The sequence below is a fragment of the Ornithodoros turicata genome, chromosome 2 (genome assembly GCF_037126465.1).
Source record: "Ornithodoros turicata isolate Travis chromosome 2, ASM3712646v1, whole genome shotgun sequence".
NCBI lineage: Eukaryota > Metazoa > Arthropoda > Arachnida > Ixodida > Argasidae > Ornithodoros > Ornithodoros turicata.
The window spans coordinates 57,180,113-57,240,418 of NC_088202.1; the positions used below are offsets into that span (position 1 = coordinate 57,180,113).

The 60,306-nt window shown below is 46.9% G+C and overlaps 1 protein-coding gene across 1 annotated transcript; it reads left to right on the forward strand.

Annotated features, from left to right (window-relative positions):
• The first annotated feature begins 4,792 nt into the window (after positions 1-4,792).
• LOC135385461 (uncharacterized) lies at positions 4,793-45,358 on the forward strand. The gene is made up of 7 exons (XM_064614790.1): positions 4,793-4,952; positions 7,095-7,177; positions 7,265-7,326; positions 18,594-18,669; positions 33,746-33,864; positions 37,272-37,415; positions 45,122-45,358. The coding sequence occupies exons 1-7, from the start codon at positions 4,894-4,896 to the stop codon at positions 45,227-45,229; spliced, it is 651 nt and encodes a 216-aa protein (XP_064470860.1). The 5' UTR covers positions 4,793-4,893; the 3' UTR covers positions 45,230-45,358.
• Positions 45,359-60,306: the final 14,948 nt, after the last annotated feature.

Below are 60,306 nucleotides of genomic sequence, written 5' to 3' on the forward strand. Positions count from 1 at the left end.
CAAGCGCGGACTGGATCACTGCTGACCCGCAAGCGGCTAAACGAACTTTTCGGCACAGAAAACCCACTGTGCACCTTGTGCGACCTCGGACATGAAGAAGACCTGCACCACGTTCTCTTCAACTGTACGGCCCTTACAAAAACAAGAGCCGCGCTCCCAACAGATGTGGAGACCATCCTCGGCTTCAGCCCAGACGCTGACGAGAAGTCGCTGGCAGCCACCAAGCGACACCTCCTCGCGTGGGAGAGAGCTACAGCCAAGGCGAAAGCAGAACGTCATCGTGCCTCCCCTTCTTACGACCCCAAGGGCTATGATTCTCACGGCAGCGACCAGGAGGAAGACATCACCGACTCGCAACCTCAGCGGACCGAACTCGCGTCCACATCGACAACAGATCAACGCGAAACCGAAACCCAACAGTCGACGCCAAGAAGCGAGGAACCAGCACCTCCGAGAACCGAAACCGAAACTGTGCTCCGGACGCCCTAGCGGACCAACAGCAAAGCATTCCACAATCCTATGCCCCTCTCCGCTCTCTCTCTCTCTTTCCCCTCCCCCCACTCCCTTGTTCCTCCTGCCCTCCTCCACCTTCCCATCTATTTTCCCTCCCCTCTATTCTGCCTGAGGCCTGAGGCCTTGAGCCCACCCTGTTCTCAAAGGGGCTAGGCAACACTGAACCTGAACCTGCATTGAATGGGTCACTGTAACACTGCATCTGCATAGCTGTCTTGTTTAACTGCTGTGTCATCTCTATATCTCGAACTTTCTTCCATCCAGTACCCACAAATGACGAATAAATCATTGTTCGCAGTTGGGCGCTTGCATGTAATGGGTGGCTTTCTAGTTGAGAGGAGACGCTACGCGTGTTGGGACTTCAACTTCCGGTCCAAAATTTTTAGGTTCGCTCAGTTGGGGCAAAGGAATAGTTTATAAACTCTGCCTGAAAGGACAACCAAGAACTAGTTCGCCCGCGGAACACCTGCCCCCCAAACAAGTAAGTTTCTTTAACAAATACTTCGCACGCAATTTTTCATTGGGGCGACAAATCCTACCTAATAAGTAATAACGCGTCTTTTCCGGGTTGTAATTCAGATGGAGGCTAATCTATCGAAGGCCGAGTGGCTCGCCGAACACGAACCTAGTAACGTCTAGCATATACATTTTGTTTGTTTCAAAGGAATTCAAAGGAAACGAGAAATGGATCAGCGGATCAGCACAGAAAATTGCCGATAACACTTTACCAATGTCCTCTGTATAGCGCATACTTATCTAGTCCCTGTCTACGTTTTCGCTCTCAGAGTGTGTATGTGTGTGTGTGGCTTTGTAACAGAATGTGGTGCCTACCTCCAATACTCAATCAGTGACTCTTCATTTCAATGAGTTCAATCAAGTTTCATTAAGAAGAAAAAAGCGATGCGTCATACAAGAATGTCGACTCATTAGCCTCCTTAATAAACTCGTTTTTATGTTTAGTCAGTGTTCTTTTTCCAGTTTCCTACACTCTGAGTGGCTTGGAGTCACAAAATCAGAAAGCGAGATATTACTTATAGAATGAACTCTACTGTCTGCTTCTCAAAATCTTTGTATGGCATAGCTTATGTGTAAGTTTCTTGTTTTGCTACGAATCAAAAACCGCCCATAATCGTCCGCCTGCAACCTTTTAATGCGGTCGCGATAAAACGCGTGACCGCAGATAACAGCCTTGTGAAGGGTCAGCGACAGTCACCTGAAAACCAGGCACGTGTGCAAGGGGAGTGTCCCGATGACCTCACCCACCCCTCAGTTTCTGTTGGCACAGAGACTGTCAACTTAAAAAGCCTCCCATCCGGCGTTCTGAAAAATCCTAGATCCACCCGTTCTCTGGGCTAGACGAAACGTGCAAAAGGCATGTTAGCGTTCCTACAGCAATATGGCGTTGTCGCGACAGGCAGTGATTTCCCCAGAAATTCACTGCTGGGGGGGTGCCCACCTTTCAGGGGGGATGGGGGGGTATGCTTGGTGAAGATCCCACTTACGGAAGTTTTCTTAGACACAGAAGGAATTGTGGTGCAATGGTGACATCTGCACAACTTTCCCGTTTTATTTGTACATGTTATTACGTTAGAACACAGTACTTTAGAATACAGATTCATTATGAAGGGCATTTTAACATAATGCATAATCGCATGACCAACAAAGGGAAAGGACTAGCACCCTGTCTCACGAAGCTCAATGAGTACCTAGTAACCAACGGCGGAAACCTTAGACGAAAAAAGCAGAACAGCTCGCTTGACTGAGTTGGGCGCAAATGGGATGATCCACATTGAGTGTGCGTGCCTGCACGCATTTTTGCTCGTATATGCGCGCAATATATGCATTGAACAGTTACTTTCAAATGATTTTAGACAAATGCATGGTACGATCATCTGCATGACTGTGGCCATACAGCCCAAGCTTGACAGTACTGGATGTAATTCGCTGAGCCGGACTCACTACATGGTCGAGCTGGGTGGGGTCACCTGAGCAATTTCAGGGGGGGGGGGGTTGCAAAAATCCAGGGAGGGTGTACACCCCCCCCCCCCCCTGCGGGGGGGTGTAGGGAAATCCCTGGCGACAGGCGATTGAACCTTCGAACAGCAGCGCTAAAACTGACGGACGGACAGCATGGTAACCTGAAAAAATATTTCGGGAGAAGGGGGGGGGGTGCTATGGGGACTTTACATGGGGGATGAGCTGTTTCCCTCCGCCATACGCTGAAGCCAGATGGTTCTGATTCTCTGCAGCGAAATCCCAATATGGGCCATTCTTTGAGACTTTACTGAGAGTTTCCTGCGGAACTGAGCGTTCACACACGGAAAAGTAAATATTGGCGTTGCCGTACATTGCGCAATGCTACCCGCTTCCTGTGCCGGTGCACTTGTCTTTGCATCACTGTATGCAACGGGTTCCCTCGGCGCATTCGCGAGACGATCTGATATATTAGCCAGTAATGGCGTATTCGCATTACTGCGTTTACGGCTGCGTACAGCGTCTTACGTGTTCCTTCATTCCACCCGGAAGGACATCCCGTTGCAATGATTCGCTGTCAGCGGATGCAACACGCAGGCGCAACCGTACACACAGCAATGTGAATCAAACTTTAATGGTTGGTAATATTATTATATGATTATTATAGTGCCTATCGAAACCAATCTTAGTCGTGTGTGACTCAGAATGTTATACACTGATTGGTTCTGGTTGATACGGTTCGACGCAAGCCACGTTATCAACGGTCTGCTAAAGCTCTCTATTTACGGTTGTCTCCAGGAGCACAAATGCGTGTGGGACAAAAACAAATTAAAAATTCAGAAGCGATACGATGAAGGCAGACGTGAAGTCGAAGATCACCAAGACAATGTGGTGTTAACCACTTCAAAAGGATATGTAAAAATACCATGCAAATATGTTGGTCACATAAAATTCAGGACCCGCTACTCTACATTCATGGGTTTGATAGCTACTAACAAATAAAGGCAGGTGTTGCTATATTGAAATAATGGCATTGAGTTTGTGTGATGCACCCAAAGGAACGAGTATTGACGTATTTACATTCATATACATGTGATACGCATATGATGTGTAATGCTCAACGGGTGACGGAGGCGCCACAGGGACTACACAGAGATAAGATCTTCAGCTGCTTATTAAGCTCGGAATGGATCTAGATATTTTCTCTGTAAACATCTATCCTTCCGTTCAACATCTTAATGAAAGCTTATTCGCAAACACCGTTCTACTGTCTGCTAGGGTAGCAGGTTTTGTGACTATGCACATCTTGTTCGTGGTCTGAGCTACTATTAGGACCCAAACCACGAAATAGCCTCAGTCACCATGGCCAATAGAACCCCCTGTGAGTAGGAAATTTATCTGGATTGATCGAGACACCAAAAGTAAAAAACTAGAGTTGTCCGTGATAGGTCTTTCTGAAATGCACCGCAGTGGTGGTTCTAAACGCGAGTATGAAAGCAAAAGCCGCACCGTTACGCACAGTATGACCAGGCCGACACACTCACAATTTTCTGTCCAAAACCAGGAGAAACATAGCTCAGAATGGTAGGGAGTTGGGCCTGTTGGTACATAGTTTTAACTATATAAACCAGCGGTTAAAGCACACAGACAAAGAATGAGGGAACAAACACGCACGCTGAAGTGTTTAGTTGAAGGGAAATTCCTTACAGCGTCCGTGTTTGTTCGCTCATCCTTTATCCGTGTATTTTAACCATTGGCTTATACCATGACTCCAGGAGAAACACCTGATTTGCTTTTTTTATTATTTTTTTTTGTAGGGGGGGGGGGTGCCCTGTACATTACGATTAAGAAAGTGACGTTGAAACACGTGGCGCTGGCTCATTTGCGGTTTGTTACACCCACCGGATGCGAACATCACCCAGACCTGACTACACTGAACGTGATCAACATTATGCTTTTTAGTGCTGCGGCTAAGAGGAACCTATTGCAGTTTCAGTGTCCTTTTGCGTCGTTTACGCTTTGGGTTCTGTTTTTCGGTTTGAGTTCTGAGCTTTTATGCGAGCGGGCCTTCGTATCTTTTATTTATGTTTGGTTCAATGTTACCCCCCCCCCCCCCCCCCCACACACACACACGTACTTCAGCTACACATTTTGCAGCATCTCCTGCATAACAAACAAGCAATCCATTTTGTTTGTATCGTAACATATTTGCTAAAAGCGCGCCACCCTTCTCATTTCTGTCCCCTTAGTCGCACACCTTAGTCTCACCCCTCACTCTCACCCCTCACTCTCCATTCTGCTCTCACTTTCTTCAAGACAGGGCCGCTTTCGTTTCCTTCCACGTGAACTGTTCTGTTTCGTGTCCTGCGCCCACAAGTGAGACGGTAGCTGTCATTTCACCTGGTGATGGCGAATCACAACAACAAAGTCGTGATCGTTGGTGCAGTTGGCGTCGGTAAATCATGGTATAGCCCCATTCATCTGTTTCATTTCTCTGTTGTCATTAATAGATGAACCATGATATCTGCTGCGTGTCGTCGCGCAGCTGATCGTAACGGGGCTGTGTTATTTTGATTCGTTATCATTAGATGATTTCACGTGGATGGGACACTGTTTGTATATTCCTCGTTTTCCAGATTTGCATGTTCTTTCATTCGTTCACAGTGGCTTTCGTGTAGGCCTCGCTTTCTGTGTGATACACTCCGCGCAGAGCAGGTGCGGATATGACATTTTGGAGGACCGAAAAACGTGACGGTTAGACACATCTGGTCGCTACCCTGCCTCATCCGTCTGCTACGTGCACCATAGAAATTATGATTTCTATGACGTGCACACCAGAAAGATGTCTTCATTTGGATAACTTTTGGAGTGATATTTGTTGCTGTGTGAACATTATGTAAAAAGGCTATTGTAAAAGTGGATCGGTTGACGTACAGCAAACAGCTCAGCGGAAACACGACACACGTCACAACGGAAGTGTTCGCGCCTAATACAAAGCCCACAGTATCGGCTTGGCGAAAAGCCAATACTCCAGTTCGTGTAATGCTCTGGAAGTGGGTGAGCAAAATGTTCAAACATAATAATCATACCGTGTATTCACATGTGCGACATTCCCCAGAGCATTCCAGCGGAATATGTGCAAAATGGCGCAGCATTTTGTTGCCGCGTTAGCGTGAGCTCTGCACGGCATGCATTTTCCCTGCTGTTGTAACCATGGGGAATATCCTACGGCTTAGCCGCAAAATTTCCGGTAGCAGACGACATTACCCATGGTATCGTCTGCTATTTGCGCAGCACGGTACTGCCGACAGTCCAGCGCCGCGCGAATGCTCAACATATGCTACCTTCCCAAACGAGCGTGCCTTATAGCAAGAGCTGGAGAGCGACTCGAAGAGGAGGACTCGCTACCTCTTGGTATCGCTCAGCGATACCGCATCTAGCGCCTCTGCTCCCAAGTATGTACTCGCGAGAAGCGCTGAAGCAGAAGACTGCATTCGTCATGTCATCCCAAATGCGTGTAGTTCCTCTATTTCATTAATGCCATTGTAGATATTTGAAACTTTAGATACAATAAGAGAGAGACGCAAATGTGATTATCAAGGAACTTTTTGTTTAGTGCATGTATTACTATGCACTGATTTCTGTGTTCTGCTGTCATAGCTCTTCATTCCTGTTGTATCTTTTGAACCAGCCCTTGTAACCCCGCGCACCACACCCGTCTTTAGTGCGGGATTGCTTAGTTTCGTCCCAGATTCGTTTATCCAAGTTTCCTAGATTTTTATAACCGGTTCTGTACTCAAAAAGCATTGGCCGATTCTGTGATTATTTGTTGAGACAATGGGTCCCCTGGCGCACTTTGGAGTGAGTTTTTGTTACAGTTTTACACACAATTGTTTGTTGAAGTAGCCCGACGCATGCAAAATAGCCTGATATAGCAGAGCCAAAATTACGGCAATTACTAGTTGTATAACATTTCCATTTGCAAGCACGCACATATGTTTGCGTTTTCTTTTCTGTCTTAAGTCCGCCATCTTCGTAGCAAGAGCGAGAATACACTGTGCAAGTAGGTCAGCCTTTCGCGCAGCCCCTAAACTTTTCCCTTTCCACTTGTGGTCTCATTGGATCACTCTCAAATAAGGTACCAAAACAACTACACGCGAGGTCCGCATTGCTTGTCTTTTTCACCATAGTGTTGTGGCCCCTCTGCGAATGCCCCTTTAGTGCTGCTTTCTGAGTGGACGGACACTTTGTCACGTGCTTCCAGAAGTTCCTCTCATGCGCAGAGACGCAGTTGCATACACTCTTAAAAATGAACTTCACCGCATAGCACGCTGCTAGCCAACCATCATCTCGAATGATACCGTTATCTGGCCTGATTTGTTGAAAGCGGGAGGCGTACGCCTTTTTTGTGACACTTATGCTGTTCATAATTGTCACAAAAAAGGCGTACGCCTCCCGTTTTCAACAAATCGGGGCAGATAACGATATCATTCGAGATTATGGTTGGCTAGCAGTGTGCTATGCGGCGAAGTTCATTTTTAACAGTTGCCGCTAGAAATCGCAACACCTTACGTGGTCATCCATATTTTTTTCCTTTCATTTCGCAGTTTCCTCAATACATTCACGAAGGATGAGGGGACCACAGAAGAGTTTCTAGCAACTGTTCGGCCAACAGTTTGTACGGCAGTTTGTAAGTTTTCCGTATAACTTTCTTGTGGCTATTGGTGTGGCATTGCCGTGTACAAGACTTTTGCTCAAATGATACCGTTTGCATTAGCTCCGGATGTTGTCAAAAGGACGGTTGACGTCGATGGAACAGAACTGCCTCTTGAAATATGGGTGAGTCTTTACGACAATCGTTTGAATGCCGTATCATTTTTATCGTATCTTTTTTGTCTGTATAAGTTCGTTTGGTAGCAAAGTCAAAATTTACCATGCAACGAAATTATGCCGAATTTAATGACGCGATGACTCGGCGAGTAATAAACCGACATGAACCAAGCGGCTAAATCCAGATAGCTTACGCGTGTAAGATTCTAGTTAACAAGGTTATTGCGGCAGCGGAGGCAATCTCTGGGTGTGGTGGGTGCGTGCGAGAGAGACGGAAATATATGGCTACGCGTACCTTGCGGGCAGTCTATTCCGCGAACGCCTGAAACTATGACGCCGATCGAGGTGTCGTTGAAAAGCGGTTGAGAGCTTCTACCTGGACTTTAAAGGGACGGTCTCGTACACCCTTGCCCATCCACAAAGCGTACCATTCGATTCCTCATTGCTGAAAACGTAATACTGTGAATTTGCTCATCCAGAATCGTCACGGTTATTAAATAACAAACATTTGGCAAACGTTTGATAAACAGCTAGACTCTTAGAGCTTAGCTATAGCTGTACACTGCAAGAGCTTAGAAGAGCTTAGCTAGCTAAGCACTCCAAGCGCTTCCGCTTTAACCTACTATGGAAGCTTGAGTTAGCATTTGTTATATCACATGTGTGCCTTTTTTTTTTTTTTTCACGTGACAAGTTTATCACGACCTCTATACGCTCTTCCCGTATGAACGCTGCTTAAATGCACTTGTATGTGTATATATATATATGTTTTGTCCTGACAAAGACAGTGCCACTGTCGAAACGTCGACCCCTTGTCCATTTTACTTTTTCACGTCTCCCTATGTAATAAACTAGTGTTTGTAACTTCCGTAAAATCTGTTTACGCGTCTTTTTCTGCAACTTCTATATATACGAGAGGTGTTCAAGTCAAACCAGGACATTCTGTCTCCTGAGCGTACAAATGGCTTGCACTACTTTTTTTTCCTCATTTTCACACGCGACAGACCTCCGCGTTCACCACGTGGTGGTGCAAAGTTTGTGCAAAACAGAAGACACGTGCTGGACAAGATGGCCGACAACGAGGTGAGCGCGCACATCGAACAGCGAATTGTCATGAACTTTCTCGTGAATGAAGCCGTAAAGTCATCTGAAATTCACAGAAGACTTCAGGCTCAGTATGGCCACGATACACTTAGCCGCAGCAAAAGCGTTTGAGTGGTGCAAACGGTTCCGAGACGGCCGTACATCAGTGCAGGACGATCCCGGCCGGGGCGGATCAGAGCCCAGTGTCAGAGTTCCTGAGAACATCCAACTTGTGGAGCGCCTGATCCTCAAGGATCGACGCATAACATGTCTCGAACTGGCTCGAAAGATGGACCTTTCTGTGGGAACGTTGAACACTATCATTCATGAACACCTCTAGTTTTGGAAAGTTAGTGCCCGTTGGGTCCCGAGGCAGCTCTCTGTGTTTGACCGGCAGAGAAGACTGGAAATCTCCCAAGAGCTAAGGTACCGTTTCGACACTGAAGGACAGCCGTTCCTTGATTGGATCATCACGTGCGATGAAACGTGGGTGTACCATTTCTCTCCTGAGTCTAAACGCGCATCAAGACAGTGGAAGCATCCGGGCTCGCCAGCTCCCAAGAAGGTCCGAAGCACCCCGTCTGCACGTAAGGTCATGGCCACGGTTTTCTGGGACAAGGCTGGCATTGTTCATGTTGATTTTCTGCCCAGTGGTACCACCATCAATAGTGCATATTACTGCCAGGTTCTCAGGGATGTGCGCACCTCACGACACGCACCTTACAGGAACTTGGCTGGGAGTTGCTGCCACATCCCCCTTACAGTCCAGACCTCGCCCCCAGCGATTTCCATCTCTTCGGGCCACTGAAGGCGTTCCTTGGGGGCCGCCACTGCAGCTGCGGCGACGATGTCAAGAATGCGGTCCGATCATGGCTGCTACGCGCCGGTAAGGATTTCTATGCTGCTGGCATCCAAGCCCTCGTGATACGCTGGGACAAGTGCATTTAGTGCAGCTCGGAATTACGTTGAAAAATAAAACTAAATTCTCGCCTGTAAGTTCATTTCACTTTTGCGAAAAATGAAAAGTCTCGGTTTGACTTGAACACTCCTCGTATATACAGGGTGTCCCAGCTAACTGCAAACATATCTTTTAAAAATATATAACACTTTTTCCAAGATCAAATCAATTGCAATATAGCATATGCTGAAGGGCACTCCCTAGGAGGGCATTAGCAAAGTCCAGCATATGCTATATTGCAATTGATTTCATCTTGGAAAAGTGTTTTATATATTTTTTTAAAAATATGTTTGCAGTTAGCTGGGCCACCCTGTATGTGTATTCGCAGAGAAAAGTAGAATTGATCCGAGATTCCAAACAGAAAATACAACGGGAGTTCATTAAAGGCGCAACTCGACACTGCAACAGCAGCATATGTTTTACATTTTCAGCATTTGCAAGTCCTGTTGAAGGCTGCTCCTGTCGAAACATCGACTTCCCCCATAATCTGTAATAAACTTGCCTTGTGTTTTCCTAGCTGTTTGTAATCTTGGGCGCTTTCTACTTTTCTTTTTTATATTAACTTCACCATCACCCAAACCAGTTAGCCCTTTACTTACATACAGGATGTCCCAGCTAAATGCGAACATATTTTTTTAAAATATATATATATATCACTTTTTTAGAAATGAAATCAATTGCAATATAGCATATGCTGAAGGGCACTAAAGCAAATCACTAGTGTCATTGTAATGAGAAATTGAGGTGGGCTCAGCTTGTGTTCGAGCCGTAGTGTTTTACATGAAAGCGCCACAAGCACCGATTCCTTTGCTCCTGCGGGATTTTAGTGAAAGAAAGACGAGTCTTTATTCAGAGGTTCGTGAAACTTGGAGCAAACACACACGGACAGAAGAACGGCACACCACACAGCTCGTGTAGCTCCAGGAGTTGTGTGGTGTGCTGTCCTCCTGTCCGCGTGTGTTTGATCCAAGTTTCACGAACGTCTCTCTGTCAGCACCAACTGGCCCCATCTGCCATGTTAAGTGAGCCTTTATTCGTTTATTCAAGAGGTTAAGGGCTCGCTGTGCGCACTGACAGTCAAATTTGCCTCCGCCGCTCCCGTTGCTCTCTCAGATCGCTCGGTGCTGGACTTTTGGGGTTTGGGGGGATTCCTCTCGAGCCGCCCTTTCTCCTGATTGCTGTTTCCTTCGATTCTGGTCATATTTTAGTTTCATATATGCCGCATTCTGGCAAAAGTTTGATATACAGCAATCAGGCACCGCACGAAACGGCAGTCCCTCGGTAGTATTGCGAGAATGAAGTGCTTGATCCAGCAGGCTACATCAGTTTGCTTCGTATATGGCCTCTCAAAGTATTATCCCTACCGGAGCAGTATATCGCGAAACTATGCTCAATAATGTTGTCTTGTACCCCTTCAGTAACTTACACTAACTGATGAGAGTGGCACTCCTTCCTGTGCCAGAATCAACACCTATTAATGGGTCACAAATATAACAAATGAAATTCGCAGGCTTCACAGCTCTATTTAATTTTTCCCTGCACATTGCTGATGTGAGAAAAGTATTGCATAATATAAATATGGAAGTGATATCCACAAATCAGTGTTGTGATTATGTGATGTTCAAGCAGCAAAAGACAAGACAACCTTGTTGACAAGACAGGACGACAGGTTGCTCAGAGCTTGCTGCTGAACATCGTTATGACTACCCGATACCAACAACCCAATTTTAACACAATTGGTCAGTGCTGCGGACGTACATTACAATAAGGGACAATAAAAGATGACTACATAAACACTCAACTTCCGCAACCTTTATAATCAACGTGCTGGAATATGTTAGCTTGCAACTGCTCATAGCGAATCAACATCTGAGTCAGCATGGGCTCATGAACACACCGGTGTAATATGAGCAAAAATAAGACTGACGAGATGTTGAACAGTTGCAAACTGCTGTTCCATCTTACAAATTTGTCGTGCACGTCTAGGTATTTTTCATATTTTTTAAACATTCCCACGTCTTTCATATTCAACATGCTGGACATGTTAGTGTGCAACCCCTGATATCGAATCAAAATCTGAGACAGCATGGGCTCATGAACACACCGGTGTAATATGAGCAAAAATAAGACTGACGAGATGTCGAACAGTTGCAAACTGCTGTTCCATCTTACAAATTTGTCGTGCACGTCTAGGTATTTTTCATATTTTTTAAACATTTCCACATCTTTCATATTCAACGTGCTGGACATGTTAGTGTGCAACCCCTGATATCGAATCAAAATCTGAGACAGCATGGGCTCATGAACACACCGGTGTAATATGAGCAAAAATAAGACTGACGAGATGTCGAACAGTTGCAAACTGCTGTTCCATCTTACAAATTTGTTGTGCATGTCTAGGTATTCTTCATATTTTTTAAACATTTCCACATCTTTCATATTCAACGTGCTGGGCATGTTAGTGTGCAACCCCTGATATCAAATCAAAATCTGAGTCAGCATGGGCTCATGAACACACCGGTGTAATATGAGCAACAATAAGGCAGACAACATGAAGTTGCAAACCGCTGTTCCATCTTACAAATTTGTCATGGACGTCTAGGTAAGTTTGATATTTAAACAGTTGAACAGTCATGAACACACCGCCTTAACATTAGCAAAAATAAGGCTGTTCCATCTTGCACATTCGTAATGCACGTCTAGGTATTTTTGATATGAAATATTATAATCATCAATGATGATAAGGGCTCATTCAATGCAGAAGCATGGTCTTTGATGCAGATATGTGGGATGTGGGGATACGTGAGATGTGCAGATAGGCCAGGGGTAATTGAAGACGTTGACGTAGATCAGCTTATTCTTGATTTTGTCATTTGCTCCAGGTGTAATGACATGAACGGAAAGCCTTCACTTATCACGTTGACAACCTCCTGCCGCTTGCGGGAATGGATAGAGAGAGCAGCTTTCTTCAGCAGTCTATATCCAAGTTCTGATACATATGACGAAATGCCCAAGTCTGAAATTTTGCATAACATACCATGAAACACACATTTTTATGTGGAAATAAAAAGCTGCGCAACAAAAACAAACCTTACAATACCTTTCAGGAGAATACAGAATGTGTACGTGACGGATCGAAACAGGTTCCGGATTGTGCGCACAACACATGCTGGTATTGGCGAGCAGTGGCTACACACACACCTGCAATGTTTGTACAATTGAGAATGGTGTCACGATCAGGCGGAACATATATATGCAAAAAAGTGCGCTTTTATGGATGAGTCTTACCCGTCAATCGATTCCGGATCATCCACTACTTTCACTGGCTAACCACGTTGTTGTGGCAAAGGGTCAGTAGCTAAAGGTTCATCGACGTCCCCGGTTCTTCAATCGATTGGCACCGATGAGCTCATCTTCACTGCTCAGTGACAGGGACCCGTCACTATTGCTAAATTTGCTATCAGACATTACGACGTCGCGCGTGACAACTTCCAAGCGCAAAGCGCATACACCTCCGACTGTATTGGGCATTGCGCTTCGGTCGCCCAATGGGCGACCTGCCACCATCAATACCATAACCACGTCACATGTGACGTTGCATGAGAGGGAGTTGAATCCAGCTGCGACTTCCGTCGTCTGCTGTCATGGCATATTCCTTCCAATTTCTCGAAAACCACGTCGTTGTTCTGGTTGAAACTTCGCGACTGTGTTTCTGTAGCACTGTTGAATATAATTTCAGCTAAGTTTCGGAATCGCTCGATCTGTACGAGACCGTCCCTTTAAGCGATATCGTCTTCAACAACAATAACCGAAGTTTTATAAATTTCAAATATCAAACTTTTGCCAGAATGCGGCATATATGAAACTAAAATATGACCAGAATCGAAGGAAACAGCAATCAGGAGAAAGGGCGGCTCGAGAGGAATCCCCCCAAACCCCAAAAGTCCAGCACCGAGCGATCTGAGAGAGCAACGGGAGCGGCGGAGGCAAATTTGACTGTCAGCGCGCACAGCGAGCCCTTAACCTCTTGAATAAACAAATAAAGGCTCACTTAACATGGCAGATGGGGCCAGTTGGTGCTGACAGAGAGACGTTCGTGAAACTTGGATCAAACACACGCGGACAGGAGGACAGCACACCACACAACTCCTGGAGCTACACGAGCTGTGTGGTGTGCCGTTCTTCTGTCCGTGTGTGTTTGCTCCTAGTTTCACGAACCTCTGAATAAAGACTCGTCTTTCTTTCACTAAAATCCCGCAGGAGCAAAGGAATCGGTGCTTGTGGCGCTTTCATGTAAAACACTACGGCTCGAACACAAGCTGAGCCCACCTCAATTTCTCATTACAATGACACTAGTGATTTGCTTTAGTGCCCTTCAGCATATGCTATATTGCAATTGATTTCATTTCTAAAAAAGTGATATATATATATATATTAAAAAAATATGTTCGCATTTAGCTGGGACATCCTGTATGTAAGTAAAGGGCTAACTGGTTTGGGTGATGGTGAAGTTAATATAAAAAAGAAAAAGTAGAAAGCGCCCAAGATTACAAACAGCTAGGAAAACACAAGGCAAGTTTATTACAGATTATGGGGGAAGTCGATGTTTCGACAGGAGCAGCCTTCAACAGGACTTGCAAATGCTGAAAATGTAAAACATATGCTGCTGTTGCAGTGTCGAGTTGCGCCTTTTCTTTCTTTCTTTCTTTATTTACCCTCAAGTCACATGGAATTACAGAGGGGAGTGGGAGGAAGCAAATGGAGAAAAAAAAAACAAAAACAAAGTTACACATAAAATATGTCGTGCAGTAAGGAACGGAATCTTGTTGAGTCCCGGACCACTGCGATGGCCGCAGGTAGGTCATTCCAGTCATTTGCTGTCTTGGGAACGAATGAGTTCTGGAAATGATTAGTTCGACTAAAGGGAATGAGGACTTTCTCAGGATTATCCAAGTACCTAGATATGCGGTGAGGAGGAGAAAAAAGAGAATACCTGGGAAGAGTGTCATTATAGTAGATTTTATGAAACAGCAACAGACGAGAGAGTTTACGGCGTAGAGAAAGAGGTGGTAGAGAGGCGCGACATTTGAGCTCGCTGACGCTGGAATGACGTGAGTAATCAGAAAAAATGAAGCGAACAGCCCTGTTCTGTACAGATTCTAATTTCCGAATGAGGTGATCCTGGTAAGGATCCCAAATAGACGCCGCGTATTCAATTTTAGAGCGAACTAGTGTGGTGTAGAGTTGAAGCTTCAGTTCGATAGGTGCTTTGGAGTAGTTACGTTTGATGAAGCCTAGCATCTGGTTAGATTTCAAGCATACATGATTAATGTGAAGATCCCATGTGAGGTTGTTAGTTATATGAACACCCAAATATTTATATGAACTTACATTGTCAAGTACGATATTATCTAGAGAATAAGTGTTGAGCGTATGGTTAGTGCGACATAATGACATGTGTTTGCACTTGTTAATGTTCAATGGCATGAGCCAAGTGTTACACCAGCAAGAAATGGCATGGAGATCACTTTGCAAGGCAGATTTATCAGAGGGAGATGTAACTGTGCGATAGATCACACAGTCGTCCGCAAAGAGTCTAATGGTTGATGAAATGGCATGCGGTAAGTCATTAATGTAAATTAGGAACAGAAGTGGGCCGAGAACAGAACCTTGTGGAACTCCAGATAAGACAGATGTAGTTGAGGAAGTGGTGTTATTTGCATAGACAAATTGAGTTCTGTTGTGAAGAAAGTCTCCAATCCATGCGAGTAAATTTGGATCAATTCTTAGGAGAGACAGTTTATGAAGGAGAAGATGATGAGGAACTTTATCGAAGGCTTTGCGGAAGTCAATGAATATGACGTCTGTTTGGGAACCAGCGTGTATAGATGAAAATAAGTCATAGGTGAAGTAAGCTAGTTGCGTTTCGCATGAGAGACCACGGCGAAAACCGTGTTGTACGTTAGAGAAGTATGAATTGGATTCAAGGAATTTAATGAGATTAGAGTAAACTACGTGCTCGAGTAACTTGCAAGGAACTGACGTTAATGAAATGGGCCTGTAGTTACCTGGGTCGTGTTTGCTACCTGACTTGTAAACTGGAATCACCCTCCAGTCGTCCGGGACTCTACCAGAGAGCAAACTATGCGAAAATAGTTTAAACAATAGAACACTAGATATATCCTTCGTGTTTTTCAAGAACTTGGTTGTAATGTTATCGATCCCGCAACTAGACGAGAGTTTTGATTTGTCTATAAGTTTATGAATGCCTATTACATCAAGGGCCAGAGGATCCATAGGAAATACGATAGCAGGGGATGTAACATTAACATGTGGTGTCCCCAGATAGTCAGAAACAGTAAACGATTTTGTGAACCCGTCGTTCAGAACAGCTGGACACAAGGTAGCAGGTACACTTACTCCGTCAAGAACTAAATTTACTGTTCGGTCCTCATGCGGTTTAACAGCATGCCAGAATCGTTTGGGCCTTTAATGAACTCCCGTTGTATTTTCTGTTTGGAATCTCGGATCCATTCTACTTTTCTCTGCGAATACACATACAGAGTGGCCCAGCTAACTGCAAACATATTTTTAAAAAAATATATAAAACACTTTTCCAAGATGAAATCAATTGCAATATAGCATATGCTGGACTTTGCTAATGCCCTCCTAGGGAGTGCCCTTCAGCATATGCTATATTGCAATTGATTTCATCTTGGAAAAAGTGTTATATATTTTTAAAAGATATGTTTGCAGTTAGCTGGGACACCCTGTATATACGAGGAGTGTTCAAGTCAAACCGAGACTTTTCATTTTTCGCAAAAGTGAAATGAACTTACAGGCGAGAATTTAGTTTTATTTTTCAACGTAATTCCGAGCTGCACTAAATGCACTTGTCCCAGCGTATCACGAGGGCTTGGATGCCAGCAGCGTAGAAATCCTTACCGGCGCGTAGCAGCCATGATCGGACCGCATTCTTGACCTCGTCGCCGCAGCTGAAGTGGCGGCCCCCAAGGAACGCCTTCAGTGGCCCGAAGAGATGGAAATCGCTGGGGGCGAGGTCTGGACTGTAAGGGGGATGTGGCAGCAACTCCCAGCCAAGTTCCTGTAAGGTGCGTGTCGTGAGGTGCGCGGTATGCGGGCAAGGAGGAGAACTCCTTTGGTGATGAGGCCCGGCCGCTTTTGCTTCGGCGCCTTATGCACATCCCTGAGAACCTGGCAGTAATATGCACTATTGATGGTGGTACCACTGGGCAGAAAATCAACATGAACAATGCCAGCCTTGTCCCAGAAAACCGTGGCCATGACCTTACGCGCAGACGGGGTGCTTCGGACCTTCTTGGGAGCTGGCGAGCCCGGATGCTTCCACTGTCTTGATGCGCGTTTAGACTCAGGAGAGAAATGGTACACCCACGTTTCATCGCACGTGATGATCCAATCAAGGAACGGCTGTCCTTCAGTGTCGAAACGGTACCTTAGCTCTTGGGAGATTTCCAGTCTTCTCTGCCGGTCAAACACAGAGAGCTGCCTCGGGACCCAACGGGCACTAACTTTCCAAAACTAGAGGTGTTCATGAATGATAGTGTTCAACGTTCCCACAGAAAGGCCCATCTTTCGAGCCAGTTCGAGACATGTTATGCGTCGATCCTTGAGGATCAGGCGCTCCACAAGTTGGATGTTCTCAGGAACTCTGACACTGGGCTCTGATCCGCCCCGGCCGGGATCGTCCTGCACTGATGTACGGCCGTCTCGGAACCGTTTGCACCACTGAAACGCTTTTGCTGCGGCTAAGTGTATCGTGGCCATACTGAGCCTGAAGTCTTCTGTGAATTTCAGATGACTTTACGGCTTCATTCACGAGAAAGTTCATGACAATTCGCTGTTCGATGTGCGCGCTCACCTCGTTGTCGGCCATCTTGTCCAGCACGTGTCTTCTGTTTTGCACAAACTTTGCACCACCACGTGGTGAACGCGGAGGTCTGTCGCGTGTGAAAATGAGGAAAAAAAAGTAGTGCAAGCCATTTGTACGCTCAGGAGACAGAATGTCCTGGTTTGACTTGAACACCTCTCGTATATATAGAAGTTGCAGAAAAAGACGCGTAAACAGATTTTACGGAAGTTACAAACACTAGTTTATTACATAGGGAGACGTTAAAAAGTAAAATGGACAAGGGGTCGACGTTTCGACAGTGGCACTGTCTTTGTCAGGACAAAACATATATATATATATACACATACAAGTGCATTTAAGCAGCGTTCATACGGGAAGAGCGTATAGAGGTCGTGATAAACTTGTCACGTGAAAAAAAAAAAAAAAAAGGCACACATGTGATATAACAAATGCTAACTCAAGCTTCCATAGTAGGTTAAAGTGGAAGCGCTTGGAGTGCTTAGCTAGCTAAGCTCTTCTAAGCTCTTGCAGTGTACAGCTATAGCTAAGCTCTAAGAGTCTAGCTAGCTAAGATGCTCACACTTGCAAATGCAGGTTGCAGTGCATCAGTGCAACTAATGTTCCGTGAATTTTGGGAGCAAGCCTTTTTTTTTCAGAACCTGCCATTTGTGGGGTCAATACACCCAATAAACACCCTTCTTTTGGGTGTAATATGTGTGCGTGCCATTCGTGTGCGTGGCTTACGTCATCATGGTGCAGAGGGAGTGCGAATCTCTAAAGCTCGTTTATTTAATACGTGAGCTGTTTTCGGAAGAGAATCTTGGCCAAGTAGTCTATGAAGCGGTGGTGAAAATTACCGTACCGTTCTCATACATGCGTTCCCGGGTGCGATGTCCCCTTTCTAGGCTTGATCATCGGTTGACGGCGCATGACGTTCCGTTCCTATTGTTCACACTTTCTTTATTTGACGACCAGTGAGATCTTACAGAGAAAGTAGTCAGGCGAACTACTTTTGACGAACAGTACCCCTGTTGTGCAGCAGCACAATGACCGGCTGACGCTCCAGACGAAGCAAAATAATTTAACTTTTAAGGGATACCCACCAGAAGGTTGTTACAATCAGCCAGCGGCGTTTTGACTCAAGATTGAAACCCCGAGCAGGGCTAGCGATCAGGTGCGTTGAAATATCGACCCGTCTGCCCGATTAGTTTAACCAATTCGCAGAGTTAATCTGTTTCCTTTCAAATTCAGTAGTAGCCGTGGCAGTAAATGCATCTTGAAAAAACTATTTGTCTTTCACTTTCATTTGAAGTTAGAACTCATACGACAAAATTCATCCTATTATAGGACACTTCTGGAGAAGAGCGGTTCTGCAATCCACTTGTGAGCACGTTCTACCGGAAGGCGGACGCAGCGATTGTCAGTACGTATACTTTGGTGGTTCCAGTATTTTATGGACAGGCAATATCGTAGAGACACGACACAACAAGCCCTTATGGGTTGTGGTATCTGAACGTGGTTCGTGGCAGCGATCTGTATCAGATTTTCTTCAGCGAGCTCTAAAGTCCATCACCCTTTCAGGATCTATCTCGTTAAAAAACACCGATGAGCTCATTGAGTACATCAAACCCTTGCATGCTCAACAGTTTAAACTGTTGTCGCTTGACATTAAGGACTTATACTACTCCATGAACATTCAGCTGTTGCTTCAGCGTGTTTCAAGTTTCATTGATGACAATTTAACGGCCTTTCAGAACTCTGTTGGTATCCCTTCTGGGACTTTTCTGACTGTTTTGCAAACTTACCTGGAGTCTACGGTTGTAACCTGGGATAACATGCCGTTTATACAATCTAATGGTGTATGCATTGGATCATCTGTTGCGCCGATCTTGGCTGAGATTTATCTTAATGCTCTTGACAATGCTATTCGATCTTTCTGTAACTCTCAGTGGGTAGATAACACCATATACGTTCGCCGGTATGTTGATGACATTACAGTTTTGTATAATCGTCCCTCCTTGTCACCTGTCACGGTTGCTGATGCTATTATGTCTCTCGTGCCAGAGTTAAAATTTTCTGTTGAGTACCCTTCCTGCAATAAGTTGAAATATCTTGACCTTACATTTGTGTCTCATTCTGGGCTATGCTGGCAGTATGGTAACGATGCTAACAAACCCATCCTCCCATGTTCTAGTTCACATTCCAAGTTAGTTAAGTTTGGGATCATTTCAAGTCTTCTAAATGCTGCTTCGTCAAAAAGTTGTCTTCATTGTGTTTCTTCAAGTATCTCACGACAGGTTAACAGACTTGTTCAAGCAGGTTATGACATGCAGTTGATTGCCTCCAGGGCTCTTATTCTCCCACGCAAGCTTCATGTTTGGCTAGACACCGACCATGAGAATGCCAATTCATCTTCCGAGAAATTAGTTGTCATACCGTATTATCATTCTGTCTCCCATACCATTTTATCTGTTGCGAGAGATTTTGGGTTGAAAGTGTTTTTTTCTAATGCTTTCAGGTTGAGTACCTAGATTGACTCCATTCAATGTCGTGCCAAAAGGTTGCACTGTAAAGCATAAGTCTGCGATTGTACCATGCACATGTGCTGTTGCTTATTCTATTCCTTTAAGTTGTGGTTTTTGTTATGTTGGTTAGACTGGACGTTGTTTAAATGACCGCCTTCGAGAACACCAGCTAAAAGAGAGCCATATCTCTAGCGAGCTAGTTGAACATCTTCGGCAATGCAGAAACTGTGAGCCCATTTTCAACAATACAGTTGTTGTGTCTAGGGAAAGGGATAAGTGGAAAAGACTTTTAAAAGAGACGGTGGTGATAACGCAACGCGGGAACTGTGTACATAGGCCATCCTTTATCCCTCTCCCTCCCCTCCGGGAGTTGTTAGGTATTTAGGAGGCTCGATGTTATTAAACCATTACTGTGTCTGAGAACTCTTGTGCTTGTCTTCGTGTCCCGTGTCTCTCGGTTATTCGTTCCTTCATCATCATGCACCAGTTAGTCTGTGCCCTATCTCTTTTATCGAACACACAAACATTTCAGTGATATACAGGGCTACTACCGCGAGACTTCTGGACGGACTCATGTAATTATGCAAGTGAGAAGCCGGAAACAGTTCAGAAAGTTCTAGATATCTTTCGCTCTAACCTTAACATGCAGAATGAAACGCCCCTGAAATGCAAAGCAAACCTGCGATGATTTAGGTTCCGCAGGAGCTCTTTTTTTCGTCCGCAGCATGCGTGTTGCAGTGGCTGATACGGATCGAATTTACTTGTTTCGCCGGCTGTTTCAGATCAGCCGGCGCCGCGATGAACCATTCTTTCTTCTTCTGCAGAGAAATGCAGTTACCCCACCGAATGCATCCCAAAATGCCCCACCGAAACGTTGACGTCACTTTCAGATCTTAGAAGGCCTAACAGCAGCTAGCATTATGGGAGACTACTTTCTCCAGGCTCTTGACTGGAGCGTCGGTATTTTGCACGGAGGAATTTGGATTCGGTTGCTTCGATGCCAAATTTTGCTGCTCTGTATCGGAATTAGCTGCTCGCTCCAGATCGACCAGTAAAAGTGGACATAAAACACGCTGTCATGACACACCTCCGAAAGCTAAAACGTTGAGGGGGGGCCGAAATAAAAGCATACTGTGATACAAGTAGATGTCATTCACCACCTGTTCAGAATGAAGAGGTCGCGTGAAGAACCGAATCACCGAACGACCGAAGAACCGCATCAAAGCACAGCAGCGTTCGCTGTACCCTGTGCACGATATGCGGTAGAGGGTGTGATGCAGTGCTTCCCATTGGCGGTGGGCACTACGTTGGCGCGGACGCTTCACCAGTTTAAAGTGGCACCACGGCCTAATTCGTGTGTCTTCAGAACCTTACCGAATGCATGCCATTACAATCTTGGCGCATGCACTACGTTCTCCAAAAATATTGTTTCTCTGTGCGACGTGGAATTCCCATAAAATTATTTTTTTCTCTTCTTGAGAAGCATGACGTCTACCAGCAATCTACCAGCCCATCTGGTAATATTGTTCCTCGAAGGACGATTTCCGTGTCCTCGTCGCAGCTCTTAACAGTATTCCAACGTGGGGCGCGGACGAGTTCTGTTGCTAGCAGAGATGTCGGAGCTCCCGGTGACTTGGAGAATTCGAAACGACGAAGTTTTGCTAGATCTTTGCTAGATCTTTGCTAGTTCTTTGCTAGTTCTTTGCTAGTTCTGTGCCCCTTTGAAGTGAACCTCAGAGGGGCACATGCCACGAAGAAACACTCACCGGAAAGCCACCTCTTCTCCCCCTGCCTCGCATGCCTCGTGGAGGTGGAGGCATCCCCCAACCTGGCAGCTGCACAGAGAAAACAAATAAATCAAATTATGCTGTTGCCTTCTTAGTCAGAATGTTTCTTCACTGAACTTGGAAGTCCGTGGTGTGTGAAACGTGTGACAGCGAAGACAGGTTGCAGCACAGTGATTATACAGTAAAGCTACCATAATTTCACGCGTATAAGCAGCATCGCAGATGAGCGCGGGACCCGTTTTTAGGATCGTTTTGAAAAATTTCGGGCAGATTAGCCGCATTCGAGAGACAAGCCACAGGCAATACGATGCCAGTGATTTGTGCGACAAAGGAGACCATAGAGAAGGCCATAAACCCTGCGGTCCATACTCCAGGGTCGGCTTGGTGTAAAACAAAGAAGGTCAGTCCTAGTGATCTACCATGACCAGATTGTGATCCTGCTGCGTGTTTTTCGTGGATTGACGGGGGGGGGGAGTAAAAACTCGAACTCGATGTTGTTGTTGTCTGTTCTTCTCGTCCCGAGTGGCGGGGGACGGATGGGCGATGATGATGTGCACGAAGTGTCCAAATCCTTCTCCGCCGCTCCGAGTTCGATGAAGGGATGATTCGGAATCTGCTCGATAGGCACTGATTGAAGCCCGACTCAGATGACGGTGATACGGGCTTTATTCACTGGAGACTATGGTACATAGGGATATTTACAAGATTTACACACTGGACTCGATGTAACATGTTCCGAAGTCCGGCTCCCAGTCCTCTCTCCGTCGCTGCGGCCGCTTAAAAGGGTGACAGATAGGGCCACAACCCCCGCTGAAGGCTTCCAATCGGGCGGCCTGGGTTCAAAGGGTTACAGCTCATGGTTGGCCCAGTTTAAATACTTGTCCAGACCAGAACCACCCGATTGCACACTCTCTGCACGCGATTTACGACCAACGTTTCGAGGTGTCAACCCGTGCACGACCTAACTTCGGTCAGTGCATGCCTCCGGCGCCAGAACCCAGATTTATGGCCGTCGCGACGGATCGAGTTGCCTGGAGGACCCCAGCTCCCCTGCACCTGCAACGATGCCATTCCCTTTCCCTTTCCCCACTGACATTACCAGTCGGGTCAACCTTCGTCGCAGGCTCGTTAGAAAAATGAGCAAACATCCCCCAACAACACCAGGCGTGGGCGGACGATGCCAGATGTTGCAATTTGGACAAATATAACATACTTCTCTCATACAAATTCTCATAATGATCATGCAAACACAACTCAATCCCTTACACCTCCCACCTCAAGAATGTGACAGGGCGCTTCGTCCTGTCACAGTCCACTAGCAAAAGGATTGCTCGTACGTACAGCCACATATGCACTAACAACACATACATCGCACTATGTATCGTATAGCATTGCACTAAACCATAAAACAACAAACAAACAAAAACAAAAGAAAACCAGGCGCAACTGAGGAGATCATTGGCATCAACCCAGGGCCCAAATGGTGTACGTGGATTTCCACCCTACGCTAACCTGGAAAGTGCGCCTGCATTAGCGTGCTTGCCTCCCTCTCTGTGAACAACGGTAACGTTGTATCGTTGGAGCGCAAGAGCCCACCTGGTGAGTTTCGCACCATGCGGGGTCGTCGTCGTTAGGTATGCGAGTGGGTTGTGGTCTGACACCACATGCACCCTAGCCCCAAAGAGCCAATGGTCAAACTTCCCTAGGCTCCAGATGACGGCAAAAGCCTCTCTTTCGATGGTTGCCCACCTCGATTGTGTTTCCGTGAAACGATGGCTGGCAAATGCGACAGGTCGTTCCTCGCCGTCGTCACCCATCTGCGAAAGACAGGCACCGGCTGCTACAGCCGATGCATCCGTAAACAGCCAGTAACGTTTGCTGGGAGAAGACGTGCCAGCCCTACGGCGTCGCACAACCGCTGTTTTAGAGTTTGGAATGCCCTTTCCGCTTCCTCTGACCACGGGACACGAGTCGGCACCTTTTTCCCGGTCAGTTTTGTGAGTGGTTCTGCTATCGCCGCGTAGTTCGGCACGTATGCCCTGTAATAGCCGCAGAGCCCCAGTACGCTTCGAAGTTGACGCTTTGTCTCGGGTCGCTTCAACTGTTGAATAGCCGCAATTTTGTCTGGATCCGGCGCGTGCACGCCAGATCCGACCACGTGTCCCAAGTACTTAATGCTACTTTGCGCTATTTGACACTTCCCCAGGTTAGCCGTCAAACCTGCACTTCGCAAAACGCCGAGAACCGTCCTCAGGTGCTCCAGGTGCTCCAGCCATGTGCTCGAGAATATGGCGATATCGTCCAAATACGCGCACGCGTAGTCCTGGTGCGACGTTAGGAGTGTGTTCATTACCCTTTGAAACGTTGCCGCCGCATTTTTCAGTCCAAAGGGCATAACCCGCCAAGCAAACTGACCGAAATGTGTCACGAAAGCTGTCATTTCCTGGCTGTTAGGTGCCATCGGTATCTGCCAATAACCCCGTTTGAGGTCTACGAGGGTTATGAATCTCGCGCGGCCTACTCTGAATATCAGCTCCTGCTGATGTGCCATGGGAAAGTCGTCGTCAACAGTTCCTGCTTTTAACTGACGGTAATCTACGCATAATCGAATTGCGCCGTCCTTTTTTGCCACGCACACGACGGGGTGAGCAAAAGGACTGTTCGTGGGATATATTAAGCCCTGTTCAAGTAGTCCACTCACTTGCTTCTCTACTTCCCCCCGCAACATCTCCGGCACGCGATAGGCGTGCCGTTTTGTCGGCGCGTGCCCCTCTTTGAGAACTATTTGATGCTCTCCCACCTTGGCTATACCAGGAGTTGCCACGAAAAGCGTTCGAAAAGATTCAATGATGCTGCGGATTTCCCGGGCCTGGCCTCTAGTCAGGTGCTGGACTGCAGCCTCAGGCAGGGCGTCACTCACGTCGTCCGCAAGCGCAGGTGCATGCTCAACAACGCCAAAATCCTCGTCGCCCTGGAACACCACCCCCACGTGTCCCAGGCGGGCGTGATATTGCCTGAGGTGGTTCGCGTGTACTGTTTTCCGTTTACCGTCAGTTCCCAGAACGACGTAGGAATTCTGACGGTGTCCAGCCACGACCGTGTAAGGCCCCTTCCATTTCGGAAATAACTTTCCTTGCCTGTCTACCTCGAAAATGAGAACCTGGTCCCCAGGGTTAAAGCTTTTCGGTTTCGCCCGTCGATTGTACTGTGCGGCATAAGTCTCTTGATTTTTCGATGCCGTTAGACCCGCCACATCTGCAGCTAGCTGCAACTGCTGCCTTAAGCGCTCCATGTACTTCGCTGGCGCCTCCCTAAGTGTGTTGGGGATGTCAACTTCCCCCGACCACGTGTTCTTTAGGATGCCCATAGGGCCCACCGGCTTACGACCGTATAGAAGCTCAAACGGTGACACACCTGTGGTGTCGTGCGGCACCTCGCGATATGCCCACAGAAGGAACGGCACGTGTTGATCCCAATTTCGCGGGTCATTTTGCACAACATGGAAAAGCATCTTTTTAAACACGCGATTCCATCTTTCTACGGAGCCGTTACTCTCCGGGTGCTCCACGGTAGAGAAACGCGGAGCTGAGCCAATTCTTAGGAAGAATTCTTTCGTAAGTGACGAAGTAAAGTTGCTGCCGTTGTCACTACACACTACCTCTGGCACACCGGTTCTCGCGAAGATTTTGAGCAGAGCGTCACACGTCTTACGCGCGGTAAAAGTGGTCATACAGACCACCTCAGGCCACCTGGTGTGCAGGTCCGTCACGCACAGCGCGTACCTGTGCCCACGCGCAGACTTCGGCTCGATCGGTCCAATGATGTCCACATTCACCGCTTGGAACGGATACGCAGGTCGCGTTAACGGCGCTATTGGGACCCTATCGGTGACCCTCCTGTCCGATATTAGCTGGCAGCTGTTACACGTGCGGCAGTATTCCCTAACGTCACGGTCTAAGCCCGGCCAATAGAAGTTTGCCTTGACCCGCGCCAAAGTTTTGCGTAACCCCAAATGTCCTCCCCATGGGGAGTCGTGCGCCAAAAGGAGCACTTCGTTACGCCTGGACTGTGGGAGCACAAGTTGTCGAAGCATTCGTCCTCGTATTTTTTCTCGGTGATACAGCGCGCCGTCTATCACCTCGAACCCATGAGTCCCGTTTTTCGCGCGTCCCCATTCCTCCGAAAGTGAACGGTCTTCACGCTGCGACGTTCTGAACTCCGCACATTCCGATGTACGTGACTGCTCACCTACCGCGTCCGCCACCACTGAAGGAGCCTCGTCGTTACTAGTCGACTCAACCTCTACCTCGAAACACGACCTCTCGTCTGTCGAACCGCCTTCCTCGATGTCTACCGACATTACTCCCTCGGGGATGACCCGGGCACCTGACGTGAGAAGTTCGTACGCCTCACCCGATAGCAGGCAGTCTGTTCCTGTCGCCAACTCTTCCGTAAAGGCACACAGAACGTATACTGATTTCGCGATGCCGTTCCCTGCGCCTTCCTCACAGAGGGCAAGACGCAGCGTCCCAAGACTAGCTCTCACTTTTTCCCCGAAAGCCGACACCAAAGTCACACTTCCCGTTGCTTCGGCGCACTCCCTTGGGAACAAGCTGGCACGCATAACGGTCACCTGCGCTCCCGTATCCACAATGGCTCTGACAGTTGTGCCGTCACTGCAGAGGTCGACCATCTGCAGAACGGACACCTGGTCTACCCCGACCGTAAGTGCACAATTGGCCTTGCACTCTAACCTCTCATCCGACGCGGCACCACCTACGGGGGCCTCAGCCGGGGCCACCGCCACCGATACCCTCGCGACGGTTGCCGCGACCTCGCTGCGCCTGTGCTCAACCTGTTTCCGCGGACAACTCCGTGCAAAATGCGGGCCGCCACACCTGAAACACCGTAGGCCACTCTGGTTTGGCTTTTTGCCTTCCAGCTCTCTTTTGTGCGGCTTTTCATGTGCCTCCCTCGCGCTGACATTGCTTGTCGCGCCCCACTGTGATTGCGTCTGCCCGGCGCTGACGGACTGCGAACCACGGGCTTTGATCCCGGCGCCGATACCCTTCGCCTCCTCGAAAGCGTCAACCATTTCCGCGATACTTGCAGGCCCTGCCCAGCTGCTACCCTCCTGTACTTTAACATACTCGTACGCCGCTGGACTGATAGTGGTTTTTAACTGGTCTGCCGCTATCAGCTCGATCAGTTCATCGAAGGAATCTACTTCGCGTGATCTGACGTAGTAGGAAAGGTAACTTTTAACGCGGGATGCAAAGTGAGACCATCCCTCGTCTCTCCCCTTAGTCGCTCCGAGGAACTGCTTTCGATATTCCCCGGGCGCCAGCCTTAACTCTTTCAATACCGCGTCCTTGACGGCATCATAACTGTCCAGCTCTTCTGTGGACAATTTTGAGTACAGATGCTTCACGCGCCTCGTCACGAGAGGAAGAATCAAGTGGCTTTGTATATTTGCGGGCACACTGTATGATCGAAAGACCCCCTCAATCCCGTCAAACCATACTGGCACCTCCAAATCGGACAGTAAAGGCAAAAGAACACTTTTTAGCCTCTTAGCGTACCGCTCCAGAGCGTCCTCTCGTGTATCGGGTGACGGGGACGAACTCTGAGACGACCTCTCGCTATTACCTCGCGAAATCTCCAGCTCGATTCGCCGCGAGCGCGCGTTTTCGAGCTCTATTTCCAGCCTTAACCGCTCCAACTCGGGCTGTGAAATGCCGCCCTCCTCCGATACGCTATCCTCCCGCCTATCTAGCGGCTGACTAGTCTCAGTCGAAGTCATGTTAGCACCAACTAACACAGCCGTGTCTGCCGTATAGTGTCTTCCACTACGCGTGCGCATGCATAGAAATCCTACTACTATAGATATCCCTATCTGCACATTGGACCCTGAGGTGTATGCAAAAGACCTCCTACCTCGCCAATGGTCGTATCCGCTCTGGCTGCGACACTTCTTCTCGACCTGTCGACGGCTTCGCTTTAAAGCTCAATGTCTATGCTGCAACACAGACAGTTCGGCACTACAATGCCCCGGCGATGCTGCCGCTACGACGGTGCTTCGCCTTCCTGGGTCTCCTACACGCTGTAGTTCATCACTGTTGCCTCGGGGCGCCGTTGGTGCAGTTGCATCCCTTGCCCACGCAGGGGGTCCCGTTGAACAACCTTCCGCGTCCAAACTTCCTTCGTGACCACACAATGGTCACCGCAACCTGCCTTCGGCTTCCTGCTTCTGTCCCGAAGCGCTTTCCCCAGCTCCTCAGCGATGAGCGTCCGCCGGCCTTGATGAATATCCCTCGGGCGCTTTCTTCCCGTTCCGAGTACCAAGTTCACCCAGTGACCACCCAAGAGCAGATCCTGTCGACTGCGCCAGTAAAAACTCGAACTCGATGTTGTTGTTGTCTGTTCTTCTCGTCCCGAGTGACGGGGGACGGATGGGCGATGATGATGTGCACGAAGTGTCTAAATCCTTCTCCGCCGCTCCGAGTTCGATGAAGGGATGATTCGGAATCTGCTCGATAGGCACTGATTGAAGCCCAACTCAGATGACGGTGATACGGGCTTTATTCACTGGAGACTATGGTACATAGGGATATTTACAAGATTTACACACTGGACTCGATGTTACATGTTCCGAAGTCCGGCTCCCAGTCCTCTCTCCGTCGCTGCGGCCGCTTAAAAGGGTGACAGATAGGGCCACAACCCCCGCTGAAGGCTTCCAATCGGGCGGCCTGGGTTCAAAGGGTTACAGCTCATGGTTGGCCCAGTTTAAATACTTGTCCAGACCAGAACCACCCGATTGCACACTCTCTGCACGCGATTTACGACCAACGTTTCGAGGTGTCAACCCGTGCACGACCTAACTTCGGTCAGTGCATGCCTCCGGCGCCAGAACCCAGATTTATGGCCGTCGCGACGGATCGAGTTGCCTGGGGGACCCCAGCTCCCCTGCACCTGCAACGATGCCATTCCCTTTCCCTTTCCCCACTGACATTACCAGTCGGGTCAACCTTCGTCGCAGGCTCGTTAGAAAAATGAGCAAACATCCCCCAACAACACCAGGCGTGGGCAGACGATGCCAGATGTTGCAATTTGGACAAATATAACATACTTCTCTCATACAAATTCTCATAATGGTCATGCAAACACAACTCAATCCCTTACAGGGGGTATATGTTTATTCACACAAAAGGAGATGTCAGCCAGGCAAGCGCCGGCTTGGTATTCCTTAAAAAAAAGAAAAAGGTAGAAATACAGGTGCGGGAGAAGCCGCGATGGCAACGACGTGCTGCGGGCGGTGAGGCTTGCCGCCTGTGCTTCAGAGGGTGGTCATCATTTCGGTAGCCTTGAGGTACTCGAAGAGTGCCTTGGTAACATCCCGTTGCCCAGGGCGCGGGACAGGCCCGAGGAGTGTAGCGAGCAAGAGGGGGTGGTGGCCCAAGGCTTGGAGGCGTCGGGCGAGGGCGGCACGGGGCACCGAGAACGTCGGGCACATTAGCAGGAGGTGGGCTACGTAGGAGATGGCGCCGCAGGCATCGCAGTTTGCGTTACCGTGTCTGCCCATCTTGTGCAGGAGTGACGGAGTGTAGGCGACGTTAAGGCGGAGGCGATGAAGGAGGGTTTCCTCGGCCCTCGTGGATTGACGGGTTAGTGGCCTTCTAGAAGACATGGATCACTGTCACCACTTTTGTTAAAGCTGCTTGGGAGAAGGTACCAGGAGGTTCAGTCTACTCGAAGTTGGGCTCACCCCTGTTACGCATTGTTCGTGCATTGGCAGGGTGGAGCTGTTTCAGAGACACTGTCGGCCCTTTCGTTAAAACCGGGGTATGGGGAAAATGCCTGGGCAAAATAGTCATCAGATAAGCCGCACCGGTGAATAAGCCACAGAGCCGAAATCAACAGATGCCAGAGGAATCAACACCTCCCGTGTTGATTCCTAGAATTTTAAAATGGGAGTCACTGCAGGGGCGATGGCGTCATGAGAGCCACACCAGGGCATTTTCACCCAGCAAGAGTCGACTCTCTCGTCTCTCGAGTTGCTCGAGTCCAATAAACGAACACAACCCCCACGCGTGAGCGTTGGGTCTATACTCCTCTTGAAGGCTTCCGAGCTCAAGCTGGCTGGCTGATCGTCGCTTCATCGGTCTTGCTTACACCGTTATTTTCTACGTGTTATTTCGTTCTGTCGGCTCCTTTCAGAACGCACATCTTTCTCGGTGTTGCTTACATCGATGGTATCCGTGTGTTGCGTGCATACCGTCGGCTCCTTCCAGAACGCACTGCTCCCAACTGGCGGTACCTAACACCCCCGAATGGCTTCATTTATTCTCGCTATCGCATAAAAACGCTCACATTCCTATCCTGTGGCCGTCTCCAATTTAACATGATGGATAGCCATTTATCTATAAACGGACGAACGGTGTTCACGCGTACAAGTGTCGCTCAGAACACAGAGGTACAACATGATTGCTGGGGTCTCAGAACGGGGAACGGACATCTCGTAATACAAAACACTGCTGACATTTACTAGGAAGCGACTTCCTAATTTTCACCTGCACGTCAACTGCCAACGGCTACGAAGAGTGTCTCACCACGCCTTTCTCTGAGTCATTCACGACAGAGCCCTGTTCTGGTGAGCGAAAGTGCGCCGTAACAAACAGAAAGCGTACTCCACCATTAATGTCACGCGCTACATCAATGGCTGTCGGAGGGGTGCGTCATCGAAATACGAGAGGCGTTCAAGTCAAACCTGACCTTCCATTTTTCGCAAAAGTAAAATGAACTTACCGGTGAGAAATTTGTTTTATTTTTGAACGCAATCTCCAGCTGCACCAATGCACTTGTCCCAGCGTTTCGCGACAGCTTGGATGCCAGGAGCATAGAAAGCCTTACCGGTGTGTAGCAGCCATAGACCGCATTTTTTACCTCTTCGTTGCAGTTGAAGTGGCGGTCCCCAAGGACCGCCTTCAGTGGCCCGAAGAGATGGAATTGGGGGGGGGGGCGAGGTTTGAACTGCAAGGGGGATGTGGCAGCAACTCCCAGCCAAGTTCCTGTAATGTGCGTGTCATGAGAACACTGAGGTGATATTTAGCATGGCTCAAAACCTGTCGCATTCCTCAAGCTGTTCATCAGGAGCCACCATGCAAAATATATTCGCTCTGCGGTGTATTACAACTGCGCAATGTAATTTACAAAAACAGTTGGAGAAAGCAGCCGGGGGCAGCCGACAGGATGCCCACGTGGTGTAGGGAAGACCCCATGCCTTTTTTCTTTGTTTCTTTCTTCTCAGCTCAGAGCAGATCCGCTCTACGTCACGAGTCACATGTCCGAGGATAACATTATGTACCGACGTTCCATCAATCTCCGATGCGCGTTTTTCACGTGTGGAGGATTTTTTAAAGGTGAGCGGAACAGAGGCCTCGCTCGCGCTGTGCACAGCACCTGGACTCGTCGTTCTTTCGCAAGAGCTCATCTTATTCAATGCAGAACACGCCGCAGCAAAAAAACGAAAAAAGAAGTTTGGGATCTCAGTGCTCCTTCAACTGTCATCTTATTTACTTTCCTTTACCCCTTTTACCCCTGCTGTCATCTTGAAGGCACCTGGCTCATCTGCTAACGGGTACCAACCCACTAATGTGGGGTAGCAGGTACATATTATCCTGTGACGAGCCCGTCCGTATAACACCCCCTTTAACTCATGCTAAATGTACCGTTGTCGCACCTAAAGACACTGACTGGGGCTCACTTTTCCATCTTAGAAAACCCTGTTTCTCACCGTACAAAAGGACTCGTTTGAATTCAGGTGGCTGGTCAAAATTTGTTTCTGTGCTACAGAGGGTTCGTCAGGGCTACGGAAAGCAAAGATCTTCAAAATCTGTATGGGATTTTTTTTTTTCATGGGTGTTTAGGAAAATATATAGCTGAAGGCTAAGGCAACGTACCATTAGAAATACATATTTGCATTTTCAAATCCTCGCATTTCTGCTCCGGGCTACCGAATGTACAAATATCTTTCAACACAAAGGGCGTAAGGAAAACAAGAGCTGTCAACAAGGATCCTCATCCCTGACACCTACACTAGCTTTATTTGCCTATTATAAGTGTAAGGTTTCAGAATGCTGTGGGCATGGGATGTGACCAATTTATATGGCTTCTCAGGAAATATTTAACGTCAACGTACATAGAACATGAAAAACAAATTTTCATCCAAAAGCAAGGGGTGTGTATAGGATCAGAAGTGGCGCCGGCACTAAGTAATATATACCCAGCTGCAATAGACAGGTCTATCAAGGAAAATCTGAGAAGAAGTAAGATAGATGGAGTAAGAATTTTCCGATATGTAGATGATTATTTGGTGATAGCGGACGAGTGTAATAAGGTGAACAGAGAAGTGATGGCTCCAGACATGGCTCCAAAGACATGGCTCCAGAGCTGGAACTCACCACTGAATTTTTACATGAAAGAAAAATACAATTCCTTGACTTGCTGCTTATCGTCAGAAAAGACCATCTTTGTTGGCGCTACCAACAAAGGTCAAATAAGCCTGTTATGCCCTTCGACTCAAATATTTCAAAAACAGTGAAAAGAGGCGTGGTCCTAGGGGCTATCAAAGCAGCTCTATCCAGATCGTGCAGCCATGAGGTAGATGAAAGCTTTCGGGGACAGGTAGAAAGGTTAAAAAACGTCGGTTGCGCCTTGAGAATGATATACAGTCAACCCTCGATTTATGAACACCCTCAGTTCCCCGAAAAATCGTTCATAAATCGAGGGATTCATAAATCGAAAATTCAGTTAACGGAGTACTATCAAGCAAATGCAACAGTATTTCCGAGTTGGGATTGTGTTTATAATGCCATATATTGTTTAATTTTGCTTTGGACCATGCCTTCCGCTGTGTCAATCTTGGAAATAAGAGATGTCACCACATTTGCACTGGACTGGTCTCGGATTTCCTCCGGGAGTTTTAACCTCCGTTTATTAATCTCCGGGTGACAGCGACCACCTTATTCATCAACTGAGGTCAGGAACACTTAGTCGCACCTTGTGCGACCCCAGAAAACCCGTTTGTTGTTCGGGTTTCGAGGGGTTAAGAACCGAGGGTGCAATACCTGGAAAACGTTTTGTCCGTTCAGGCGTCATTCATAAGACCACGGAATTATCCCTTTGAAGGTTTCTGTTGACCTCGGAACGATCCGTTCATAAATTGAGGGCAAAAACGCTGGGCAACTCCTAGTTGGTTCCCAGAAATTCCGTTCATTATTCGAATATCGAAGTTCATAAAACGAGGGAAAAATGAAGGGAAAAGTTTGGTTCCCCGTGCTCGTGTTCATAAAACGAGGGAATTCACAAATCGAAGGTTCATAAATCGAGGGTTGACTGTATAGTGTTTGTTGTAGGGTTCTTAAGGGAACAGGGCGAGACAAGGATAACACGGAGGGTAGGTGGGATAGGATTGTTGTAATTCCGTATACCCATGGGCTATCACATAGATTGATCAAGATGGCATGTAGCCATCATGTTCGGGTAGTGTGTGGGCGCAATAAAAACTGTCGTCTCTACCTGCAGTTGTTAACAGAGATAAAAGAATATGTTGTACAGTTAGGCATCTGGAAGCTCATGTACCATGTGCACAAGAAGTGGTGTACGAGATTCCATTGAGTTGTGGGAAGAGATACATAGGACAAACAGGGAGATGTCTGAACACCCGCCTAAAAGAACATAAAAATTGTAAAAATAGTAAACAAGGTAACTTGTATATACACACAAGAGAGTGCAGCTGTGATGGCATTCTTGATAAAACAGAGGTAAGACGGAGATATAAAAGGCAGAGAGATCGAGAGATCTGGGAGGCTTGCCTGATCAAGAAAGCTGGCAACACGTGTGTTAGCTCGGAAAGTATTTCGATATCTGAAAGGGAAAGGGAGTTCCTGTTGCAGTGAATATAAGCACTTGCCATGTGACATGTCAGTAAAGTTGTTGAAAGTGAGCGCTCAATGTTGTGTGCGTCTGTGTTCGTCCTGGTTTTAGCGCTTTTACGTTATGGAAGTCTATCACCAACAAGCCCAAAGGGATGTTTTAATGAATTCATGTGTTTGTTCATTCAGTGCACCTCAAGTTGTGACAACCGAACATAGTATTGCACATGACGAACTTTATTTCTGTCTTTCAGTGTACGATGTTACACGTCCTTCCAGCTTTAGGGAAGTATACTTTTGGGCAGATCAGGCCAGAACCATGTCTGGGAACGAGAATCTGATGCTCAGCTTGGTCGGCAATAAAGTTGATCAGGTAAGTAGGCTTTCCATTACTTCTGCATCGAGATGCCGGTGCGTACATCAAAACAGTTACACCGAGTTACTCACTGATTGATGAAAAGACAAAAAATTAAAATAAAGTGGAGAGGGTGTCTCCTCGAACGAGGAAGTCGGCTGTTCCGAACCGCGTGTGCAAAACATAGCTCAGATTTCGTTGAACATTTAAAAATGAAAAAGATGTGCAGAAAGATACAGAAGCGCGAGAAGATATGGAGTGTGTTGGTTAAGTAGTAACGTGTTAGCAAACCCGAAGAAGCACGGACGGATAGAGATGTTGAAAGGGGTCTTGAATTCTGTGGGTTCTGTTCCTTTTCTTGTCATTTATAAAGTCGGGCATTGTGCCTTCGCTCATCCGCTCCACGCTAACCAAGTCTTGCTGCCATTTTGTCTATGATAGTCTTCGGCATCAGGTTTGCCGCTTAACTAAAGCGGGATTTGGTCCGAATTTGTTGGATTCAGAGTAACTAGATTCTTTCCTGAGCATAGGTGATGTAAAACCCCGTCGTTTAAGGCTGCTTCTGCACGCGTTTGTATTCTACAGGGTGTCCCAGAAAACGTGTCATTGCATTATAATATAAAAAAAATTACGCCACCTACAATCATGCGGTCAACGGCATTTGTTCTTACAAGGTTTTTGCCAACTCTTCATGTGAGTGTCATGTATCGTAAGATTAATTATGTAAATAAATGCGAACTGAACTCGGAAAATTGCCAAGTAAAGGTCACTATTTTGCCCCACCAATATGAAGAGAGTGCCAAATTCACTCAAATTCATGATAATTGACAGTGATATTCACGAGCTATCCCATCGGAAAAAATAGCCAAACATCATGCTTTTCGGAGCACCGGACCATGACGCAGTCAGCACCGGTCACTACCTCGGGTGTCGACATCGGTAGCGCACGACAAGTGTCGAATTATGTCCACTCAGCATCACGAAAGATCCAATGCATCGAGTGACAATGGTGGTCGCATATAGGTTGGCTGTCGGTTGTTAAGCAGGCACATGTGAGCAATTCACCCAGTGCGAGCTCAAATTCGAGGTCAGTCCACAGAACCTGTACCGCGGGACGACAGTTAACAGCGTGGGCCCAAGGCGGATCTTCCAGATGTCATAATCATTGGAGCGATGACAAACTGACTTGTGTGTGTGTGGGTGGGGGGGGGGGGATATCTTTATTAAGAAAAAAGAAAAGAAAGGTCAACCAAACAGAGGTCGGCTTGCTATTCTAGAAAAGAAAAGGAAAACAAAAAGAAGAAAAGGGAAGGAAAAAGAAGAATAGGCAAAGCAGAAAGGGGAAAAAAAATAGAGGAAAGAAAAAGGAAGAACAAAAAATACACAAAACTAAAACTGAAAAATCACACACATGGTCACACAATCACAAGGCGTTGAACAAGGTTTGAAGCGTGGATAGAACGGAGGAGCGCAGTGGTGACTGCCCGCTGGGTCGGCTGAAGAGCAGGACCCAGTAAGGTAGCCAGGGTGCTACAAACAAGAGTTTCGTGCACGTGACTGCACTTCTTCAGGTTACAAAAATATGAACATGGTACAGGCACATATAACAGGCACAGGCATATACAGGGTGTTTTCTCTAACCTGTCCAGAAATTTCACTTAAGCGAGCGATATAAGAGAAACGAGCGCTACTTTTCAGCTCCTTGACTAAGAAACAGGTGCTACTAGTGAAGCTCAAGGAGCAGAAAAGTACCACTTGCTTTTTGTTTATCGCTCGCTTTAAATATAATTTCTGGACACGTTAGAGCAAACACTTTGTATATAAGGTATATATATATATATATATATATATATATATATATATATATATATATGCCTGTACCATGTTCATATTTTTGTAGCCTGAAGAAGTGCAGCCTCGTGCACGAAAGCCTTGTTTACCATGTGTAAATAAATAAGTTGCTCCTACCGTTTAATACAGTCAAAGTCCTTTATAGCGAACACCTTTTTAACAAAAATACCACTACAGCAAATTTTTTTGCGGTCCCGCTGGAGCCCTATAGGTCCAATAATGGACATCCTTTTTAACGAAAATACTTTTACTGCAATTTTTTTTTGCTGTACCCTGAGTTTCGTTCTAAAGGAGTTTGACTGTATCACTCTTTGATTTACTCACTGCTGGCAACTTGACATCGCCTATTGCTTTGTCAATTTCTTAGGGTGAATATTGGGATATTCGAGGTTCCATTTAGTTTCCAAATTTGTACCATGTATTGTTTGTAGGTTTGTAAATAAATGTATGTAATTATAATGTAAATAATGGCAACATGCCACTAGTGAACGAATGCAGAGAGCTGTCACCCAAATGTGTTGCACCCGCATTTAGATTCCTAATACATGGGCTCTATGGCCACATGAACAGGTGAAGCCTACCTTGCTCATCCATACTATTTACTCTTCGTTAGCATTCAGCGGGGCTTAACTTATGAAAGTAGCTAGAATCGAGGAGGATCCTCAGCCATGTCTTCCTGGGTGGGAAGACAATGAAATAAATGCGAAGAAAAAATGTTTCATCGGTGTCTCGCTTTTCCGCCACTGTGTACCACGTTTTATATGTTATTGAAATTGACGTAGTGGAAAAAGCCTGCCGCTGTCCGAATTTGTAGGGGAAATACTTTCTCCGTTAACAATTTAGAACGTGGCGGCACCGCTACTCGGCTTCTGAAACAAGCACCATACATGGCAACGCCGCTATGTACAGCACTGCAATTACGGCATGCACCGTGTGTTGCCATCGAGTGTTAGGCCATCGAGATGTGCAAAGAGGGCGGTGTCCGAGAGTTGGCGGAAATTTAACTGGTTCTTTGAGCTCTACCTGGTTGTCGCAAGCAGTGCTGTTAAAAAGCTGCGGCATCTTTGCAAAGATCATAGAAATCATTTTTCTCGTGGGACTTGAAGGTGAAGATCGCAGCACCTTAACTACATCTGACGCCGGGTGGCGTGCGAATATATCGCGTTTTGGTAGTTAGCTGCTCGAAGAAATACTACCGTGCGGTAACATAGGGCGTTCTCTGACTGGCCTCTCGTCTTCCTTGGCGCACAACACTATGTTCCATGGTCACTTGTCTCAAGAAATCCAATGCAAAAAAGCATTTAACCGGGCCGAGGGCGTCAGCAATTTGGTGTCAGTGTAGAAGTTGCTTTGACACGTCGTCTTCCGCGAGGGACGTTACATTACCTAATGTCGAGCTTTCGGCTCACTTTAAAGAACCCTTGGTGGGCTAAAGTGATCCACAGACCGACGCCTCTGGTGTCGCTCATGATCGAAGCTGTCCGGCGACGTAAAGCAACGGATTATTGATTATTAAGAGCAGCGCATGCTAAGGGATATGTGTGTACCAATCCGTTTGCCTCGCTTATCTTCAGATGCAATCCAGGAAGGTTACGCCAGGAGAGGGAAAAGTGGTGGCAAATAAACTTGGTATCGATTTCTATGAGGCATCATCTCGTGACAAGCTCTCCGTGAATCACGTCTTTCTCAGTATTGCAAGAAAGTATGCTGCTGCAAAGGTAACAGAGCTCTGTGGAGAAGGCTTCTGTGGCTATAGGAACTAGTCCTGGCGTTAGTATCTGTATAGGCTCATTCACACATGCGTTTCTTGGAGCTGCGCCGCGTCCTCTGCTACGTGAAGCGCGACGCGAGGCGTTTCCAGCCGTTTTCCGAGAACCGCTCTGTGCTGCAGTTTCGGAGGGCAGAAAGGCGAACGCTTTTCATTCGGCCCATGGTACCGCTCGCATAGGGCGGAAGTGGCTTCAATTGGCCCAGGCGGGCCTCCCAGCACGCCCTATACAACAGCTATGCCGCACTGCGATCTGTTGTCCTCTCTTATAGATACAGACGGTGTTTTTTTTTATTTGCTATAGAATCTTTCTTTAAAAAACTAGCAGAGCAAAATAGATACCGTTTTTGCAGTTGAGTTATATGTCCAGGCGAACATTTTCTCGAAGAAAGTTTGTAACTGCAAGATCACTAATTACTTAAAATTTGTTAATACACATTTAATTTGGGGATTTCGCGCAAAAGGTAGTTAACAAAACGGAAGATATTCCTCGTTGAAAGTCATTGCTTGTTCTAAAAACACACGCACGCACGTGTGTTGAAATATCTCTTGCTGGATTTCGCCATGCAAATATGCCGAAACAAGAACTACACACTTTTCGAGCGCAGAAAGAGCGACAGGCAATCCACGGGCGCGTTTTTTTTATTCAACCCGAGTAGCCAGGGAGTTGGGTAACGACGTCACAGCTTTTATCATCACGTCACTCCAGAGTATCCACGTTTGACCGCAATTTTCGAACGGCTAGAGTTACTCTGCGGTCAAAATGGCGGACCGGCCTGACGGGCGAAGCGATATGGAAGTGGTGGCATAGTGTCTGTTCAACAACTTACCGAAGATGCGTGTATTCTAGCGGATTTTGGAAATGTTCCACAGTTTTCAACCAGTCCTACATTTCTAAATTGAACACCACCCAAATTGTATGTCAACAAGACGGTTGGTAGCAGACGACGCATCGTCGTCTGCTAGCTTGTGTGTGACGTCATAACTATGGCTACTTGTCTTCAGATGCCGTGTCTTTGAACGCGCGGCCGATAGCAAGGTCGCCGGGGCAGTACCACATGCGGTGCTGTTCCGGGAAGATCTTTTCTTGACCTTCCTTCAGAGCAGAGTAGGGAAGAGTTGTCACTCCCTGGCTACTCTGGCGAATTTCCACCGCTGGCTACTGTGGGTATTTTTCGCCGGCTGACAGTAACTCGGAGTTGCCAGAGTTTAATAAGAAAACGCACCCCACATGAGAGGTGCACGTGTTTTGAAGCGACGTAGCTGATCGGTGCAGGAGCTAATCTGTTGACCGGATAGACAGCTCTCCGACGCGGACAAAGCGAAGGTCGCTTCATTTCCAGAGAAACCAGGGTGTTTCACTGGGTCATAAAATTCTGTTTAAAAATCTACTTGTCTGAGCATTATGGCATCAACACGATTTATCTAGATTTTCCCATTACTTCTGAGCAGAGAGTCGAACCAAAACGTTTATCGGTTCGGTTCGGGTTTAGGTTCGACAATAAGGGTTCGGTTCCGGTTCAGCTCCAGAAGGCAACTATAATGGTTCAAACCGGTTCTTTCCAAATGGTTCGGTTCACGAACCGGTTCAGGGGCCATGGGTGCGAATGAAGCACAACAGGCAGGTTAAAGCAAACTTCCGTTTGTGTGGTACAGTGCTCGAAGTGGACAGGAAGGCGTGAATGGTCGTTCAGGATTTTGAAAGACTTCGTGCGATATCAAAGAAAATATTAGTAGTGGTTACAACAGAAGCATAGCCATGAATTACCGCTTTGGGTTGACTGTCCCCGCACGTAGCTCATGTCGCGGGGGTTAACTCACCCACCGGGTTGTTCAGAATCTCGCCAGGAACATCTCGGCAGTCAACCAAGCCTGCTACCTTGGCCTAAGTAATTTAAGTGATAGAAATAATTCATTACCAGTCGGAGTCGCGAATGCACGTTAATCAGCAAACGACGCTTCATGGTAGTTGGATTGCAATGGTGCGATCCTGAGCTCGGCGTCTTTATGTAAAAGGCATGTTATTGTGTCAGCACTGACCGCCGCCGTGCTACCATGTCGCCGTTAGAGTGAAGTGTCTGTGGAATAAAGACAAAGCAAGTACAAACGGAGGGTTCGACTAATTTTCGACCCATTGCCGATTTTTAAATACGATGTCAATATGATTGTTTTTGCTTCTTTTATTTCAAATCCACAAAGAAAGCCAACTTGGCATGCTCTTTTCATTCTGACCAGCTTGAGGGTGGCTGGCGCTTTACTTTCTAATACCCTAGTCACGCGGCAAACTTAATGCATTAAACGGAATGACAGTAACTTCACCTCTTAACCAATCATCAGCTCGAATGACACCGTTCTCTCCCCTGATTTGTTGAAAACAGTAGGCGTATGCCTTTTCTGTTACAGTTATGTCCCGCATAATTGTGACAGAAAAGGTTGTGACAAAAACCTGTGACAAAAAAGATATATAGATTCTTGTGTATGTCTTAGACATTAGTAGTCCTAACAGTTTTCAGTTACTATCTTTGTTGTTGTTACTTCATGACTCGAGAAAATCCAGATCATTGTTGCAGGGCATGACTTTTTCGGCAAGCAAAAGGAAGTCTACGAAGCTAATAAATGAAGAAAAAAGAGGAAAAATAGTTTTTACGTTCATGCACAACATGCAAAATTCCGCACTTAATTCCGTGTGAACCGTTATTTGAACCGGTAACCGGTATTTTTTTACCGGTTTAGTTCCGGTTCAGCTCCAAGATGGTGTCGACTCTTTCGGTTCGGTTCAGTTCCGGTTCGGCCAAAAATAACGGTTAATAACGGTTTTCGGTTCGGGTTCAGGTTCGGTTCGACTCTCTGCTTCTGAGGACTCTTCTTAAATTTAATTCGCGAGAAATTGAGTTTTCCAAATTGAAGTCCGAAATTCGCCAAGTCAACCTTAGCTTTTTTTCTTTTTTGACAGAAACAGGAAGCGCATGCAGAATTTACAAAGTTCGAGCACACAATACATTTGCTGCTACAAAGGTAATAGCAAAAAAAAAAAAAAAAAAAAGGCGGAAAGTCGTCTTTTTGAAGAGTGCACATTGGCGGCCAAGCTCCTGGGTGCGTTCCAAAACAAACCCCTGGAGTCGAGTAGGTCACATGACCGAGTTGTACCATGTGACCACAGAGTACGCGCCCGGTCAGTAGCTTTGGGAACGCGTGGGGGACTACGACCGAGTTAAGATGGAGGCCGGTGTCATCGCCGCTCTCATCTCGCGCGCGTCAGATTTATTTTACAGAGACGACGATAACGACGACGGGGAATGTACTGTGAGCTGTTTATAGGAGTCACCATGCCCCGTCGGACATAGTTGGACTCTGTCTTGTCGGCCCAGTGGGCATTTGGCGTTTTCAGCACTTTGTGTATGTAGTTACTTACTGTGCAGTTACATTCAGAGATTGCTTGTCTGGTAGCATTTCTTCCAAGACACTGCAGAATTATTTTTAAGCCCCTCTATTGGAGAATGAAAGGGAAAAAGCAGCTGACATTGTCGTGATTTATTTGTTAATTTTTTTTGTGCGATGGAAGTTTTCACGTACCATTACCTACCCCAAATGCATGAAGTGGCTACATCCCGTTGCATTTGGTAGTCAAAAGAAATACGCTGTGCAAGTGCGTCTCTGCACATGAGAGGAGGCAGTGAGAAGGAAGAGGAAGGGCGCCGCCGTAGCCAATCGGGCTTCCCAAGTGGAGTAACCGGGAGAGGAGATATGCGCAGAACGCTCGGTTACTTGCAGAGCGTATAAAAAAAAGGAAAAGTGGTAACATCATGACGACAGAAGCTGAAAAATACAAAAGGTGGAAGCTGCTGGATGGAATCCTGGAACTGAGGTAGTGGTGCGGGCGTCGTTTGGGTCTCCGGAAATGTCCGCGGCGTCGGAGTCGAATGTGAGCTGAACGGCTGAAACAAAAAAAGTAATCAGAGCGCGATTAAGCGGTTCTGATGGTACACGTATCGCGAAGCGCACAAACGCCTTCTGTTTCATTCATCTTGAAAGAAGTCTGAGCTTGGGTGAAAAGACGGGAAGTTCGTGACAGAGTTCTATCGTGTTGACCATTCCTTCCACAGCTCAGAATTTATCAAAGTTCCACCCAAGCATTTATCCACCAGCTAGCCTGCGCCTATGGTACATATTTTATCTGAAACCTGTTCACACGAACGTACCAACAAACCATCTTACCACTGTGAGGGTAGAGGAAGAAAAGTAAAATTCCATTTAAAATCCCATTTCCGACACACGCACACAATAATAATAATAATGCTGGTCAGTAATAGCCCTTGCTCCTAATATAGTTTTGAACGCTTCACATAGAGCTGTGCCTTTACAAGGACCACGTGGCTACAAGGCAGTGAAACAAACAAACATAACTAAAGGAAAGTTAGGTAGCAAGCGAGCTGGTGGTGACGATCCATGACTTGAAAACCCGAGACGAGGTAGGGACGATAACAACCCGTGTATGTGTTTGTCTGTTATCGTCCCTACCTCGTCTCGGGCTTTCAAGTCATGGATGAAATAAACATTGCAGGGCAGCTGTTAGTGAACATATGCTAAATAGATAATCGAAAAGCAACATACATGGAGACAAAATAGAAAAGCGCACCAGCAAGACTGACTTTGTCCTGGGAAATGTATCCGGCTCACATGTGTTTTGGGCGTTCGTCTGGTCCTCAAAAACCATGTCGCGTCATCGGAAGAGTGTTGCCATTTCGGTGTCCAGTTGTATATTGATAACCCGTCGTGGAGGTCGAGTCTTTTCGACAACCACACGTTCAGGCTTCAGCTGGTTTCGATACCGCGCTTTCGCGGAAAAGACCAGACGACAAAAGCATGAACGTCATTACTCGAGCGAACCTTCAATGACCGGCCTTTGGAGGAGAGTTCAATCGAGTTAACTCTCTGGTTACTCCACCTTGTTTTGGAATGCGGGTAGTGACGTCATCGAGTTACTCGACCCGGTTTTGGAACGACGCTTCAGGTAGAGAGGTACTCCCAAGTTGACTCGAGTAGGTTTTGGAACGCACCCCATGTCTGCGTCAAGATAATGCAAGATGTAGCGGAAGCAAAAAGGTCAGCTGCCCCTTTCTGTTTCCTTCTCTCTCTTCTTTCAGATAAATTGGCGTTGCAACCATGTAGCCGTTAAGCTCGGTTCACACCATCGCGTTTCAATGCGTGCATGCGGCTGCGTGCCAGCGACATTGAGCTGACAGTGAATCATTACAACGGAACCTCCTTCATGATAGAACGAAGGTACACCTAAGACGCTGTACGCAGCCCTATAGACGCTGTAATGTGAATCAGCCTTTATGAGAAGAAGGCTGGAAAACTGAAATTTCAGGCACACCTTGGGACAAAAGTTTGCGGAACACGGCACTGGCGTATTTCTTCATCGGAACGGCTTCCTGCTAGATATCAGGAAGAGGTCGAATAAGAAACGGACGACCAGCTGTTCTACCCATCTCTCAGTATGCCTGTCCGCTCCTGTTTGCTGCTAGGGTGTCGCTCCTATGGAGAAATGCTACACCCCCGGTGTTCCTAAACGTTTTTCCCAAGCTGTACATGACATCCTCGCATGGCTTCCTTGGGTGGTATAGGTGCGGCCGCCAATAAGTATGGTTTTCGCATTTTTTTTTTTCTTTCTCTGGTTATTACCTCTGTAGTAGTGAATGCATTTTGCGCTAGAACGGGTAAATACTGCATGCGCTTTCTGTTTCCGTCAGGAAAGTCAGGATAAGTCGGCAAATTTCAGAGTTCAATGGGCCATTTCGCAAAATGTTTGAGGAGCATGTGCAAAACAGTGGCGTATTCTATCGGAACTTCGGCGAAACAGTTTGGTTGTGATTGGTCGCCTGCCATTCGTATCCATATGGTGTCGGGTTGCATACTTTTGCGGTGAGAGGCAACATTTCGTGAACTTATGGCACAGGAGACTTTTGATAAAGATGGTAGTACCATGTTCGTTCAGCAGTTGCAAAGCAAAGTACAGCAAGGGGCCTTTTTCGGTTTCCGTGCAAACGACTGGACTCACAGCACAAGAAATCCAATGTTTACCCGCTGCTCGGGCACAGACCACCGGCTAATAACCTTGTTCCGAGCTGTGATGCCGTCAATACAATGTTCCATCTTCCATGTTCCACTTCATGTTATGTCCCAAATTGCGTGACTCATCGAAACAGTCAACAATACAACTCTTTATGACCAACGGAGACAGCACGCCAGAGCCGTAGCGACAGGGGGGCGAGAGAAGCAGCCGCCCTGGACGCTTTCGCCAGACGCGAGGGCGCTGGACGCAGGCCCTGGCACGTTGGTTGGACAGGATAAAGCGGGAACGAAGACAATTTGAATTTACGATCTCTGTGTTTTCACCTCTTTGTGTGCAGGGCTCAGTGGGAGAGGGGGGGGGGGCGCTTCTGATATACCCTGCCCTGGGCGCAAACTTGCTTCGCTACGGCTCTGCAGCACGCACGCGGTTATAGTTGACGTCATGATTGACAACCAGTTACTACTGACTCAGAAGTCCCAGTGACTCGGAAGTAGAGGCAAAACCTCCCTTGGGATAAATAGCGTTGATTCCATAATGTTCAGACAAGTAGATTTTTCAATATAATTTTATGACACGTTAGGTGAAACACCCTGTATACAGGGTGTCCCAGAAAATGTGTCCTTGAATTATAACACAAAACTACGCCACCTAGAATCGTGCGATCGACGCCATTTCTTCTTACTAGGTTTTTGCCACCTCCTGATGTGAATGTCATGTAACGTATGTTTTATTACGTAAAGTTTTGCGAACCGAACTCGGAAATTTGCCAAGTAAAGGTAACTTTTTTACACATCCAGGTGAAGACCGTGACGAATTTACTCCAATTCATTATAATTGACAGGGACATTGAGGAGTTATCAAAACAAAGCAGTATAGCATAGATAATTGGAAAAACAACGGCACGCTTTTCTGCCGACGGCTCGGCTACGTGTGACAGGGTCCTCTTGGCCGTGCCGCGAACGCTGAGCCAACGCCGCTTTTTCAAACGTAGATGTGAATGAGCCTTAAAATTAAACGAGAGCTATTTTGCATATTAGATGTGTGGCCATATGTGAATTAGCTTTCATGAGTTCAGGAGGCAACGTCCAATGTTTCTGTTGTGCGCTGTTCATGCTATTTTGCCGCATTGTAGAAGGGCCTTGCATGCTACGAATGTCTGTTCCGAGGTTTGTGCATTGAAATAGTAAATGACAGCGGCGGCTCCAGTAGATTTTTTGTACTGTTTACTGAAAGGGACCATGAAATGATTCTGACGAATTCTGAGTACCCTGGCGGAAACGGTTCTCAATATCAATAATATCCTCAATATCATAAACACATCGACTTTAAACCGTATTCAGTATACCATAGTTAGCCAATCGGCAACATCACCTGTGTTTGACGTCACGGGCAGCATGTCTCTCAGCCAGGTCGTAGTAGCTCCCGTTCACAGCCGTGGTTAATATAGAATATTTTCGCTATTTGAACTTCATATTTAACAGGGTGGATGCTTTATATGGAACAAATTAAAATTGTCACAGGCTTGTCAAATTTCTTTTCATGGTCCCTTTAACGCGTTACGTTTGTTTGCTTTGCGACAGCGTGCAGGCGTCTTCCACGCGATGGAGACGGAGACGGAGGCAGAGCAAGCCTTGAAGCTGTCCACATCGAAGAGCAGGAAAGTTCGCCCGCGTAAGAAATGTTGCTGACAGTGATACATTCCGAAACCTCATCTTGTATTATATCTCCATACGCTCATGACCCATAGAGAAGACCCGGATACGTCGTACAGCAGTGATCCTCCTATCATTCAATAAACCACAGTCATGTTAAATTTCTGTTAAAGGCGTTGTGACACTTCGATAGAAGTGGTTTACTACATGATGCACGCATAGTACTACACTGCATAGAACTGAAAAAAAAAAAAAAAAAAATTCTTCGACGTCTCGTACTTAGCGCGATACAAGCCTCCGAACACACACGCGAGTAAAGCACAGGCATCAGATACCTCAGAGATCCCATTGGTAGCCGTAAGCACGTGACCTCCCTCGTGCTGCTTCGCGTGCGGCTACGGGTGCTGCTGTGATGTCAGAGCCTGATGAGTTTCGGTATTCCCGGTTCCAGATATCTGCTCTTCTATTACCCTCTTCGATGTAAAACTTCGAATCACGGAATCTCCGTGCTTGGAATACAGGTTGACATCCGGGCAAACAAACGTCTTTTACGTTTAGGAGTGAGGTAGGGTAAGACAGGGGTATAGCCAGCCGCCGGCTCGAAAGCGAAACGCACGGCTCAGAAAATATTGTTGCCGCTGGGGCAACTGATCTAAATATCCGTAATTGGCTGCGAAATGTTTGTGTAAATATTTGGATGCTCATTGGTCTCCTAGAACTGGCGCCAGTCTTCCTGCGCGCTGATTGGGCGATTGTCATTTGATTGAGGAGCTTGGATCCGGACAGTCGGTCGAGCGGAGGAGGAAGAAAAAAAATGGACGCAGCAAATACATGTCCAGCCACGCGTGTTCTCTCTACAACAACCATTGTGCTCGCAGACGCTAGAGGGTAGTTTAGAGGGTTTTCAATGCTTTAGATTTAGATTGTGGCGAACTGCTAATGTGAAAACGGAATGGCGCATCCAGCTGATCATCACAACAGCGGGAAGACGAACATGACAGGGAATCCCAGCACCCCCAAGGGACGCAGAAATCGTTCTTGAGGAAGTCTGCACTCTTTCCGCTAGTGAACGGTAAGACAAGTTTGGTTACGTTTTGTTACCGAAGGAAGCAACGCAGGTTCATGTGAAGTGTACTTGTGATGTCGCAGGGATTTCCCTACACCCCCCTCAGGGGGGGGGGGTGTACACCCTCCTTGCATTTTTGCAACCCCCCCCCCCCCATCTCAGGTGACGCCAACCAACTCGGCCACCAGCACGTTCTAGCTGTAAGTGAGTCCGGCACGAATTACATCATGTACTGTCAAACTTGGGCTGTAGGACCACAGCCATGCAGATGATCGTAGCATGCATTTCTCTAAAGTCATTTGAAAGCGATTGTTCAACTGTTCAATATGCATATATTGCTTATATTGCGCGCATATACGAGCAAAATGCGTGCGGGCACGCAAACTCAATGTGGATCATGAAGAACCATTTGCGCCCAACTCAATCAAGCGAGGTATTCTGCTTCTTTCGTCTAAGGTTTTCAGCGTTGGTTGCTAGGTATTCATTGAGCTTCGCGAGACAAGGTGCTAGTCTTTTTCTTTGTGGGTCGTGTCATTATGCATCTTAATGTTGAAATGCCGTTCATAATGAATCTGTATTCTAATGTACTGTGTTCTAACATGTTCAAATAAAATGGGAAAGCTGTGCAGATATGTCACCATTGTGCCACGATTCTTTCCGTGTCTAACAAAAATTCCGTAAGCGGAACCTTCACCAAGCATACCCCCCTCCGCCCCATTGAAAGCTCGCCCCCCCCCCCCCCCCCCAACAATGAATTTCTTGGGAAATCACTTGTGAAGTGTATTACGTACAACACGAGTACGTACTCTGTACGTTAGCGGCGTTCCATAGTGCAGTGCGTTGCACTACGATACACAAAGATACACTATAGGATACACCGGTAATCAAATTATGTGTGGTTATGCTAGTTGCCCCTCATGCACGTCGCAGCCGTTCATTTGCTGTGATCTACGAACATTTGTGACACGTGTGCTTTGGTATCCAGATACGAAATCAACATCGATTGCCTATTCATAACAGTGATTTTCGTTCAGAGTTACGCATCATCAATAGATTGTTTTGGTTTGATTTTTCAGTGCTCCCGCAGCCATCAGCAACAACGAAACACCTGGCCCAGCTGCTTTCGAAAACTGTACACCTGCACATTCTTGGTGTGCGAACTGCGATTAGCTTTTGAACTGCTCTTCGATGTCGAAGCACATAAAGCTCCAGTGAAGCCTGTTACAAGACGTGAAAAAATGAGTACTGTTTTTTGTACTGTACTTTTTTTCTAAACAGTTCTCCTGGACAAATAAACTTGCTTTATCAGACGCCGTCGCTTTTTGTTTGTCTGCTTTGGGACAACACGTTCGTTGCTCTACAGCAAGCGCGGAAGAAAAACGGACGAGGTTGGGGATAGGGGTGAACGAGAAGAGAGAGGCGAAAAACCCGAGGAGAGAAGGGGAAGAATGTTGGAAAAGGACGTCGGTCTGCGCATGCGCACTTGACCATAGCTTTGTTCCCGCGCTGCTTATCTTGACTGCTGTGAGTGGCTCCTGCAGATCACGTGGTTTAAGCGCCCACCATTTTCCCTGGAGCATTGCGTCTATGGGAGCTTCCGGCGGATGGTTTAGCATAGGGGTAACTTGGGATATCGTGTCGCTCGCAATTCTTTTTACGTGGTACACGTGAAATACTCATACATTTAGAGAATCGTAAGCGCACGCCGACTCCGAATCCCCGTACTTCTTGCAAGTCGGATTAGGAACAACCTCCGAAATGTTTTAGTGAAATGCACGCATCCCACAGTACGATTCCGACTAGGCACACGTAGCGGCACCTATGAGCGATGGGAGGAATTGAACGGGTCGCTGTAACATTGCGTCTGCTAAGCTGTCTCGCTTAACTGCTGTGTCATCTCTTTATCTCGAACTTTCTTCTATACAGTACTTCACAAATGACGAATAAATCATCGTTCACAGTTGGGCGCTTGCATGTAATGGGTGGCTTTCAAGTTGAGAGGTGGCGCTACCCGTGTTTGTGACTTCAACTTCCGGTCCAAAATTTTATGTTCGCTCAATTAGGGTAAAGGAATAGTTTATATACTCTGGCTGAAAGGACAACCAAGAACGAGTTCGCACGGGGAAAGCCTGCCCCCCAAACAAGTAAGTTTCTTTAACAAATACTTCGCACCAGGGTTGCGGAATGGGATCACCCATTCCATTCAAATTCCATTCCGAGGAATTGAGATTTGCGATAATTCCATTCCTTTCAATTCCTCGGAATGAAAAGGTATGGGCAGTTCCCACTCCTGGAATGGCTTGGCGATAATTCGGTGCATGTCTAGTTTAGCGGCGCCACTCGATTTCGAACTTCTAATCTACATACCTGGATAGAATTTTGCATGGTGCATCGTAATCCAAAATAATCAAGCGGCGGTCGGTTCCACGAATTCCTCCAAAGATCAGTTTCCCCGGGAAAATTTCGTCAGCGGCGACCATGTCATCTCCATGCGCCCATTGTTTACGTATGACAGCTTACGCACACCTCGCACTCTTCCCAGCATGCATTTCGCCTGTTCCCCCTCGCTCGTTGCCAAGAATGCACAATGAAAGCACTAGATCTCGACGGGTATCATTTGTGGTACTCCTACGCATCAGCCATAGAGCTTGGTTTCCCTCACTAAACGAAGTATAGTGAGGTTGGGTTAGGCCAGGTCAGTACATATTACACGCGGGGGGGGGGGGGGGTCCGGGGGGGGGCGGTAGCCCCCCCGCAGTTGTTCGAGACTGTGCTTACAGAAGACAGTGCTAATTTTGGCGCGGAGCAATTGCGTGAGGAGGAGGCCGACTGTCGTCCGATAGTGGAGTTGCTGTGCGTCTTAGCAACGAACAGGCGAAAGGCATGCTGGGAAGAGTGCAAGGTGTGCGTAAGCTGTCATAGGTAAACAATGAGCGCATGGAGATGACATGGTCGCCGCTGTCGAAACTTTCCAGGGGAAACTGATCTCTGGAGGAATTTGTGGAACCGACCGCCGCTTGATTATTCTGGATTACGATGCACCACGCAAAATCCCATCCAGGTATGTAGATTAGAAGTTCGAAATCGAGTGGCGCCGCTAAACTAGACATGCACCTGAAAAGGGGCCGGTAACCGTACTGGCAAGCCTAGCAGTGCTAGAGGAGATTGACATTACCCAGCACGGAAAACGCACAAAGACAAGGCTATTTCGCTCTTGACCGTGTGTAGGTGCGGTGCGTATGCGCAAAGGGCGCGAGGACAGAAACCAGCGGGTTGAAACGAAAACTACCACCGGGGCACCCAGACCATTAAATTCCCATTCCTGCGAAAAAATGCCTAATTCCGTTCCACTTCCATTCCTATAGGACAGTTTCCGCCATTCCATTCTGGGGTCTGCTATATCTGGAATGATTCCGGAACCATTCCAACTGCGGAGTGGCAACTCCGCAACCCTGCTTCGCACTCAATTTTCCATTGAGGCGACAAATCCTGCAAATAAGTAATAACGGGTCTTTTCCTGGTTGTAATTCAGATGCAGGCTAATCTATCGAAGGCCCAGTGGCTCGCCAAGTGCGAACCTAGTAATGTCTAGTATATACATTTTGTTTGTTTCTTACTGAATTCAAAGGAATCGAGAAATGGATCAGCCCGGAAAATTGCCGATGACACTTTACCAATGTCCTTCGTATAGCGCATACTTATTTAGTCCCTGTCTACGTTTCCGCTGTCGGACTGTGTGTGTGTGGCTTTGTAAACGAATGTGTTGCCTGTCACGAATACAGTGACTCCTCATTTCAACGGGTTCATTGAAATGAAGAGTTCACACCGAACACGAGGGATGCTGCCTTGGCGGCACTTGTGAAATTTGTTCAGAGCAGTGGGATTGATACAACCTTTTAGGATTCTCTGTGCATGATCTTGGGATAATTGTGAATAGTGGACTTCTGGATAGCGAACATGTGCATAGTGAATAGCGAACTTACGAGTAGAGCACTGAGAAGTATTTTTTTTTTGGGGGGGGGGGGTGAGTGAGCATTTATGTTATGAGTAGCAGAACAAGTCGGGAGACGAGTTCGATTTCTCCTCTTTTTTTCTTTACAAACAAACAAACCCAATGAGTCCAATCAATTAAGTTTCATTAAGAAGAAAAAAGGATGCGTCATACAAGAATGTCGACTCAGTCGCCACCTAATTAAGCTCGTTTTTATGTTTAGTTAGTGTTCTTTTCCAGTTTCCAACACTTGTAATGTAGGTCCGATGCCTTCGATGGGTGATACACAGAGGCTTCGTAACCGCGGTATAGTGACTAGGTTATTGTGTCTACCAGTGGTGAAGATAAATGACGTCCCTGCAGCACTTATTGGCACACCTATGTTTGACTCAGAAATGGTGAATTTAGGGAGGGTTTTCTGCGTACAGGTTTTTGTCCGAATGCTGTGGGCCAACACATATTCAAGAGCTCGGAGTCACAGAATCAGAAAGCGAGATATTACTTATAGAATGAACTCTACTGTCTGCTTCCCAAAATATTTATATGACATAGCTTATGTGTAGGGTTTCTTATTTTCGTACGAAACAAAAACCGCCCATAATCGTCCGCCTGCAACTTTTTAATGCGATTATGATACCTCTGGGGCCCAAAGGGCGTTACATGAGGGAGGGAACACTATGTACATACAAGTGAAAGATAAATGTCGGCGAATTGAAACAGTGTAAAGTAACAGTAAGACAGCAACACATACGCGATAATAATAATAACATCAACAAAGGAAAAGGTAAGGTAAAAAACAATGTTACAGGCACAAGTAATTGGCGAGTGCGTTCTTGAAGTGTTCATAGTAATAGTGACGATCGCATGGGGAAGTGAATTCCATTCGACAATGGTGCATGGAAACACCGATTGTGAATATCGCTTTCAAAGCATGATCAAGTCTTGTGGAGATGTATGTGGCTGGCAGTGGCGTAGCCAGACTTCCAAGGTACGGGGAAGGGGGCTCGATACGAAAACTCGCCCCCCCCCCCCCCCCGCTGATCCAGTGTCGACAACACACACATACTTGTGCACATTGCAAACTGAGGATTAAAAAAATGAACGAAAATAGTTGATTTAGACGTTCACAGTACGATACATGTATAGGCTGTCATGACCAATGATGTGGTGTCACGAGATTGGAGGTATTTTGAAAAGCTCATACTTGGAAAACCATTCAAGAGTGCTTCTTGGATAGACGCCATGAACTGCAAGAACTTTCGCGATCGTCACACTGGTCCCCCACCCCCACATATATATTGTTATCGGATTTGCACGATTTGTGTGGGTCGGTCCGTCGTAGGTAGGGGGGGCTCGAGCCCCCCCCCCCCCCCCCCCTAGCCCCCCTGTGGCTACGCCACTGGTGGCTGGGCATAAGAAATGGGGTAGTATCTGTTCTAAATGAAAAAAACTTGAAGAAAAGACAAAGACGTGGATATTTACGAACGCGTGCCCGAAGATAACAGCCTTGTGAAGGGTCAGGGACAGTCACTTGAAATCCAGGCACGGGTGCAAGGGGAAGGTCCCGATGACCTCACCCACCCCTCAATTTCTGTCGACACAGAGACCGTCAACCTAGGAAGTGTAGCCTCCCATCCGGGCGTTCTGGAAAATCCTAGATCCGCCCCTTCTCCGGGCTAGATGAAACGTGCAAAACGCATGTTAGCGTTCCTACAGTTATACGGCGTTGTCGCGACAGGAGGATTGAACCTTCGAATCACTGCGCTAAAACTGACGGACGGACAGCGTGGTAGCCTGAAAAATATTTCCGGGGGAGGGTGGGGACTTTACATGGAGGATGAGGCGTTTCCGTCTCCAGAACGCTGAAGCCAGTTGGTTCTGATTCTCTGCAACGAAATCCCGGTCTGGGACATTCTTTGAGACATTACTGAGAGTTTCCTGCGGAACTGAGCGTTCACACAAGGAAAAGTAAAGATTGGCGTTGCCGTACATTGCGCAATGCTATCCGCTTCCTGTGCCGGCGCACTTGTCCTTGCGTCACTGCATGCAACGGGTTCCCTCGACGCATTCGCGAGACGATCTGATATATTAGCCAGTAATGGCGTATTCACATTACTGCGTTTACGGCTGCGTACAGCGTCTTACGTGTACCTTCGTTCCACCCGGAAGGAGGTCCCGTTGCAGTGATTCGCTGTCAGCGGACGCAACACGCAAGCGCAACCGTAAACACAGCAATGTGAATCAGACTTTAACGGTTGGTAAGATTATTCGCGACTCCAGCGAACTATAGGTGGCGCACGCCGAACCTGGACTCCAGAGCCGTATATTAAAAGCGAGTCTGGCCATTGGGAGGAGTCACAAAAAGAGGCTCGACCTGTCAATCACAGTCTCGCTCCTCTGATTGGTTTGCTTTTTACCAAGGGGGTCGCCATGACACCATACTGCCACCCAAAATGGCGTCGAAAGCAAACATAGTGAAGCGGGGATTTCGTGACAAATTCTTTTCACAGACTACTCTGATTTTACACTGCAAATGCACATTGTCATATACGTTTCTCGGAAATCAGTTTCAACTTACGCTCATCCGTCGATATCTAATCGAAAATAATACGTTTTGTCGCCGATGTTAGGCCTAGTGATCGCGGCGATCACAACGAAATCATAACAAAAACGGCACTGTGCTGTACAATCTTATATTTAATTGCTGGATTTCATGGATATAAACATTCTTGCCTTTTATATTCCAACTGTTCATGTAGATTTGTTTAAAAATCATTCCGACGACAGAATGTGTCCGAGCAGGTGGTTCTGCCGGCAGCGGTGCAACGACGGAAGCAGACGACAACTCCCGACGTGCCTTACGCTCCCTAGGTGGCGCTCATCAAATCTGCACCAAAAATCCACTAGTTCTGCGGGTTGCGAGAAGTATCCATTTCAATCCCATCCAATCCACTTGCCACCCAAAATGGCGCTGCCCATGTTGGATAGGGGGACAAATAGTGAGGATAGGTTGATTGATAGCGCCCCATATTTCAAGACTTCATTGGTCAGAAAGCTGAAAAAGTGGGTGGAGCTTCAGGTATAGGCATGACCCATTAATGGCCAGACTCCCTTTTAATAATGCATCTAAAGGCGCAACACACACGGACAAGAGGGAGATACACACTCGCACTCAGTATAACCAACTAGCCCAATTATTGTTGTCCCTTTTAATATACGGCTCTGCTGGACTCCAGAGCCGTATATTAAAAGGGAGTCTGGCCATTAATGGGTCATGCCTATACCTGAAGCTCAGCCCACTTTTTCAGCTTTCCGACCAATGAAGTCTTGAAATATGGGGCGCTATCAATCAGCCTATCCTCACTATTTACCCCCTTATCCAACATGGGCAGCGCCATTTTGCTTGGCAAGTGGATTGGATGGGATTGAAATGGATAGCTCTCGCAATCTGCAAAATTGGTGGATTTTTGGTGCCCATTTGATGAGCGCCACCTAGAGAGCGTAAGGCACGTCGGGAATTGTCGTCTGCTTCCGTCGTTGTACCGCTGCCGGCAGAACCACCTGCTGGGACACACTCTGTTGTCGGTATGATTGTTAATCAAATCTACATGAATAGTTGGAATATAAGAGGCAAGAATGTTTATATCCATGAAATCCAGCAATTAAATATAAGATTGTACAGCACAGCGCCGTTTTTGTTACGATTTCGTTGTGATCGCCGTGTTCACTATGCCTAACACCGGCGACAAAACGTATTACTTTTGGGTAGATATCGATGGATGAGCATCAGTTGAAACTGATTTCCAAGTAACGTATATGAGGATGTACATTTGCAGCGTAAAATCAGAGTAGTCTGTGAAAATTTTTTGTCACGAAATCCCCGCTTCACTGTGTTTGTTTTCGTCGCCATTTTGGGTGGCAGTGAGGTGTCATGGCGACCCCCTTGATAAAGAGCAAACCAATCAGTGGAGCGAAATTGTGATTGACAGGTCGAGCCTCTTTTTGTGACGCCTCCCAATGGCCAGACTCCCTTTCAATATACGGCTCTGCTGGACTCGAGGGTTGCCACTTCTACCGCTAGGTGGCTACTATTGGGGACGAGCGCGAACGGTGGCGCCTCTCCCGCGGCGGCGGAGCGAACTGCGTAGTGTGGATGCAACGCCGTTCGCCAGCTTGCCAACGCACGTTTAGTTGAGTTTCATAATGGTGTTCAGCGGAGGGAAAGCCCCATGAATGTTGCCTGTCCTGAAGCGTGGCTAGACAGAGTCAAATGAACATTAAACTCGTAATGAGTATGTTCCTGTTTAAATTTATGCGCGTTAGAAAGGTGCGCGTGTGATGAAGTGCTGTTACGGACGGACTTTGCCTTCCAGTTTCGCTATCGATGCCCACACCAACTTACAGATGTGGATATTTTTGTGTAAAAACAGCCTACTTATCGGTCTTGAGCGCCGTGTCACAATTATTTGTTTGTCGTGCTTGGTTACCGTCAGTGTATTATGTTTTATTACAATTATTTGGTGTAGTGCTGAATTACTCAGACCAATCCGGTTGCCCATGGGCACCGTAAAGTTTGAACTGAATTGAAAGGTAAAAAGCGGGGCGTCATAGAATGAGTGCAAGGTGTAACAATACATTTGAGGATCGTGGACATTAGCAGCTAGTATAGAGTTATTCAATACAGATAAGCTTTCGAATGGTAATAATAGGTGTTAAACGGACAGTCGCATCGACCACAGGTCGATTCCGAAACCACAGTGAAATGAGATTCCCCGTCCTTCACTTACCATGACTCCGAAAGTCCCATTCCGATCGACGGAATACTTTTTGCATAATTCGTGTGTAAGCGGCGCTACAGCAGACGACGGATGCGGTCGTCAAGCGGAACTCCCTGCTGAGAATCTTCAGCAACGTCATAAGGAATCTGACCAATAAGATCGCGGCGAGCCAGAGGAGTCCCCGCGGCTTGCAGCTTGCATGAGCAAGGTCAGGGAGACGAAGGCGAAGGCACATACGGAGATGGCGGACTCGGAACGCGGAAGTGGCGAATCGTGCTGTTCAAATGCCTTTAGTAATAGCTCCCGTGACGAATATACATGTTTGATGACGGCCCATATTCGGCGGATCCGTTTCTTCTGCAAGTCGCTGGTGATGTACTGCTTGCGACATACTTGTTTGATATCTCCAGCCCCCGTAAAAGCGGGTTACCGAACCAAGTTGCTGTGCTACCGTCGCCTTCGCCTCACTTCCGTTCCCCTGGTGGCGGCGGGGCTGCGCAGCGCCACCAGACGGGAGAGATGGCGATCCGATAACCGCGCATCGTCTGCTAGCTCCAAATGCGTCGACGGGGCAGCGCTTTCTTCGGAATGCGGAGTGCGGATGCGTGGACCAATGAATGGTCAGAACACCTCAGGGGTAACACATCGGGAACAATCGAGAAAGTGTTGATAAGATTATCAACACTTATCAACGCACATCAGGCGTTTCTTTGCCTCATTTTGTATAAATGTATTATTTCTTTTTTTAATCCTAGCCAGCAAGCGAGACTTTCTTGCTTCACATAACACCAGTAAATAAAATGAGGTAATCCCTCGCTTGTGCCAGTTTCACGGAGCAGCCGTGGTCCCTTGCATTACTGTGACACCTTTCACAAAAAATCGACGACCGCAGGAACTGCTCAAATGTGGCCTAATCCCGGTGTACTTATGTTTCAAAAACAGTAAACAGGAACAAAAGGAAACAGGTTACAATTCCCATTGCACTTAACATTCCGAGGGAAGCGCTGCCCCGTTGACGCATTTGGAGCTAGCAGACGACGCGCGGTTATCGGATCGCCATCTCTCCCGTCTGGTGGCGCTGCGCAGCACCGCCGCCACCAGGGGAACGGAAGTGAGGCGAAGGCGACGGTTGCACAGCAACTTGGTTCGGTAACCCGCTTTTACGGGGGCTGGAGATATCAAACAAGTATGTCGCAAGCAGTACGTGCTGCAGCTGCGCTAGCGCACCAGAACGAGCCTCAGGACCACTGCTTTAGGTACGTTCATGATCGGAGTGCTCAATACTTAATCCCGTGACATTCACACTACGACGCAGGAAACAATCCAAGTGTTTGTGCGGCGTCTGTGCTCCCCAGGAACCGGATGAGTACCTATATGCTGCAGTGCTGGTGAAGTGGCAGAGTTGTGCAATGACGGCGAAGTACAGTGTAAGCATGCATCACACTTTGTTCCCAGCTCTCTGTCTTCGGCCAGAACTTCTGGTGGTGTATACACCGCAGTATTGCAGCGACGATCACAGTCTTCGCCTACTGTGCCCACGATAGATAGGCACGTTGAGCAATCCTTATTTTCGTAGTTGTCGTCGTTGTTTGCACACACGGCGAATGCCCCATGAAAGTTACGAAGGCTCTAACCAACTGTGCAACTCAAGGGCCGGGTTAGAATTAGAATGATTATCAGGAAATTACTGTGCTACGTGTTTAGGAAAGTGTCCTTTCTTTTTACAGCTACGGCAGGTTCACTGGTTATTGTGTGTTTACAAGCTGAGTTTGGAGATTCCTTGGACCGAGAAACAGACGACAGATACCTGGGTGTGTCGTCCGCATGATTCGCCAACGTATTTTCCATCCCGGTCCTATCAGGACTATCATCTTTAGTGTGCCTCATTTCCTGTTCACACCTACAGCATAATAGACTTGCGTAGTTTCCAATTGAGAAGTGTGAAACAGAATCTGTGTTACCACAGTAATCCCGAGAAGTGCAAAGGAATAGGCAGGAGCAATAAACTACCTGGCCATAAGTGACAGTTATACTTTTAATGGTAGTGTAATGCTTCTTATCGTTGGCAGTATTATAGCATGTGAGGGATATAACATGTCGAATAATTTCAGGTAACGTTTCATAACTCACTAATGGTACAGTTACACCTCGTTATCATAGTAAGTGATACATCTGTCTGGGAATGTCCACAATTTGTCATTCCCACGGAAGATTGTTCTGCCTTGATACAGCAAAACAAATTTTGATACCTGCCATTGATCCATTTTTTTTAGCACCACTGTTTTGAAAACAGCTTTCAAGACTGTAACTTCAGAGATCCTTGGCAGAGCATTACCTCTTGTCTATGTATTATAATAATTATTATAATGACAGGCAATAAGTTACGCAAATGTGAATAAATTTTTGTGTTGACTGAGTGTTGTCCATTCAAGAGCCATTGCACAAGTCCACATCCAACTCTTCACGCACAGATATTTATTATTTGCTATGCACAGACAGTTATCAGCGTGCACCATACTGGCAATGCCCCTTGGGATCTAAAGCGGGGACTAAAAAAAAACAGTTTCGGAAGTACTTCAATTGCAATGAAAACGGGACGGTTGGACAGTAAATTGGACGGTTTCATTATAACAGTGGTACACAGGAAAAAAACTCGGGGTGTTGGGGGGGGGGGGGGGGATCTGGATCGATCTCTGGGCACAACCAAGTGTAAAATTTTGGAAGGTTTAGTACATCCTGAAATGACCCTCATGCCTCAGACCCCACTACTCGAATAATGCACCTCCCTTTTACAGTAAGAGGCCTCTTACTATCTACGGCATATCCTATCAAAGCTCACAGGACAGCAAATTTGGCCAATGCTTATGTGACAGTGCCTCGTAGAACATGCAGCTTTCCTGTTGAATTGACACTACATCTCTGGTAGCCCCTTTAATGTCTGGAGGTAGGTGCATCATTTTACATTTAACCAGGAGTAATGTATAGCATTGCAAAAAAGGAAACAAGGGCTTAATCTCAACGCTGCATCAGCATCATTCATCATCTCACAATAACGTTGTTGTTGTCAGCCTCTGCACAAAGATTTGGGTGGACCTGAAACGGACCTTTTTTCTTTTTTTCCTTCTTTCAAGTTATTTTGTCTTGGCATGTAGCTGTGAGATGTCAGTAGAAGCCATGAAGTCATTCTCTTTACTTCTTGAACTTGGATGAAGAAAGCACTGTTCTGGAAGATCCTAATTTGTCAGAGGCGTCGTAAAGGCATTAGTGTAAAAACCAGGTCTCTCAGCAAAATTGCTGTGCACACACGTACATTGTTTGATGCCGTTTCATGGATGGATGGGGCTTGGATCAGCAGCACCTGGTCCTTCTATAAACAGAACGTCAAAAGTGTACCTCAAGTTGGCTACGACAACCGCAAAAACCGCCGCCCTACAGCACACAAACAGTTCACAAACAGCGAGATAAAAGGAAACTGGGAAGTGGTTTATGACGCTTATGTTACGGACAGAGGTACTGCTTGTATATAGTGCCTGTTTCTAACACCAGCACACAAACAGCGTCAGTTCTTCCTTTTAGTGATCGGGGTTCATAGTTTGCGAATTGTTCTGTGTCCAAAAAATTGGAAACACATTATATATGTTTAAGTAATATACGTACCACTTGCGCTTGACCCTGTCGAGCTGCCTGCAGCTGTAATACACATGAAAACCAATCATGTCTACCACATTCCACAAAAGTCACACGTTCAGTAACAGGGAAAGTTTTATGATAACGCGTCCGACAACGAGAAAAGCCAATCACGTTCATATGAATGACATCATGTTCTTTTACTTGTTTATTGTATTTTATTTATCTAGCTATTAATCATAGGTTAGGGGATACCTTACGTTGTACCGACTTCGTCTTTTGCTGCTAAGTTACTCACGCGCAAGAGTGACAGATCCGATTGGGAAACCACATAGACATTGCGACTTACTGTCGAAGTTGCTGGCTCGCTTTGTTCGTGGAACACTGTCGGAACGGCGTCAAGTTTCAATTCGTTCCTTTTTTGTGTCAATCCAAGTTGCACTTGCATGATGTTCTCATCCAGGTACACATTATCGGTGAAATGCGAGGAGCATACACGGACAGCATGAACACTCTTTGCTTCATCTGGATACCCGCTAGTGATGTAGGTGCTTCCAACTTTCGCTTCGTCTGGGGTCTGGCTATAGCTGTATCCTAGGCGTGCGAAATCAAACATCGAGGTTTTCGTAGGAAGTTTTCCTGGAGTCAGGAACGCTGCGTCGGTTTCCAAACGACATCTCACGCGAAGGATGCAAGCGTAGAGATAGTATCCGCGTCACTAGAAAGTGTCACATGTGAATACGGGCGACGTGTAGTCGGTCCGACGTGCCGGAAAAAACAAAGCAGCCCCAGACTTGGCGGCAGACGACAGCGTCCTTCACTGCGGATTAGCCAGATTCCACCTTGCGTCACGCGATGTTGTTGGCGCTGGCGCTTTCGAGGATCAAAACGAAACCGGATCTTTTAAATTCGATTCCTCATCACCCGGTCAGTTTTGGAAGGAGAAATTTGGCAAATAGCTCGTGGTAGTGTACCGAACACATTGGTATTGGATTCGTAACCACGGTTCCGGATGCGACAGTCCCTTTAACAGTTTTCATAATTTTTCATTTAAACAAATAACGACAGGTCTGCAATTGTGTGAGGTGCAAGCTTGATCGCCCCTTTTAGCACTATAGTGACAGTCCTCAAGGAGCTGCATATTGCATACATTGAACGCTGTCATCAGTGATCATATGTGGCAATCTTGTGTGTGCGTAGTAGTTTCGTTCCGGCCGCCAACAGGAACTTGTATGTATTCGTGTTTGTTTGTTTCATTAATATTATTATTGTTATATTGTACAGTGTGATGTCCAAGTCCATGAACTACTCTACAGTGGAAACCATACAGCAGTGTAACACCTTTATTCCTACATAACTAGCTGGAGATATGTGACTGATGTGATACAAGTTTTCTTCAAGTGTGAGACCTAATCTGTATATCCTGCGACAACGGCAAAGCACTACGAAGATCGATAGCACAATAAACGAAATCGCCCAAAAACGTATCTGACAGTGCCGCGCAATGACGATTTTCTCAGGTCGGCTTTTTGATGGAGGCTTGTCGAGCATTCGTGGGTAGATTTCTTGACGGCACAATATTTCGTTCCTGAAAACAACGTTTCGGATCTGGACGGGAAATCAAGAGCACCATATTGTTGCAGTTTTCTGT

Bases quoted from the DNA above. Each gene is read 5' to 3' on its own strand.
- LOC135385461 (XM_064614790.1), top strand. From the start codon at position 4,894: ATGGCGAATCACAACAACAAAGTCGTGATCGTTGGTGCAGTTGGCGTC. The intron at 4,953-7,094 runs GTATAGCCCCAT...TTCATTTCGCAG, and splicing joins GTTGGCGTCGGTAAATCATG to TTTCCTCAATACATTCACGA. The intron at 18,670-33,745 runs GTACGTATACTT...TCTGTCTTTCAG, and splicing joins GGCGGACGCAGCGATTGTCA to TGTACGATGTTACACGTCCT.